Source organism: Rhinolophus sinicus, linkage group LG12 (genome assembly GCF_036562045.2).
Source record: "Rhinolophus sinicus isolate RSC01 linkage group LG12, ASM3656204v1, whole genome shotgun sequence".
NCBI classification, from domain to species: Eukaryota; Metazoa; Chordata; class Mammalia; order Chiroptera; family Rhinolophidae; genus Rhinolophus; species Rhinolophus sinicus.
Window position 1 is genome coordinate 28,370,499 of NC_133761.1, and position 72,089 is coordinate 28,442,587.

The following is a 72,089-nucleotide window of genomic DNA, read 5'->3' on the forward strand; positions in this document are numbered from 1 at the left end:
AGAGTCTAGGGTCCAAGTGTAAATACCCCTCATATGTTTAAAAATGATCTTCATATTTGTGCTCTGACCCAAATTTGACACATTTAAAGTATAATGCAAGTCAGACATAAATGGTGACACCTCAGTATATAACAAAATCCTGAAAGTAGCATAGCAAGTTAGCTATGATACCATTTATTAAACTCTGAAGCTGAACTGTAATCTTCTGAAGTTACACACACCACAATACACCTTTGCACAGGTAATTTTATTCTTTCCTGTGGGTGTGAACAGTGTTCATAGATTGTAATTTGAAACATTCAGAAAGCACATATCTGAATATTGTACATTTCTTTACATCACGATTCAGTAACTATTAAACAGTTATGTCTACTAAACACAGTGAACAAATGGTATAAATGTTTACACCATTCCCTTGTAAACAAGGCTTTTGTGCACAACGGTAACAAATGGAATTATGCATACCACAATATCAATGAGGAAAGACCTCTTTAAATAAACTATTCTGTTTATAAATAGACTCTGATTTTTTTTTTTTAGTACACATTTACAGACCTGATCAATAAAAAGAAACAATGGACCACAATGGAAGAATTCACCTAGGAAAAGGGGTCAGAAGCAAGCAAAGGGTAATAGAGGTAAAAGTACTCAGACTGTAACCTATTTCTGTTAGCATACACCAACACAAGGACAGGACTGTCTGGGAGGAGCTCGTTTTTACTTGAATTCCAGCAAGTTGCAATCAATCTTGTAGTACACATAGGGATAGTATTCCTGTTGACTCAGGTTTAAGCCTGGAATATCCATAGGCGCCTATGAAAAACCAGACAAATTGTTCCATTATGTACTTACAGAAGGAAAAGAAAGAAAGAAAGAATTACCATTTACCTTCCATTAAACACCTGCTCTGGACTAAGATTATGTATTCATACTAATTTAACCTAGGCTTTATTATCTTCATTTTGCAAATGAGGAAACAATCTCAGAAGGCTGCCTTACCCTGGGAAGCACCGACAGTGAGCAGGAAGCCAGCTTCAAGCACACTGACTCTGAAGCCATACAGTATGTGTTTCATCATGGCCCTACCTTTCTTTTTAACAGAAATTGTAAAAAATTATTTTTCAATCTCAAGCTTGAGGAACTGAGTTTATGGGCTACAAGGCTTAGAGAATGCTGGATAAAACCAAGTGTGGTTTTAAAGATATGTATTATATATGCACATTATAAGAATTTACTGGTGGGAAATTATGTATTAAATATTTAACCTCATGTTTTATTGACAATTCCATGAAAACGTAGAAAGTCATTTCCTTCATTTTCTTCTACCAAAACACCCCGATTTTTCATGGTTTTTCATGATTTTTCTAACTAATACTGCCCATGTGAGATACTACCATCCCAAACTAAAAAGGAAAAAAATCAAGCTATTTGAAATAAAATATAAAAGACCCACTGCAATTTTAAACAGAAATGACAAAAAAAAAAAATCACATATACTTTGTTTATATTGTTTCAAAGAAGATATAAACACTATATTGCATAAAAATAAAAATTGCCTGTAAAATGTCTATCTATTAACTCCATTATTTCTACCAAATAAAGTTAAAATAGTTACGTATTTTCTTCCTCTGCAATTTATAATTTTTATAAACAACTAGTATTTTTTGTTTATAATTTTTATAAACAAAAAAAAAAGATTGGGTATCACAATATTCCCTATCCCTTTTCTGTTTATCCTTTTCCAATAATTATTTCTGAAATTCATTCCAGTTCCTACTCTATGAAGCTATCTAATAAATACTTACATCAATAATAGCAGCTGCACTGCTGTCTAGATGTTTATACAATTCATATAATACTTCTCTTAGTTTCTTCATTGTTTTCTTATTAGGCTGAAGTAGCATAGCTTGGAAGTTCACTGGCAAGCCATACCTTATAAAGAAGCAAAAGTATGGTATGTAACACAAGCAAACATATAAGGAGACTTTCTTTTTAAAGCAAATATTCTCACACTCTTCTTTAATCACAGCTAATGGGAAGATGGTATCCCATTTTAATGAACACCTTTACAAGTTCAACTATTAAACATGGAAACTCAAATCTTCTCTGGTCCTCACTGTCAACTAGGTATTTTTCTTTGAAATGAGAGCCAATTGTCTACTAGGAATTACTTTAATTACTCTTCAATTTTAAGGTAATCTGTGAATAATATCCTCAGTAAATAGTGATAATATGTATACTTAGAAAATACTTTCACGATAAACAACATAAGATTACCCACACCTACTTTGAAAACTCAAAGTAATTTAAAAAGTGAACATAGCTGCAGATAAGTATTTTTTAACAATTTCTAATATGAACAACATGTACAGAAGATCACAAGATAATTTAGATTTTAAGTATGTCAAAATATTAAAAATTTTAGGTTAAGTGATTTCAAATAAGTCATCAGTATACTGTATACCAAACTATTAACACATATAAATATTTGAAAGCTTTCTTTTAAACAAATACTGGCTAACATTTTATATGACCCACTTTTAAATAAGTACATTAGAAAAGAATCAGAGAGAACAGCAGCATAGGTCTCTTTTTCTAAACCTGGTATTTAGGGACATGACTAATACGTACATAAAAAGCTGTATAATATTGACAATCTCTACCTCATGATTGGTCCTTTGATTTGGCCCTTTGGTGTCTACAAGTCAATTTCCTATTACTGGACTGTGTGTTATAATAAAGAGGTCCAATATGAAGGGATCTATGAAACTCTTCAGATGCAAGTTTCTCAATTAACTTTACCTTAAAACAGACTCAACAAAAACCCTCAATGCTTTCACATGAATCCACGCAATAAACGCTTCACTGAAATTCACTTTCAGCCACCGCACGAGTGGTCCCTATAAAAGAAAAAGAAATCACCACAAACTTAGTCTTGAAAATTGCAACTAGGAATTAGATAAACCAACTGGCTTTACCTGACATTACTTGGTTAGGGTTAGTTTTCTTTCCAACTGAGATATAACTGGTTTACAAAGTACTTAGAAATAATTTTAAGTGGAATTTGCCTTTACTTCCTCTAGCATTACAAGGGAAACACCTTTTCTTTCACTCACTTCACCCCTTCCGTACAAGCTTTTGGTCTTCACAATAATCCTACACCTGAAGATAGCAAGAAAGTTGACACCAATTCCATCCCTGTTCTCCATTCTGCCTAGAATGTACTAATTCTCCAATGGTTTCAATACAAATTGCTTCAGTAAAAGATTACAGCATTAAAAAATTTTCCTCAAGAAAATGAAAAATCTTGCTGAAAAGAGAATACTAATATTATAGAATCCGTCCCACCACAGGGCATTAACCAAAACACTGCGTTTAAAATCAATTTCTGATATGGATTTAGATAGGGTAATTATTTCAAGGTATGCATTTTAAGATCACTATTCATAGATCTAGGCGTGAAATCAAAAATATAATTCATTCTGATTATTTAATAGAAAAAGTAATTAAAATAAAATGCTTTAAAAAGCAAAATCAGAGAAGTTTTGTTTTCTTTTAAATCAAAGAAAAGGAATACCAGTTTTTCTTCTGCTTTAACACTGATAACACTAAACATTAAGAACACATACAAATTGCTTTTTCTTGTCAGTAGAAAGCCTGTTCATTTCTTCTTTATCTGCTTTCATCTCCTCTTCATTATACTGGAAGTCACGAACAATGAATCTACATTTGGGGCAAAAAAACACAAAACTGTTCACACCATGTATAGGTGATTTAACAAATTAAAAAACAAACCAATAATAATAATGCTCTTACTTGTTTTCCCTGGCTTTGTGTCTGAAGTCATCAACTGCCTTCCTAAACAAGGTGACATTACAAAGGTAACTATCTTGATCCTCTGAGAGAACACTGGGAAAAAAAGACGAAGTCCATTTAAAACTTTGTGTTTACTTGCTGTCTTTCATATTGAGGACAATTCAGAAACAGAGAAAGAGGACAGAAGGGTGTGGCAGCCCTTCGCAAACCATCTCAATGCTATTTATCTGTATTGCTTCAAACACTGAAGACACTGAGTGTTTGTGATGTTTTTGTTTACAATGCCTTAGCCCTATATTATGTTTATTTCTTCCTAACCAACAATATTAAACATTAACTCAAGTAAAGCACCCAAACTCTAAGAACCATGCTTTTCAATCTATATCAGTGCTAGGCTTACCCAGGCAAAATTGTCTAATAGCTGGTGTCTTTCCAGAGGGCCCTGGCTTTCTTGCTAAGTATCCTCTTCACTTCCGGAAACCTAATTCTCTCTTCCTCTCTCCAGCCCAGCCCAGCCCCGAGGCCTGACATACCCTCTCCGCACTGCCAGTATCTCCTACCTCAGCTCCTTCCTTTTCTCCCATCACACCTACATCAAAAATTGACTAATGCAACTGTCTAAATACCCTCTGAAAAACACACTTTTATGCATCTCAGGACTCCCTGTTAGGCTTACGAAGATCCCAGTGAGGTCATCACTTCTACCCAGTCACAGCTCTCATGGACGTCACTGGAAAGACCTGCCATTTTCTCAGCTCCCTAATCAACCTAACTTTCGTTGTCAAGACATCTTCCCTGCTTTTCTTCATAAAAGTGATCTTGGCAACCTCTGTTGCGAAACACAAGAGAAGTTTCCCTCTGCACAGTGGCTAGCGTGGTTTTCTTCTAGGCCTTCCTAGCTAGGCTCCTGCCTCACTTGTGCTAGCTCCCTCAACTAAAGCCCCCACGAAGCACAGTGAGTTTGTGGTAGTTTCCAACAACAGAGAAGGCCAAAGTTAACCAGCGAACTGACCCAGACTATCTTAACAAGCAAAAGCAGACAGACAAAAAGGAAAGTGGGAATGCTGAAAGGACAAGTGAGCAGCACCTCTTTCTGAACAGTTTTTCCAATGAAAAGAAGCAGAACAGCAGCCCACCCTTCACTTCTCTGGCCGCCCTATTGACATGGCATTTATATATCTCCCTGCACGTAACCACACAATAATGGCAATAATGCAAATTGTTCAATCATTTAAGATTTAGGTAGAATATTTTGCAAATAGCTAGCTTTTGTTTATTTTTAAAATGAAACTGCTTCTTTCAGGTTTGAAGATGGTATTTTTCAATCTATTCTTCTACCTCAGAACTCCACTTTCACCTTCACTCCATCCAAGAGTAATCGCTCAAGTATCATGCCAAAAAGCAACAAGTCAAAGCATTACTACTTATATGTGACTTTAAAATAAAGCCCTTAGAACAAAGACCAGCACACAGTAACTATTCCACAATGTTAGTTATTATGATAACCAAAAGCCCAACATCAAGTCATACAGATCTTTCCCAAACAGTGGACAGAACTCCAGACTAACCCACTAAAGCCTGTCTGCCCCCCATGAACTACCCATCCTCTTCACAGTGCTAGTTGAGCTACTGCTCTGCTCTTGATGACTACATTTAAACAGCAGGTTCAAGTCAGCGATTCCAAATGTCTTTTGAACTGAGAAATAGGTGGAGCAGATGTTTTCACTGAGTGGGGAAGAGCTGGGAACTCTCAAGTGGTCAGTGAGTACTTGTGTGTCATTCAGAAGACAGGTATTGCCTGCACTGAACTGTTACTGCCTACCGTGTTTCCCTGAAAATAAGACTTAGTCGGACCATCAGCTCTAATGCATCTTTTAGAGCAAAAATTAATATAAGACCCGGTCTTATTTTAATATAAGACCCGGTCTTACATTATGCTAATTTTTGCTCCAAAAGATGCATTAGAGCTGATGGTCCGGCTAGGTCTTATTTTCGGGGAAATACAGTAACACTTTTTTCTTGAAACTACTAAAGTGATTTTCAAAAAATGTAAACCTCTGAAGTAGTATTTTTAAAGTCCTTCTTTCAGAGTAAATCTGGGCCTACTTAACCAGCCTAGACACCATTCCCCTGGAACTCAGGCTTGGCATATGCACAACTTGGGAGGGCATATTGTGTGCGTAGGGTCCTTCCTCTCCTCCTTCTCCTGCCTCCCAGACATAAAGTCAACCTCTAGGCTTTAACGCCTCACACAAAGGTATAAGAGGTATTATCTGTCAGGACAGAGAGCTTCAGTGGAAAACCAATATCAACCCACAGCATTAGTCTTCAGTTTACCATGAGAAAGGCTGGTGTGAGTGGAAGGTATTCCCACGCCGCCACCAAAAAAAAAATTCATGAGCACACATTTGTGGCATAGGTCTCAAAAAAGTCGACATTTGTGAAACTACAGTATTAATCATGTTACCTTACATTTTGTAAATTGTATTAAGCCTTAAAGTAACCTCGTTAACATGTACAGGGACGGTGCTATACTCATTTTACAGACAAAGAAAATGAAGCCCAAAGAAGTTAAAAGACTTACCCCAGGTCATACAGCAAGCTGGTAGCAGAACCAGCAATAGAACTCAGATCCCTGGGTCCTAGACTCTTCCCATTATACTAACCTACCTCCCATATGACACAATGAAACTGGAAAAGAAAATATTTCATGGGCCTGGCCTACTAATACTACTTCCTTACTATCGCCTATAGTTTTCTTTCACCACGCTGCCACCTCTTGAGGCATATACATACAAAGGAATCTCTTGGGGGGGACATATACACTACATTTAATATTTTTTCAAAGAACCCCTTATATGGAATAGTAGACTATAGTAAAAAATGACATGGTACGGTGTCAAAGAGTACAGGACCTGGAGTTAAAAGACCTGAGTTCTAAGGCCTAACTTTGCCACTGGACACTTAATACAGCCATATGCTTCCATCAACTATTTAAGTCTTTTGCATTTTGACTTTTTCATCTATAAGAATAACTGCCCAAACTACTTCACAGAATTGTAAATATCAAATTAGACAATGTATGTTGATCCATTTATGTATTTAATAAATTAAAAAGTACTTAATAAAAGTTTTTTTGAGTACAGATTAGGTAGCATCTATGTTTACTGGAAAGTGATGGTAAATATTTCAAAATCAACACAGTACTCCAGCAGCCATTTTGGTACACTATCTTTGCAAACAAGGTAAATGAAGAATTATAGACACATCGTAGGTCTACAATATTACATGATGAATTTTCAGAAGGTAGCACAGTGCAGCAGAAAAAGTGTTACACCAGAGACCTGGGTTCCAGTTCTAGCTCTGCCACTAATAAGATGTGTGACTCTGGGCAAACCACTTCACCTCTGTGGCCTCAAACTTCTACATCTATAAACATGAGCGGTCAACCAGACTGTGCAAAGTCCCTTCCAGGTCTAAAAGTATAATAATATAACTAACTTGTTTATAAGGTGAACAAAATGGCTTTAAAACTGTAAATTTATCACAAAGATGGCACAGATATTTCCTAATCCGACATCCAAACTATAAAAGGAATTCTAGGAGAGAAAGAGGTTTTACAAAGATGGCTACTTACTTGCTAGACCTTGGAACTACCATTTCCGCAAGTGTTTCATACTGCTTAATCCAGTCGTTGTGGTTTAACCTGCAGAAAATGTACAATAAGCCCTGGAAAAGAAGAGCAAGTCCTACCTCCTGCCATGTCCACAAAGAGAAAGAAATGATGGGACAATCAGGAAATTTGGCTACAGTAAGTATACCTCAAATCTATATAACAAAAAAATTCAAGTTTCCTACTGAGAATGAATTTCAAATACACTGAGTGAAGCAGGGACTACAGTTCACCACCCTCTTATATGCAGTAACTATTGCAAAAAAGGCACATCCTAGAACCAAGTTTGGAAAGGAAGTAAGGCAAAGTACAGATTTGAAATAACTTTCAAATTTTAGGGTTGATACATATTACCTCATTAAAAAAAAGGAAAGAAAAAGGTCATGCCAAAATCACTCTCATTTCTGTTCAGTGTCCATTATAAAAGGCTGGATGAAACTATATATTTTCTAAAAGCACAGAGTGCCAGGAAGTATTGAGTAAATAAAATGACGGTAAACTATGCTGCCACAGAACATTGTGCAATAACCTTCTCTAGAGAACATTGGCTTTGGGGAGTGTGGAAAGAGACAATTATGTTTGTAATTTAAAATAAAGAACTGTAGTATTTGTAGGCCAGGATAGAGAATAACTCATTACATAAGGTGCCCTAGGTCCTATGTTTCAATTATAGTGTACAGAAAACTATGAAAACTTCTGGTTTTAAACACAAATTTTAATTAAGGTTAAATGAGACAAATCTTTTATGTGGGCAAAGGTTATTTTCTTATGTATTATAAAAACACAGAAAATTTATTATAAATAATCAGTGTTCTAGTAGAGCAGAGATGAGTTGTTACTAAAAGACAAAGTACAACTTTGGGAACCAAACCCTTAGTTTTAAGCCCTTTTCCATAAGCAAAGAATTATCCACTGTGTAGTAAGGAGGGAAAAAACAGAATATTGTAGCCACTCTAAATTCGATAGAGGTACTTTCACACCCTTTTCCAGGAGGCATCATTTTCCAATATTCCTAGTTTCTTAACCATAGATAAAAATGGAAAGTACAGTAAAGGAAGATTTCACAAATGATGTTTTCTAATTTCCCATCTCAGTTTGGATCCTCCAAAGATTCCCTGATAGCAAGACTTTGATGTTAAGTCAAAAGTGAAAACATTAATGTTTCTGTTTCTGTTTCTCTCGCTCGCTCTCATACACACACACACACACACACACACACACACACACACACACACACACAACTTCTAATCTTCCAACTGTCCAAAGGTTTCATTTTATCAAGATTAGCTACCGCATTTCCCCGAAAATAAGACCTAGCCGGACAATCAGCTCTAATGCGTCTTTAGGAGCAAAAATTAATATAAGACCTGGTATTACATTATATTATATAATACATTATATTATACTATATTATATTATATTATACTATATTATATTATATTACATTGTATTATATTATATTATATTATGACCCAGTCTTATATTATAGTAAAATAAGACCAGGTCTTATATTAATGTTTGCTCCAAAAGACACATTAGAGCTGATTGTCCGGCTAGGTCTTATTTTCGGGGAAACACAGTATGATCAAATGTTAATTAACAAAGAAGGCCTAATTAAAGAATATTTTAAAGGGTTATCTAATCCAGCAAACTATGCCCACAGCCTGTTTTGTAAATAAAATTTTACTGAAACACAACCACATCCATTTGTGTACATATTGTGTGTATGGCTGCTGTCAGTTATACCCACAAAGTTGATGTGGCAGAGTTGAGTAGTTGTAACAGAAATCATATGGCTTGCAAAGCCTAAAATACTTACTCTCTGGTCCTGTACAGAAAAAAGTGTCCTAAGCCCTGATCCACTAAATCCTTTGCTTGTTATTATAGGACTTAATTCATCCCAACCAATCATAAAGATTAAAAAAAATACAAAGAGCTTCCTATTTTGAAAAATCTAATTTTTTACATAAAATAATTTAGCATTACTTAATTTTTTAGTGAGCCAACTCTACTAAGTTGCTAATTTTGATTTGAAATTGATGTCTCAAGTTATGAACTAAATTCTATTGTATGTGCCACACGAATATATGTCGGTTGACAGAATGAATGACAAGGTGATATCCCCTTTACACCTGGGTTTTATGGAAAACCTCAAATTACAATATTAGATACTAACATTTTCTTGTATTTTAATAAGTAAAAAAAAAAAAAAAAAACCTTTACAATAAAAAGACATACTTGGGAACTACGACCAGTAAAGTGATGAGATACTCTGAATCAAGAACAAAGTCATCCTTCTTCACAATTTCTGCTAGACTTCTAGTTAGCAAGCTTCCTCTGAGGAAGAAGAAAAAAATCATTAGGCTGATAATTATGTGCTTCCATACACTTGTAAGGAAATAGCAAGCTAATTATATTTACACATACTATATAGACATCTCAAGAGAGGGATTAGCCTAGTTAACATTTTACTTTATAAGTCATCAAAATTTAGCTGAATATTTCCCATCCATGCAACCGAAGAAATGTCAACATTTATCAAAATTTGCCTCTAGCACCTATCTCCCTTTGTGCTTGCTTTAATTAATGTAACTGGGCTCTTCTCTTGATTATATATATAGTATCTTGACTGGGAAAGTGTTATTCATTAGATATCAATTAAAGTCTATTTCACTGTAATTATAAAATTATATCATCTAAGCAGAGCCTTTAGTTTTCCTGCCTCTCCCTGGGTATCATTTGACACCAGGCAATTTTGGTTAGTTAACCTAATAATCAACTTTTTCAAATCAGTCTTCAATTAGTCTCCCAGTACTGATCTTCTCATAATGAAAATGTCTTGCCCAGTTTGCACCACTAGAGAGTATCCAGGCAAATTTGCCTCTAGGATATAAATGCTTAACTTCAATAGTTAAGTGATTAGAGCTACACCTGTAGTAGTCATGCTACAAGGAGAGTAACCAAAACAAGTGTGTTCGATTTTTATTATAGAAACAGCTGGAACTTACTAAACAATATCTCAGTCAGTGTATGCTACAATGCTTCCCTAAATTCTTAATATTCACGAATACTTGGTATGCTTACGCATTCTTTCGTTCCAAATTCTGAAGATTCCCTTTCAGGTTATTATATGCGGATGCTCGAGATTTCAAGTCATTGTCAATCTGAGTCACTCCCTTTAAAAAAAAAAAAATGCAAGATTTTCCTAAATCTGCCTCTACTAATACAATTAAAGTAGCTGTACTTAAACATAACTTTTAAAAAACTACTACTAATTCCTGATGTAAAAACATTCTATTTTAAAAGCACAGCTTTAAAAGGTCATTTCAAAAATAATCTTGGTAATTTCCATGTGACTCTTTTCTACTAAAGACAATGTTTTAGTCCACATGTATTTTAATTATTTATTGTATTACTTCTTAAACCATGTAAATAGAATCTAGGCCACCGGGTTTAGAGATTATTAATTAAAAGGCTGTAATTCACAAGGTTAACGGATTAATTCCCAAAAGGAACTAAATTACAGAGTCTTGTCCACAACTCCCTATTATTATACAAAATATTTTCTCAATGTAATTTGAATTGTAGTTGAAATTATTTATAAATGTTATAAAAGCTGGTTTTTCAAAAGATTGACTAAAACTACTAACAATTTAGGAGAAAACACAAGGCAGTGGATTTAACATTTGAGCACCTTGAGTCTGGAGCCTTAGACCACACTCGGCCCTGGCCATTTCTGATACTGATTTAACATCTGAAAACCCAGTTTCAACTCAGCTCTACCATTATCAGTTATGTCACTGGGATAAGTCACTTTACCTCTCTGAGCCTGTTTCCTCGTCTATAATAGTATCAGGCAGAAGACGACTAAATCCTTGGTAAGGATCAAAAGAAAATAAGGCTCAGTCATAGTAAGAGCACCACTGTACATTATCAAACTACTCATTTTCACTAAATTGTATGATGACTTTAGTTAAAATCCTTGATAGTCTATTCAATTACATTTAATTATAGAGCACACTGTATAAATAAAGTTACTGGGAGCCAAGGAAAGTCTATCCAATTAATTTAAACCATATTTTTTCACCCTAGCCAGGTCATAAAAATGTTGACAAACAATTGATAGGTGTTTGTCTATTTGCTTCATTATAATTTCAGGTAAGACTTTTACATTTTCGCTCACGCTCCAGGACTTTGCAATATAAAAGGAGCTTTCAACTCAGCGAATTCATGGATGGGCTTCAGGATCTGTGTACTCCTTGAAACTGTACATGAAATCGTGTGGTACATGAATACGGGCAGTTTTCTATGTAGAGGATCAATGTCAGAAGGCATCAGAGAACACATAAAGTTTAATGTCTGAATCAGTACTGTACATAAATACACTTACAGGACCACTATCATCTATGTGACTCATAAATCTTTAATACACTCTAATTTCCTGTTCCACATAATCTCAGTTATCCTGAAAATTTGTGTAAATAATTACAGAATTTTAAGGTTTCTTTTCTTATTTCAACATTGTTGATACAATATTTAAGTATATAAATAAGTATATTACACAACTTGAATAATCTACACAAGAAAGCGTTATATTTTTTAACATCTTTTTTTTTATTAAAGTTGAAGTAAGGGTACCCCTACCTCCTGTTTGTATCAATGACATATATTTAAGCTGCCTTGTCAAAACCTAGAGTATTTCATAGCTAAAATGCTTATAAAATAAAGCCACTATAAATCAATGTGTCCTACCTGTGTCATTTTTTATCTTACCTTGGCAATTATTTCAGAAATATTTTTCAGGGACTGCTTGATTGGATATTTAGCCATGTCCCACTGAAACCTTGTTATATAAGTAACCAAGTCAACTGAAACAAGGGAATAAATTAATTACTGAGAAGCAACAGAATTTTTTGTAGTTTGCTACACAGTAATAGATTTTAATGCTGAAATTAGCACTGAGAAAATCAGTAAAGATGTCATCACTTCTGAAGAGTCCTAATTAAATAAATGTGGGACCACATTAAGTAACACAGATTAATCAAAATTTTACCTTGTAATCTGACTGGATCCCTTATCCTTACTCAAAATTTAATATATATCAAAATGTTCTTTCCAATTTGATGACTGAATTAAATGAAATATGTACATATCCATGACATGCTTCATATATAGGAGAAAGAGAAACAAAGATTAAGAAACGACTTCAAATTCTCTCCTCGATAAGTAGAATTTGACAAAAGTATGTTCTCTCTTTGCCAACTAATCCAAACAAACTGAAAATGAACTTATTTGTTAAAACCATGTGGTGATTGTTTCTAGGGGTCTATACTTCAACAATCTTCAAAACACAGAACCTTTCACTTTCAAATGAAAAGAATAAAAAATGTAGAGCCAAAGAGACTCAACAACTACGTCCCTGAACGTTTAGTAATCAAGATTACTTTACCCCTCAAGTCTGATGGGATCAAGGTCAGGAAACACAAATGTCAAGCAGAGCTAACTGGCAAAAGTAATTCACATCAAAATGTCTTTCTCTTCTCAACTTCTACCTACATAATACCAACAAGTCAACAACACAGGTCATATTTCCAAAAGCAATTTTAGATGCACTGCCCTCCTCAATTGTCAACCCCCATTCTACCAACTGATTGCCCTAGTTCATCAAACACTTTGAAGATCAGTAAAGGCACCCTAAATTAACATTGACCTTCCATCCTTCTGCCCCAAAGACAAATTAACAGAAACAGTAAACAATTAGATTAGGAGCATTATTATAACAAGGAGCAAAAATAAATTACTATTTTTCTTTTACTAATTAAGTATTTATTGAGCATGTATTATTTGCAAGAAGTAATGATTAGAGAAACACTGGATTTAAAATACTGTTACTTTTGAGAGTTTAGCCTAAGTACTCCTTATTGCTGCCTCAGTATCTATTTTGTATGGCCAAGTGGCCTGCAGGGGCTTAGAAATTACACCAGCCCCTCCCTCAACAACAGCCCTAAGTAACAGCCTAGGAAGTCACAAGTAAATATAACTCCCCCTGATATCACCCTTGTGATAAGCACTCTCCCTCACTGCCCAGGGCCTTCCCTTTGTGTACCCCTTAGATAAGACACTCCAGAAATTACCAAAACCCCACTCTCTTTGGTTTAAATTGACCAATCTGGGCTAAGCCTAGGAACCCCAAAGCACTCCACTCTCAGACCCTAGTAAAGGCATGTGCCCTAGTTCTCCCTCCACCTCTCTCCACATGGCCCCACCTCCTCCAGGACCTGTGAGTAATAAACTTCTCTATTTCACTTTCCCTCAAGCTCTTTTGTTGGAACTGTGGCTCACCATCTTATGACATCCCCATCCCATGACACCCTGGGGCTCTACTTAACAAATGTTAATTTAACAAAGTTAAAATAGTGATCTTATCATAGTAGGCAATACAGGATAGAATGGAAGGAAAGGGTTATTTTATATTATAATGACATATTACTAAAGATCAGCCTAATTTTAAATGAAGCAAATGCTAAAGTGGTGTTCCATAAGAAAACCACAAATGCAAGTACAAAAGACAGCAGTGATGTCAAAGCCATCTTTACAAAGCCGTTATTATACAGAGCAAACGTGATGTAAATATTAGTTTCTAGCTAGAGAGGTCAGAAGTAGACTATTCTATAGGTACTAAGGTAAAGAAATGTAATATTCAGATTTGAGGGGAGGCATTACTCTGCAATAAAATTAATAATTTCTGTTTGAAGGCTTTAGCAGCTGAATGCTATTAAATAAAAATCTAGAGAAGACAGCAAGTATTCAACTGGAACAATGCTAAGACACATAACTTGGAAAAACACTTGTAAATGTGAATTCACAAATAGATCCCAGAAAGAACTATGGTAAATCCTTATAATACTGCTTTTGGAAGGACCTGACATCCATTATCATAAGCTATATTATACGTAAGATTGTCTTACATGAGATTGTGTTTCAGAGGACAGGATGTAACTAGCAGAAATTCAGTAACAATTAATTTTAATGGCCTTCTATTGTATTTAATGTCCTTATCTATAGATGCGTTTTGCAGTACTTTTTGTTTTTATAGCTAAGTCATTCACTTTATAGAAGTCAATATCAAATCATGAAACATTCGCTTACCTCCATTGGCCAACAGATTCTCCTGAACTTTATCTTTACTATCCTCCAATACGTCAGCCATATATTGAGCTACTTTCTTAACCACCCTTGGGAGAAAAAAAAAATCATTTTCAGGAAAAAGACCTAAATTTCATGCTATACAATGAACACATTACATAAAGACACGAATTTGACTACATATGTTCCCATTGCACATATCTATATAATATAGAAAAGTGGGTATTAACGTCTATAAATAATATTTTAAAGATAAAATGGACAAAAATTTTGTTTTACGCAAAACAAAACTGAGTAAAGTATTAAAGAGACTACATGAAATATGTTTATTAGTCTGGAAAAAAAGTAGTGAGAAGCCATCTATAAATATCCATGTACTGCAAGCTGAAAAACTGGGCGATAGATCTGACTGCAAGGACCAAGAAGAAAGGAGGAGGCAGGGAGCTAGCATTCATCGATTACGCACTTTCACTTAGGATGAAAGGGATCCGACAGGCCACAGAACACAAGCAACAGTAACGATGAAGAATGAGGTCCTACATCATTTATTCATTATTGTTTTATTGGACATCGACTCTTTGCAAGGAGCAATCCCATATAGGAAACCACAGTGCCAAAACTACTGAGTCACCTAGCTATAGGTGTCACCTTGTTGATCCCTTTATTGTACAAGTAAAGACCCCGAGTATAAAGAGAATAAGAGACTTAGTCGCAAAGTCACAGAGCCCCAAAGACAATGGCATATCTGTGATGTCTTGATTCTAGAGTCTGGTGTTTTTCCCCCATTCTGTGTGTGTGTGCTTCTAGGCCCTGGGTGGGATTCAAAAATATACAAGACAAAATCACTAGCTTCACACTGCTTAAAGTTGAATTGGAGAGCTACCAAAAAATAGAAATGACTAAATACAAGGCAAACTTTGGTTAAGTACCAGCTGAGATTACCAGGGTACAGGCAGAGGCGCATACAGGAAAAAGGGATCACTTCCAGCCACTGTAATCAAGAAAGCATCATGGCTCATGAGCAGGGCCAAGGAGGACAGAAATGGTTTTAAAAGGATGATTAGACAGGAAGAAATTATATTCTTGCCACAGGGCATGATGAGTCAAGCTCGGGAGAGGTAGAAAAGCAACTGGCAGTCAGAGAATAATGAGGGCCCATACTGCCCAGAGCGTCGTGCTGAAGAGAAGGGGATGTAGGCTGGGGCCAGACTGCAGACAGATAGCCTCTGACGTCAGACTTTAGAGAGAAGTGTAACATGGTAGAACAGGGCTTCAGACAATCACTCTGATGACTGCATGCTCAGTGGCAGGGAGGGTAAACTGGAAGACGAATTAAGAAACTCCTGCAACAATTAAAAAAATAAAAGAAAAAAGGAAACTCCTGCAACATCAACCAATAAGGATCAGACAAAACAACTGAAGGGCTAAATTTGAATGACAATCCTATACTGAATGACCTCAACTCTAAGAAAGTGGAACAATGTCACAAAAAATGCAAGCCATAAGTCTTCAACATGCTTAACTTGGGATTTGTACATACACTTGGCTGTGTCTCCAAAATTCACCTATTCCTTCAAACCATTATTCCCATGTAACTTGATGAACATCTTGTAAACAGAACCATTTGCTACGGACATTCAAAAATGTGCAAATGTTTACCACAGAAAAGGTTGAGAGTGCAGTTGGTGTCAAATCTATAAATGTAACATTGACTCAGAACGTCATAATCTCCCTCTGTATCTCCACAAGCCTATCTACGTGCAAGTACCCATGGTCACCTTAAAAAAAATCTGCTCTAATGATTAGATGACTGAAAAAGTATAAACTACCATTTATTCCACATAGTACAATGTTCAGACTTTAAAAACTAAAACATTTACATCACTAAGCTACCATCTGTCAATTCTACCAAGGTCTAACAACCACATGAGTTTTAAATTCCTCACATCTTAAAGGAAGACTGATGAAGACAAGATTGCATAACAGTGCAGAAAAGAACAGCTGACGAACTGCACAGGTTACTTTCAAGTCTACTAATTAAATGAACTACATTTGCCCTAAATACTTTCCAGACTCCTTCCCTAAAATGTGACCAAAAATACTTTCCAGATTCCTTCCCTAAAAAATGTAACCAAACTTTAAACTACATTCAGGACATTCCACTGACCATTTAAAGAAAGACCTATAAAGCCATTGAGGTAATTAATGAGATCCAAATAAGTGTTAATAATTATGTTCTCAGGAACCACCCTTCTCAATGTCTCTTTGGTTGTCATGACCTGAAAATCTGATGAGGTAAATGGGACTGCAGGAAAGACAATCAGCTCAGGGATGGCAACCACAAAAAGTTTCCTCAAACTCTTTTAATTAAAAACCTATACTCAAGAAACCAAGAGATGATTCTTACCACCAATTAGTTCTTAGAGAATATCATCAATAATTACTTTCACATTTGCTCTATATAAATGCATGGAATTATTAACCTTAAAGTAATTTGTTATTTTTCTTTCATCCTCTGTTTTCCATTCTTATTGCCAAGTGCCTGGTCTTAGCTGAGGCTTTTAATCTCTTTTTCCTAATCTACTGTAAAACTATCTCCTAGCCAGCCTTTCTGGCTCAAGTATTAAAGACCATCAGTACATCTTCACATCTGTTTATTTCCTTATTACATATTGTTAAGTTAAAAAATCTCTCTGCGAAATCTCAGACTCTATTACCAGAGCCATTGCATTTTGGTGGTTCTATCAATTCAGAAAAGTGTAACAGCATAAATGGGAAACCCTTCTGTACGAATTACGAGAGTAAGTCCCCTACTATTCAGGCCTGTTCCCTTAAAGCTTTAACCAAGGTACATTTCTAAGATTCTCCAAAATTCTGTATTTTACAGATCATACCTATTTAACGCCCTAAGTATTTAAAAGCTCTCCATTCCAAAAGTCAAAGGGACTGTACACTAAGTAACCAAAATGCAGAAAGTTAGCAAGGATTCCATACCCAACTTCAGCTAAAATACACAGTAACTGTATTTCAAAAGTGACTAAAACTGAAGCTTAGAAAAATTCTAACAGAACTGAATTCTGAAGATAAACGTATAACCATCTTCAAATAAATGGCATACCACCCCATTTTCACGAATCGAAGACTTACAACATTGTTAGGATGGCAATACACCCCAAATTGATCTACAGATTCAACACAATCCCCATCAAAATTCCAGCTGACTTCTTTGCCAAAATTTGACACAATGATCCCAAAATTCATATGGAAATGAAAGAAACCAGAGTAGGCAAAAAAATCTTGAAAAACAAAGTTGGAGAACTCACACTTCTCGATTTCACTTACTATAAAGCTAAAATAATCAAGACAATGTAGCACTAGCATAAAAACAGAACTATGGGATAAAAAGAACTATGGACTAGACTGAGTCCAGAAATAAACGCTCACATTTATGTTCAAACTGATTTTTGGCAAGGGTCCCAAGACAATTCAATGGAGAATAGTCTTTTCAACAAATGGTGCTGGGACAACTGGCTATTCACACGCAAAGGAATGAAGCTGGATTCCTACCTCATACCACAGACAAAAAATAACTCACATCAAAGACCTAAATGTAAAAGCTAAAACTATAAAACTCTTAGAAGAAAATATAAAACTGTGTGACCTTGGATTGGTATAAAAACTACAAGCAAGAAAAATAAACTGGACACCAAAATTAAATACTTGTGCTGCAAAGTACACTGTCAAGAAAGTGAAGACAAATCACAGAATGGGAGAAAATATTTACAAGTCATCTGATAAGTATCTAGAATATGTAAAGAACTATTACAACTCAATAAAAAAAGCAAATTAAAAAATGGGCAAAGGATCCAAAATAGACATTTCTCCGAAGAAGGAACACAAATAGCCAATAAACACATGAAAATAATGCTCAACACATCATCAGCCATCAGGAAAACAGAAGTAAAAAACACAATAAAATACTACATACCCGCTAGGATGGTTATAATAAAAAAGATGGATAGTAACAAGCATGGTCAAGAATGTGGAGAAATTAGAACTTTCACACACTGCTAATGGGACTGTAAAATGGTCCAGGTGTAAAATGGTCTGGCAGTTCTTCAAAATGCTAATAACAGTGTTACCTTATGACCCAGCAATTCCACTCCTAGGTTCATATCCATGAGAAATGAAAACAAAAACTTTTACATAAATAATTCATAGTAGCTTTATTCATTCTAGCCAAAAAGTAGAAATAGCCTAACTGTCCATCAACTGATGAGTAGATTAATAAAACGTAGTATATCTACACAATGGAATATTATTTGGTAATAAAAAGCGATTAAGTATTGATACATGCTACAACATGGCTGAACCTTGAAAACATTATGTTAAGGAAAAGAAGCCAGTCACAAGAGACCACATATTGCATGATTCCAACGAGATGTCCAGAATAAGCGAATCTATAGTGTCAGAAAGCAGATTAATTAATGAGCTGTCGGGAGCAGGGAGTAACAGCTAATAGGAACAGGATGGTGGGGAGGGGTAATGAAAATATACAAATGTTGATTGTGGCTGCACAACTCTCTGAATGTACTAAAAATCACTGATTTGCACATTTTAAATAGGTGAATTGCATGGTATGCAAATTATATCTCAATAAAAATTATATTTTCACACTTCAAACAGGTGTATTTTATTGTATATAAATTGTATCTTCATAAAGTTGATTACAAAGAAAAAAGAATCATCACTTTCTAAAACCATTCCAATAAGCAGAATATACATGTGATGATAAAGCTAGTGTTCAGGCAGCCTGATACTCTTGCCCTAGTCTGTGCATGGAAGTACATTACCCTTCTACAAATGCATCCAGTTTAGCCAGTTCATCCGACAAACCAACCAAGACATCTAGTGTGCCAACCTAGAAGGGAAGTATAGCATTTTGTTACTTAGGTTTCATCTTTTTTATTTTTATTTTTTTTACAAGATGATACAACATCTTGATTTGAAGGGCCCATAAATCTTAAGTTCTCCATTTTTTATTTCATAATGTGCACGTGTGGTTAAAACATGTTTGCCAGACATTTCAAAGCTATTTATATGTACAAAATAATCCTCTAATTCGTGGGTACAACCACCATTTAAAATGTGAAGGTTCTGTAATGGCAGGCCTGTGCTGCCTAGTGACGGTGAATCATTTGAAGCCATGCTTTACAAAAGCAGCTCTTAACAGGGGTCCATGACTGTGCATCAGAGAGCCTGTAATTGAAGCTCTATGCAAAACTGTATGTGTGTCAGGGCAGGGAATGGGGTCAGTGGAACTGTGGTGGCTATGTGTGATGTCGGAGGGGTGGTAGATTGGGCAGGGGGGTTCTCACTTCATGAGGGGTGTAAATGTCTAACTAGTACATTGTTTTGTACACCTGAAACTAATAACAACAACAAAAATTGTGTGTAAGCGAGCATGTTTGGGAAGAAATGTCCACAGTCCATATCGGTCTCTCGAAGGAATTCATAACTCCCCAAATACTAAGAACCAATAATTTTAAGTATTTCTTATATAAATGAGTGCTGTGTATAACTGTCTCGCTTAGTTAACCAGCAAAATATAAATATCATGATCTTTTCCTTCTTTACAAAAGTTCAACTGATTACTGGCAGTCTGCTTCACTTTGGGGCTGCTAGGTTACTGATCATTAATAAATGTTAAGTAGATTAACTAGATTAAATAATTAGGTTAGATCTGCCAAGTATGGTTAAAGAGGTACAATGGTAAAACATTTATATTAGTGAGCATTATATGAATTTAATAACAGAAAAATGGATTCACTGTGATATTTAGGAATATATATTATTAAGCTTTTTCACTTCTTAAAATCATTAATTGTGAATGTAATATATCTTTTCATAAGATTTCTCACTGCAATTAAATTACAATTTAAAAAAGCACAAAAGTTTAGAAAAAATATTTTGTTTTGGCGTTTACTTCTAAAATCTCAATTTCCTCATTATCTAAAATCTGAAAATCGGAAAGAACAAGATAGGTTTTAAATTATGCCAATGGCTAGAGAGAAACCTGGATATCTAATTTCTAACCAGAAAGTAAGCAGAGACACAACTGTCCTGCCTTTCATGATGAACTCACATACACTATTTTGCACAGTGCAGTTTTACCTTTAAATCAGGAATGTTGAACTTGGAAGTAACGGCAAGATTATTGTTCTTTGTAGTTGCCGCATGCAATTTCTCCCATGTTTGCTGACATGTTTTCTCCCCAGGAGCAGATATAAGCCAGAACTCAGTCATATTTGTCAACAGGAATTTCTTCCAAAATCAAGACGTTCTGAAATATAAAATAAAACAAAAAAATAATTTAATATTAAATTTGTTTCTAAAGTATTTCACAGTCACAGGATAAATGATAAGTATAAACTGTTTCAAAACTAATCTAACACTGACATATGATCCCAAGGAAAGTCAAATTTACTTACCTGGAAGTAAATCCATATTAAGTGGTAAAAGGTGATTTATTTATGATACTATGAAAAAGAGATGATAAAGATCTAATACATGCAGTACCTAATTTTTTTTTTTTGAAAAATTACAAAACATCCTAAAATGGGAATTATTCAGGAAATTAGACTACTCAAGATACCAACTACCAATACTTTCATTCCACAAAAGTCAGAGTCATTAATTTATAGGTTTATCTTAAACTTTAAACATAAACCAAATCAGAAAAAAAAAAAAGATGCATAACTTTTACCTTTGAGAAAGAATTGACTCAATACATTTGAATATTAGCCACCAAATAAATTGGCAACATCTGGTGTAGCAAATCTTACAAGATTAGCCAAATTGGTGGTTAATTTTAATCCATATTCAACCTAAGGGAATTTCCTCAAATCCCTGGCATATACACACTAAGCTACCATCAAACATTTACAAATTTGCCAAAAAAAAAAATCTTGCCAATCAGCCTCGTGTTTAAAAATATGACCTTTGTGGGAAGGGGAAATACAACACTAATAGAGCTGAGTGAGAGAGAGGCTATGGCTCTTCTTTTCCAAAGATTTCCATTAAGACATAACCAACCCCCTTCTATAGTGTCTCCCTCTCTCTCCCTCCCCGTCCCACACACATGAAGAAAAAGTCCAGAGCCAAATTTATTCCGAATCTAAGTATTTAAAGCACACAAACCCAAAACTAACTCACAAAAACGAAAATACAACAGTATCATTATTTCCACTTTAATATGCCTTCATTAGAACAAACTAAATACTATAAGCTTTCTACTACCACTGCTTGTTTAACCTGTCCTGAAACTTGGAGTCTATTTTAGATAGAAGATAACTATTTTACAAAGTTGTCTGCATAATAAAATTAGATAATGAACTTTATAAAGAACTTGATAAATTTAAACATCCTTTAAAATGTAAATCATAATGGAGCTTTCTAATTTCAGAAGCCCACTGTAATTAAAGTAATCCTACCTAGTCAGTACACAGCTGACGGTGAACTTAACATAGATGCCATTCTATATATTTGTGATTTCTTTTCCTGAACTTCAGTTTATAGCACATCTACCATATACCAGGTACTGCTCTAAATGTTTTATGCATTATCTCGGTCTTCCCAACACCTCTATGAGACGTATATCATCCTCCCCATTTACAATAAGAAACAAAGTCAGAAGTTACATTGGTATAAATTTAGACAGTGATGTTAAATGAGTATCTCAAAAATTGTACTCTAAGATGATTTTTCCACCCATACTCATAAAATTGCACTAAGAGCTACATTCAAATGGTCAACAAACTAAACGTAGACTTGTTAGTGATGGCTAGACCAGGAAAAAGCACTCAGTCTGGCCAGAGAGCTGTACAGCCTAACTGGCCGTCCCAGGATGGAAGTCACTCAAAGCTCCAAGTTCTAAGGAGGCTATCCAAAGATAAGCTTTGATTTGAAAGCAAAAGCAAAAACAAAATCCTCACTAGCCTACATGAGAAATTTCAAATGTTAAACTTACAAGTTATATAATTCTATCCATATTCTTTCCAACCTGATTTTTTTCACTCAACCTATTTTTAGAATTAATCACAATGATTCACATAGATATACTTCATTTTAAATGCTATATGGTACTCTATGACCAAACTAAAATTTATTATCCATTTTCCTCTGGAAGGATATTTATATTGTTTCACATTTTTGCTATTATAAACAAGTCTGCCGTGAACAACTTTGTAACACATATCTGCTTTTGTGAAAGAGTTTCACCAGGACAGACAGGAGTAAAACAGCTGAACTGAGAGTATGATAATGTGGTAGACTGTCTTCAAAGATAGAGACAAGTCTTCCCATGCTCCTATGCAATGTGACTGCCACTCCCACCATCAAAAGGTGGGGTCTATTCGCCTTCACCTTGAATCTGCACTGGCCTTGTGATTTGCTCTGACCAACAAAACACATGGGAGCCATACTCTGTGGGCCCAGCCCTCAAGATGCCTTGCAACTTCTACTTTCTTTGATGGCTACCCTCACACCACCATGGAAGCAAGCCAGTCTAGCCTACTGTAAGATAAGAGACCACATGGCAGAGAAATGACAACACTGTAGCTGACAAACAGCATAAACTGCCAAACATGTGAGTGAGGCCATCTTGAAACTTCCGGTCCAGCCAACGACCTGGCTGAATGCAGCCCCACCAATGAGTACAGGTGAAACAAGCAGAAGAACCACCAAGGCAACCCACAGAGCCAAGAGAAACAAAAAAAAATCACTGTTTTAGGCACTCGATTTGTTATGTTTCATGAGATAATTGACCAAGACCATCATCAACTCTATTGGGTATTCTCAAACTGTTCTCCAAAGCAGCCATCAACAAAAGTTCCCACATAATATACGCTGGTCATAATGATATACTTACAGAAAGTACAAAAACATGCATAGGAAAAAGGGTCTTTAGCTGTATATGTAAAATTTTATTTCCTTAAAAAATATCTGGGCAAATGTGGCAAAATGTTAATTCCTGTTAAATCTGGGTAGTGGGTACGTGGATGAATGTCTATTAATCTGAAATATTTGAACTTTTCCTGTATAATGGAAATATTTCAAAATTAAGTATTTTAAAACCTGATACAAGAATGTAACTTACAATAAATTAAAAAGAACAATGCTTAGCAAATTTATTTAAAAAATAGATTTTAGTGAACTTTCAAATGGAATGGCCAGAGACTAGTCTAGTTACCAAATTAATCCTCCAAACACAACTTTTCTGTTTTAACTCTAGTGGAAATGCTTTCTAATCTGTTTATATCTCTCATTATGACCAAGTATAACATATTGAACACAAACGTTTCTGATGTTTCAGGATTTTTTTACTAAATATTTTCAGGTCAATAACAACTCTAATTGTGTCATGTTGCAAAGGTAAGAGCTTGGGCTGTACCTGTACTAACACCAGAATCTATCAAAGTTGCTTTTTAACTGAAATTCAAATTCCTAATGAAATGGTGTGGGTCTATCTCCTGCTTTCCTATCATCCCGCTCAGGTTCTCCACTGCAAGGGGGCGGAGGGGGGCGGGGGGGGGGGGGAAGGTGTGGTTACCCCACCTAAGCTGCTCTAACACTTGCTACATTTTCACTTTCTTTTGACCACTTTGGCCTTGGCTGTTTCCTTCTCTCTGGTCTCCTCCACCTAATAAGCCTGTACTTATCAAATCTAGTTTTCTTTGGCCCAAACACCAATCACAGGACTACCTTACCTGAAACTTTAAATTCTCAGTTGAACACAGTAATATCTTTAAACCTCTTTTAATAATCCAGATTTTCTAAGTCAGCAGTTTTGGAAAGTTGAGATTTTATTGCAATTATTTATATAAGTGCTTCTGTTAAACAAAACATATTTGATAACACACTAACACATTTTATACCTCCTCTCTCCCCAAAAATGGCAAGTGATGAAATCAATTGTTAAGTTCTTCCTGATGATACTGTTAAATTATCTAAACTGCAGCTTCTTCAAAGACTGTAATAATATGAGCTATTACAGTAGATGTCACTATCATACCATCTAGAGTTCTAGGAAATCTTTTTCATCCTATAGGTTTCCAAAGGATTTTAAGAAATTAGAAAGAGGACCCCATTTTCTTATGTATAAATACTTGTCCTACCCTACTTCACTGAGCTTTTATCAGAATCAAATGAAATAATGTCATAATTCTAAACAACAGTCCAGAAATGTTTAGGAAAATTATAGAAAGTTCTCTAATTCCATCTTTTAACGGGAGCCCTCTCTAGAGCCTGTTTGGAGATAAGGATGACATCTTCTATGTTTGGTACTGTCTTACACACTTCTCATATGTTATCTTAATTCTCATGCCAGCCCTGTAAGCTAGGTGGTACTACTCAGAGAGGTTAGTAATTTATCAAGGTCACACAACTTGCAGATGGGGTTCAATTCTCATTGTATTTGACGGTAAAGGCTGTGTTCTTTTTATTGTCATGCTAGGAAAAGAGAATGTTCTGCACCCAAGCCGACCTGAGCTCTATTTGAAGAGAGATCCACACATAACCTAAACCCTTTCACCCTATGTTTGATTCCCGGCCCAGTGAATTCTGCTAGATAGAGAGATCTGGGCTTTCTTTCCCTTTTCTTTTCATCCAGGATCATCACCGTTTCTGAAACAGCATCAACCAGCATCCAAAACTATCCTATCTCCTAGAAGAAACCATGATTCCTCCAAACAGAAAAGCAAAATTTTTTCTTTGTTTTAAATGAGAGATTCAAGAGACCTGGAGATCAAGAACAGAAACTCTGGAGTTTCACAATAGTTAAAACCTTGACTCTATCCCCTTCCTAGTTTCCTCATCTGTAAAGTGTAATATTACAAATCTCCTCACAGAGCTACTGGAAGGAGTGAATAAAATGATGCACTTCCATCTTCTCCTTTCCATTCAGCCTCCCTTCCTGGGGGGGGGGGGGGGCGGTGACTGTATTAGCTGCTGCCCCAACCCATTCTACCTCTGAAGGATCTTCCCAGTATCCCAGGTGGGAAATATCTTGTTTACTTAATATCTTACAAATGCCACTATCATGCACTTATCATACTAGTCTCTCTCTCTCTCCTTTTTTTTAGTATTTTTTTTTATAACATACTTTCGTCTCCACCATACTGAGAAATCCTGAAGGGCCAGAATCATATCTTCACTGAAGCCCTAAAAGCCAGCATACACAATTCCTGCCAAAAGGAGGAAATTAATAAAGGCTTGTTTTATGAATAAATCAAATGTAATTATAACTATGACTGAATTAATCAAAAAGTATGATTAGAGGAAAAAATAAAGGCCAAGAAAAATATTTAATCATTTTTTTTATTTAGAGTCATAAAACAAATCCTAATTTTAGAGTAGTTTATAAATTAAAAATTGGTAAAGTTGCCGATTACTAAGTGTTTGTCTTTTATTTTAAGGGTGAAAATAAAACATATAGTCAAAAATATAAAGAGAGGGCTTGAGAAAAGAAACTTACCTGTACTTTAGGCAAAGCCATGGCCTCAGTTCTTCCATCCCCTATAGTCAAAGCTATAGTCAAAACTATAGTCAAAACTATCAAAAGAGCCTGATGGGAAAGAGAAGCTACTTAAATATCTAAGGATAAATATAAGAACTGCAAATGACGACATCATCAATAAGTGTTTTGCAAAATCCCCGTTTTTTTCCTGTTTTTAAACAATGTCCACTGTTACCCTGTCACCTATGCAGGTCACATTAAAAAATTTCTCCTTGAAATTTTCCAACAATTTATCTTTGCAGATGAACACATATATATTTTGGTCTGAAAAGGAAATCCGTGTTGCTAAACACATTTCCCATCTTCTCTCAGCTGCATGGAAACAGAGTCATAATTGGTGTCCACTGGTTGTCATCTCGCTAAGAACCTGGGTTCCTCCACCTCTTCTAACTACCTGAAATAATTTGTTCCATACCTAATTATTTCCTTTTGTTTCATCTTGTATTTTGGAAGTCAGGCAAAAAATAGAGGCAAACCATATGTAACACAAAAGTGAGATGATTAAAATGGCACACCAAGCAACGTGGAGCTCCTCAAGATTCACACCTCAGCCCCTCCACTACATGTATGTATAAGTGTGTATGGACGTACTAGCTTCTCTTTTGATGAGCTGATCTACACTCAAGGCGATTCCAGTCTAGATGCTGAACACGCTCCCAAGTATCTCCAGCTCAAGCCCATCTGCTGCTTCTAAGGGCTGTACCCAACAAGTCTGCACAGCTGACTGCAGTAGGACAGCTCCACTTGGGTGTCTCAAAAGTACATAAAACCCCACATTTCTAGTCAAACTCATAATCTCTTCCCTCAAACCTGGCCGAACGCACTCCAGTGTTCCTTGAGTGAGTTAGTACAGGTGTACCCCTGAAACATTAGACAATTAGAATTGTCAAATGTCCTCAAGATAGCAGCACTAATACTTACTGGGTGCTTCCTATCTACTGACACCAGTCAAAACACTTCACATATATAAACTCACTTAGTACTTAAAACAACCCTATCAGACGGGTAGTAGTTACAAATGAAGAAACCAATGTACAGAAAGTGCCTCATATGTTATATGAGACATATAATATGTATCACATCATATACCACATGAGAGCATATACTGTATGTTAAAGATGTATCATATGCTCTTATAGCACTTTCTTTTTAGTATTTCCAGGAGGGACACTTTTTATTCTCTCTTTCAAATAAAATAACTGCCCATTAGGATTAGTGGAAACCCTGATAGTTTTTGCTCAGAACTGTATCCTCAGCACCTGGCATAGAGGCTGGTATGTAAAACCTCAAAAAGTATTTGTTGAATATTCTTGAATGAATAAGTAACTGCGAGGATTAAATGACATAAAATACCTGGCTTATAATTGTTCAGCTCCCTTCACTTCCCCCTTATTTATCAAAATCAACTTTACTGAAATATAATTTATATACAATAAAAATGCAGTTTTATGAGTTACTGACATCTGTGTAATCACCCCCAAAACCAAGATTAAGAACCCTTCTGTCATCCCAAAACCTTCCCTCACACCCCGTCCCTCTCACTCCCTACCCCACTGCCAGCCCTGGGCAGATGCTAATCTGCTTTCTGTCACACTATAGGTTACTTCCGCCAGAGCTAGAATTTCATTGCAGTTTCATACAAGCATACATTATGTACTCTTGTATCTGGCTTCTTTTGCTCAGCATGTCTTTGACATTTGTCCATGTTGAGCGTACTCTGTGTTATTGCTTAGTATTCTATTACATGAATGTACTAATGTGCTTATCCATTCATCTGTCGATGGACATTTGGATTGTTACTGGTTTGGGGCCATTAACAACAAAGGTGCTATGAACGTTCAACTACAAAGTTTTTTGTAAAAATATTTTCATTTCTCTTGTATAAACATCTAGAAGTGGAATTTCTGAATTGACTAATTAGCATATATTTAACTTTATAAGAAGCTGCTAAACTGTTTTCCAAAGTAGTTATAACATTCTGTATTCCCATTAGCAAGTTCGTTTTACCACATGCTCATCAACACTTAGTTCTGTGACGTTTTCAATTCTCATGTTTAATTTATCAATTTTTTTCTTATAATACATGCTTTCTGTGGCATAAGAAAAATGTGCCGACCCCAAGGTCACAAGGATTTATCCTGCTTAGACTTCACTGAACTTCTTGAATCTATATTTATAGGTTTCTTCAAATTTGGAAAAATTGCATCCATTATTTTCTTTCCTTTTTTTTTTTTTTCTAATTCTCTTTCCCTTCTTTTGAGAAAACAATCACGTTAAGCCACCTGATATTGTCCCACAGGTCAATGAGATGCTATTCATTTTTCAGTTGTTTTTCTCTCTCTGTGCTTCAGTTTGGATACTCTCTTGCTGTATCTTTTAGTTTGCTGACCTGTTCTTTGGACTTCTCTGCTATTCATTTCATGAAGTGAAATTTTCACTTTAGATGTATTTTTCAGATTTGTAAGTTCCATTTTTTAAACCTTCCATTTCCCTCCTCATTATGTTCATGTTTTCCGTTAAATCACTGGGCATGTCTATAATTTATAATGTTAAACTGTTGACCACTCGATGTTGTTGTCTCCCTTTTTAAGAATGTTGTACTTTGTTCTGACAGGTAGTCAAGTCACTTGAGGATCAGCATGATCCATTCAAGGCTTGTTTTTAAACTGTGTATGTGTCTAAGGCTTCACCCCGGGCTACGTTAGCTCTACTACCAAGTTTCCCGGAAAATAAGAGCTAGCCAGGCCAAAAGACGCATTAGAGGTGATGGTCTGGCTAGCTCTTATTTTCCGGGAAACACGGTACCAAGGTCTGACCTTCTAGGGATGCTACTGAATGCCCCAGGTATTTAATAAAGGATTCAAACGCCTCAGCCCTACAAGCCTGGAAATTGTTGTCGAAAGCGCTGTAGCAATTGTTTGCTGGCCCTTCTGCAGAGACCCCTATATAGATATCTGGTGTTTTGTCTTTTGTTTTCCTGTCTATCTAGTTCCCTCCTCTCTGCCAACATAACCTGCAAATTCTAGCCAGATAAGCCCTCCCCAACTTCAGCCTCAACTCAGCAAGACCAACATGCTCTGCTTGCTTCCCCTTCTTAAACCATGGTGCGGAGAGTGACTTCGGCAGAAAGCCAGAGGGATTACAGAGCCCACTTCGTGTGTTTCCTATCTCTGTTTCTGTACTTCCTATTGTCCAATATCTGGAAGTAGTTTTTTTCCTATATTTTGTTCAGTTTTCTAGTTGTTCATGCTATCATATCAGTTATTCCATTTTGGCCAGAAAATGAAGTCCCATCTTGTTTTGTAGTATGGACTGTACATGAGTTTTTGGTTGCTCATGAACATTAGTTTTGCTATCTAATTGCTCTGCTTGTTTCTATGTAGAGATTCCAGCACAACCTCCCAACCTCTCTCAGCCCCAATGTTTTAACATTACTCCTGTTTTCTAAACAGGAATAACAACAACAATATGAAAAACGTAACAAATTTAGGCTGAAAGACTACAGTATTATAACACTGCATTTGTGAAGAATGCAGACTACAATGAACATGTACTGCTCTGGTAATAAGGGGGAACAATGTTCCATTTCGTTAAAAATAAAAAGAACAGATGCAGCTTGAATAAACGTCCCACACATATGCACACATGTCGTTAATTTGCAAATGTATGGCTTGCTATCATGATTGATAAAATATACATTCATTTAAAAGCATTAATAAATATATAATAACTTGCAATCATTAACATGTACTCAATCTAAAATTGTATTACATGAGAGCCCAAAAATTTTTTGTGATTAAAACAAGGGGGGAGGAATTTCTGAAAGGCAGTTTGTCAATATTTATCAAGAGCCAAAAAAATGTGCACACCTTTTGGCTCAGCTTTTCCAACTTTAAGAAAGGAAACAAGGATATGTGTAGGTATAACATTAAATTATTTTTAAAAACTGTTAAAAATTACCTCCTGGGAGTGGGTTATGAATGCTTTCATTCTTTCTGTATATTTGTTTCTTAATTTTAAAATAATTAATACATGTAAAAACTATCCCCCAAAAAACCCACACTTTTTTAAAAAAGGTAGGGTGGTATCTTAACACTTGAAAATACTGAAAAGTTTAGAGACTATTAAATGGCATGGTAACAAAGAACCCTGGAAAGCGAATACAAAAGAGAAGGGCATAGCAGGTTAGTAGTAGCTATGTCTGAAGCTCGAGATCAAGGTTGGTAACAGCCTTTCCATCTCATCGCCAGAGAAAACCAAAATGCCAACCCCAGGAAGCACAATGCAATGCCCAGAGCACTGCACTGAGAATATGAAGACTTGGGATCGAATCCCAGTTCTGTATGTCACTGCCTGCATACATTTCATTTGTAAAACGAAGAGGACTGGATTATGATATCCAGCATCTTTTTCTGCTCCTATATTCCATGAACCTATACTGGGTGAGACCCAAGACTCTTTTTCTTCTATTTTCTTCTTAAGTCCCTCAAGTAATTCAGATGATCGGTCAGGTGTCAGAACCATTGGACTAAAACAGGCATCTCCATGATTATATAGTGATTATATAGTAAATGTTACAAGAAATGGCAAATATACTTTAATAAGATGGCTAAATGTTGTATCATCATTATCAAGAATCACACACTACTGTTAGTCCTAACAGAAATGATTTTGTTCTATGGAGTTTAGAAACTGTAAATATACCAATCCACTTTTTACAGGCTTTCTGTGGAAGCTTACAAGATTAAAAAGTGAAAAGTAATATGATATGTGAAATCAAGTACACAGCAAAACAAAATCTGGGTAAACTCCTGCTCTGCTCAAGAATGCACAATTTATTTTAATTTATGAAGCACAGACTACAGAGGATTTTAAATGTTGGAAATTTTTTTGTAATTTCTGGTAAAGCTAGATAAACTGGTAGACATGCCAAGGAGGGCACTGGACACCTGTTACTGGAAGTAACCATGAGAAGCTTCTAAGCTCCCAGAGACTTCCTCTGCCACAGGCAACTCAGCAATGACCCAAGGGGCAAACAACTCCTTCCATGCCAGGGGATTCCCTGAGTCTACACTCATGGCTCCCAAAAAGTTACTTCCCTTTTCTTTCAGGCTGGTATTTTCGAATAGGGACTGGATCACAATACCATTTGTACTCAAAGGTGCTGATATCTCTAACACAATGTATTCTAGCCTGAAATTCATCAAGACTAAAAACATGCTAGTTTTCCTCAATACGTCACTCTAGTAAGCTTGAGATTGTTTACTGGTAACCACAACTTATTGAATATGTACTATGTAATAAGTACTTTAACATGCTAAGCAGTTTTGTACTTAGTTCCTCCAAAGATGTTCTCACTACTCCCACTTGCAGATGAGAGAACAGTTAAAGCAATACTTGCCCAAGGTCACACAGCTAGTGACTGCATCCATTTTACATGCTAGTTTATTTAAATACTACTCTTAACTTCTATATTCCCAACATCTAGGAGCGTGCCTGTCATTAACAAGCATTCAGCTATCTGTCCAACAAATAAATGATGGCACCACATGCAATGTTTTGCAACCAAATGGTACCTCTTTCCTACAAGAGGAGTTTGGAAATAAACATATGGGACCATTTTAGGTCGTCCCACAGTGAGGGTCACTATCAGGATTTAGTGGATGGGGGCTAAACAAGGGACGATTCTGTCCAAATGCCAATAGCACCCACAGAGAAACACTAAACTATAGGCTGGTTCATAAAAGAAACCTTTCATGGTAAAGTAATTCACCTGTTAATCAGCTTAATTTATGAGTAACTTCCTATTCATTAATAGTTTGCTCAAAAGATACATCAATCTCTTGTTATATGACATCATTTTTGCACTTACCTGGCATTTTATTTTCAAATACACACACACACACACACACACACACACCTCTTTTTAAATAGAGCTAACGTTCCATCTTTTATCCTCTGATGGAACCAAAGCACCTCTCGTCCACTGCCCACCTGGCTCCTTTTTGAACTCAGTAAGTGTATAGATTTACACAAAGATATACCATTAGAAGTAGATTTCCCACTAGAAAATAACTGTGCTTCATTATGAAGAATACAGATTGAAATTTCAAGTTTTAAGGATCACACATGCCAAAAGGAAATTTTAGACTGCCCTGGTTCATTGCCTGAGCTCTCTTTCCAAGGGCACTCTACTATGTCTTAAAAACATCGATGAAATGGGAATCTAACATGAATTAGTTTACAACTGAAGTTGTATAAAAATCCACATCCAAAGGGTGAAAAGGGTTTTCTCTTACGGACAGATTGGAATATCGGCAAGAATAAAATGTAATTAGGAGGTACTTAGTCAAAACTGTATGTAGCTACCCTAAGCAGACTCAAGTTCAAAAGGAAGACTGACTGTTTAGGGACTGACAGACTACAAGGAGACCCTGTCGCAAAGGTTTATTTTGGCATTCCAGTTTTGCTCTTTGGCCAATGGAATTACTTCAAAAGTTGTGTGTGTGGGGGGGGGGAATCAGAGAATCAGATCTTTGAAGCTCAAGTTTCTTTTTAGGCCGTAAAAACTAATGTAAACGAGGCTCCTAAAAATAAAAAATGAGTATTTCCTGCCCAGTTTTAAAATCAGAATTACACTAACTACCTAGCTCTCAGCATTTACCTTAGTCAGATCCCGAGCACTGTTTCCTTAGGTTTTATCTAGTCCCTGTAAGACATACCAAGAGAGAAAAAGATCTGGGAGTGCTGAGACACAATCCTGAGGCTGAGTCTTCAGCACATTTGAGGCCTGTTTGTTGCCAAAAGAACTGTGATTGACAACCCGCATTTTCAGTTCACCTTTACTGCTCATTATAGCCTCCAGCTGAACTGTATACTGCATAGCTTTACCCAAGCTTACAGAAAAGCAGTTTTTAAAGCTCTGACCACCACTGCCAAAACACCTGAGCCGTCCTACTAGAAAAAGTTCAGTAAAAGTCCTGAATCAATCATTACAATGCACTTCAAGAAACTCACCTTTCTCTCTAGATGTGATTGTGCTAAGTACTGTGTAGAGGAACATACGCCAGCAGTCAGAAGACTGTGAAAGTTAAGCCATACTTAAATCACTTTATCTGTTTCACGTTCCAAAGTCCTAGATAGGTTCCTATCTATACAATGAATAGCATTTTCATCTACTTACTCTCAAAGACCTGTGAGAACAAACATTAAAGGTAATCGAGTCCTACCTGTGACTAACTACTATTCAGTAAAACATATTCTACTATTCAATAAAAAAGGTATTCTGGAGTAGATGACATTACCAAAGGATAGTTTGGAAGGCCAAACAGATTTTTGCAAAGGAGTCTCCCATCAACCCCAAATTGATCCAGCCTCCCCTGTGTATTTCTGGACTGCTTAGGGGGTAGTTATAACAACCCTCAGTGAAGGGTGCAACTATAATCTAATCATTCTTTCCCTTCCCCACCTTAGCCTCTCTAAAAGTGAGTATAGTTAAACATTCTCCTTAATTCCTTACGGAAGAAATAAGGTATCTTGCCTTCCAATGTTTCAGAGGCCCTTCAGCTTCCTACAGGAGACAGTTTAAACTGTTGTGCCATCTCTTGGTGGCATTACAACAATGCAATCTCCCCTCATTCACTTTTGCAGCCTTCAGATTCTCAACAAAATTTTATTTTCCAACTCACCTCTGACTCACTTCACTGCCTATAATCTTGATTGGCTTCCCTCTGCTTTTAGGAATAAAAGCCCTGCTGGGCCTGACCCCAGCCTTCCCCCACCTGCCTCCCTCACACAGCTCCCTCCCAATTCAGCCACGCTAGTCCTCCCACAACTTCTCAAAAACTTTATTCCTCCTCACATCTCAGGGCATTGACATATGCGGTTCCCTCCGCCCGGAACGTTTTCACACACACCTTCACATCCTTGTCAGATGTCAGTTCAAAAGGCATGTCCTCTGAAAAGCCTTCTTCGAACCTTCTGCAAAGGCCATGTCCTTTATAAACGATTTCACTCCACTGTTATTTGTTTGAAGCAAATTTCACACTTGCATGACTATTTATTAAAATCCATCTCCTCCGCTTGACTATAAGCTCTAGGAAAGAGACCCTGTTTTCTCAACCCTAGCACCAGCACAGTACCTAGTACATAGTTCAATACATATTAGTCAAATGAATAAGTAAATGAGTATCATTCAAGTCTTCATTACCTGAGCCCAACTTTATTTCCCACTTCCCTGCCATTCAAGTCCACCGCCAACCTGGTCTTTTGGCTCCCCTGGAAGCACTCTTTCATCTTCAGGCCTTCAAATCCTGTGGTTTTCCAGGCCTAAAAAGTTCCCCCATTTCTTTCTACCTGTTCAAATCCCACTGGCTTGCCAAGACCCAACTCCAGTTATCTTTCCTCCACAACAGTTCTTGATAGTGCTAGTTCATACATCTGTGTCTGCTCCGTAACTTCAAAGCACTTAGAAGTCTCTTTTTGCTAATGACGTATAACCTCACTGTACTTCAATGTGTCGTGTGTGACTTATCTCCCCAACACTGGTGCAAGCTCCTAAGGCTGGACTGTCTACACCTCATTTCTCCACTCCCAGAGCAGTGCTAAGCAATGAGCACTCAACCAAGCGTTTGGTTTTTCCCTAACATACCAGATTTTTCCTCTGAAGAGAATATTGGCTTCCCCTTACTCCTGTTTCTCCGGTGATTCAATCTGCCTTTTGTGACTCTCCCCCTCAAGATCCTTTTCAGAGATTTCTTGCCTGCCCTTCCCCCATTCTAATAAAGAATGGTTTCAATTCTCTGGATCCTTGTTCTTCCCGTCTACAAGGATTCCGCGTCCTCTGTTGGGACCCTCTGCTTGCAAGGAGGGGCTTCTAGACCCTTTAAACTGCTGTCCCCTACACTCAAGCGCGTACACTCAGTGAAGGCTCTTGCGTTCGCTGTGAGCTCACACACACCATCCCAGGTCCTCATCTGGGCCACTGTCATCTTTCATCCCCCTCAATCAAGGGGGTGTGGATTCACGGTGACCCGACCCCCCCCCCCACACACACAGCAAGGAGAAATGTCCCAGACCCGCAGTGTTTCTCCTTTCTGCCTTTGCCATTGAGAACCCCCTAAGCACTCTCCTTTTTCCTCCTTCCTCTTCTTATGAGACGGAACCTAGGCCCAAGACTGAGAAGGACCGATGCCGAGAAACCAGACACAGCCACCCAGCCATCTCCAAAGGCACAGCCTAGGCCCTCGCGCCCGCCCCCATCCCTCCCAGGCGGCGACCGCAGCGCAAGCTGCGGCCAGGCCGGAACTCCCCATCCCCGGTAGCCGCCGCTCACTGACCCAGGAAGGTGCCAGACGAGGAAGTGGCGGCTGTCACAGGTACGGAGGCACACAGCCCGGCAGACGTTAACGGCTCAGCGCTCCATCCATCCCGAACCTAAGCCCGGCCTGACGGCTTCCTCGACCCCAGCGCCCACGGAGCAAGTCACGTGCCAACAGAAGCAGTCAGCTGACCGAGGCGCGCGCCGCTCCGCCTACGTGCGCGCCACTGCGCAGCCGCAGCTACTGCCGCGACCTCCCAAGGAGGGCTGGGCTGCGAGGCTCCCGGGAAACCTGGGAGCCCCGGGAGTCCGGGCTGGCGGCCGCTGTTCCGCGGCGGGTGGGGCTTCACGCTTCTGCCGGTGTCTGCGCGGTGTCTCGTTCGCCCACTGTGAACGTCGCCGCCACCGTCCCTAACGTTATCCCACTCAGGTTTCTGCGGGTCAGAACTTCTCTCCAGCCCCTACTCAGGCTTTTCCACTAGGGGTTTTGTTCAGACAGCCCCGTTTTCTCAGTAATGTCCCTGCTCGTCCACTTCAGCTGATTGACATTTTCCTTCCAGCCCACTTCAAGTTAATTCCATAAACGTCCATGGAGCATTTACTGTGCACTAGGCATTGTGCTAGTTTTTTTAGGGTTATTTATCAGAGCCAATCGTTCCTTGAGCATGTTACCTAGTTATGTTATCTAGTTCAGGGATATGTGTGGTGTACGGTAAACATAATAAACAGCTGAAATCACAAAATGGTAAACCAAGGGAGAAAGGAGAAAGCATAGCTTTTGGGAGTTGGGTAGCAAGCCGCTCTTCTGAACCCTGCGTATTTCATTGATTTGGGAAGGTAGGTAGCATTATTCTAATGTAAAACATAGTTTCAGAAATGGTAGAGAACTTTGTGATGTTCTAATTTAGTCCTTTTAGATTTACAGATGAGGAAAGTGAAGAACCAGAGGTCAGCGTTTAGCACAAGGGAATAAATATATCTGGTTTTAAATCCCGGCCCCACCAGTGACTAGCTGTGTGACCTTAGGCATCTAAACTTCAGCTTCTTTACCTGTAAAATGGTGGTAATAATACATACCTTACAGAGTTACTGTGAGGATTAAATAAAGTATGTATTTAGCACAGTGTCTGGCACGTAGGAAACACCCAGTAAATGGTGGCCATTATTACAGTATATTATAGAACCCAGGTTTTCTGACCTATCCTTTCTGACCTATCCTTTTTTGCTCTTGAGTCCCTGCAGAAATTCACCAGAGAATTTCTTAGAGCCTTAGTATTAGGTTGGGCAGAGAGTAACAACCAACCAAACTGTCTCCAACCTGATGCTTTTCACCAATTTTGAATGAAGTTCAGGAAATTCTGACAACCAGTTCCATAACTCAGCTTTGGAAACTTGTCAGGAATTCTAAAGGCTTTATCTGGCATCATAAAATGGGCCTAAAGCCAAAATTTTGTTAGAAAGTCTGTCCAATCAAACTTTCTTCAATGATGGAAATGTTATTCTGTGCTGTCCAGATGGTACCCGCTAGCCTTATGTGGCTATTGAGCATTTGAAGTGTGGTTGGTGTGACTAAAGAACAAATTTTAAAATTTATTTCACTTTAATTAAAATTTAAATACCCACAGGGGGGCTAGTGGCAACTGCTTTGGACAGTGCGATTTTAAGGTCTGCCTTTGAAATCTTTGGGTTTCTTTATGCTTGTGTATGGCCTAAAACAGAATTTTCATCTCCGTTTTTTAATTTTTAAATTCAAGTGCATCTATTCCTGACACTTTCCAATGTGTTAAACACCTTGTTATCCTGAGAGGCAGTATAATGTAGTGCTCAACAAATGTTAGCTCTAACTACTATTATGAGGCCGAGCACATCTCATTTGAAAATCTAGCAAGCATGTTTAATAGAAGCAGGGCATAATTGCTTTCTAATGGCTTCTAATAGTAAGAGAATGTGTTTTACACTTTTCCATGCTGTTCGTAAGACTATAATAGGTATCTAACTACGTATAACAGGCATGCCAGACCTTTTCTTCCATTTCTAACAATCTAAATACTCCCCATCTGGAAGCACCTTTTAAGCTTAAAGCACTGAAGAAATTGCATAGAGAAGACTTATTTTCTCAAGGGAAAAAGATAAATGTTTTAATTAAAGTGGGGAAAGTGTTTGAAACTGATAGCACAATAGGAATCAAAATTATTTTTCACCCCCCTCCAATATCAAAAATATGAGGTGTGATCAAACAATACAATGAATGTTTAAATTTTAAAAAAAATATTACGGTAAAAGACACATTGCCATTAATCCCCCTCAAAATACTCCCCCCCTCTTGCTTTGAACACACTTATCCCATCGTTTTTGCCACTTTCTGAAGCAGTTCTAGAAGTCCTCTTTTGTGAGTGTCTTTAGTTGTGCTGTCATGGCTGCCTCAATGTCCTGAATTATTTTGACTTTGGGGAAGAGCCAGAAGTCACATGGTGCCAGATCTGGTGAATAAAGTGGATGAGGATACACCATAATGTTTTTCGGGTTTTTTTGACAGAAACTACCGTATACCAGAAGTGATATGTGACACAGTACATTGTCATGATGGAGGATGATTTACGGTACACTTTAAAACACAACTTCTCTCAACCATAACTCATACCCAACTGACTGCAGTGAGCAAGTTGAAACTTGTCACACACTGTTATGAAGGTTCGATGTGACGCTTCCTATCTTCCTATTGAAGATCCCTGCCTCCATTGGATGGCACTCAGCAGCAGCATTCACCATACATTTTGATCACAACGAAAGGCTTCATGCCACACATTGCTTCTGGTATACGGCAATTTCTATTAAATAGAGGGGAGTTAAGGATGGGTGCAAATGGAAGGGATTAAGAAGTACAAATTGGTTATTATTCAGTAGTCATGGGGATGTAGGTTACAGCATAAAGAATATAGTCAATAATATTGTAATAACTAGGTATGATGCCAGGTAGGTACTAGATCTATCCAGGTGATAGATGGGAATGGGGTCAGGGGCAGGCTGAAAAAGGTGAAGGCATTAAGAAATACAAACTGGTAGTTAATACAGTATGGGGAATATTATCAACAATTTTGTTCAGGGCCGCCAGATGGCTCAGTAGGTTAGAGCACGAGCTCTCAGCAACAAGGTTGCCAGTTCAATTCCCACATGGGATGGTGGGCTGCGCCCCCCCCCCCAACTACAGAATGAAAACGGCGACTGGAATTGGACCTGAATTGCGCCCTCTACCACTAGATTGAAGGACAACGACTTGGAGCTGATGGGCCCTGGAGAAACACACTGTTCCCCAATATTCCCCAATAAAAAAAAAATTAAAAAACAAAAACAATGTTGTAAAATTCATGTAAGGTACCAGATGGGCACTGGACTTATCAGCTGGACTTATCAGGGGGATCACATCATAGATTGTGTAGATGCCTGACCAATGTGCTATACACCTGTATACACCTGAAGCTGGAGTAGAATAATATTGAATGTCAACTATAACTAAATATATACTCGGTATCTGTAGTCACGGGATGTGGAGTACAACATAGGGAAGATAGTCGATGGAATTGTAATAGCTGTATAAGATGTCAGAGGGGTAATAGTTTGGGGGGTGAGTTATCATTTTATGAAGGGTTTAAATGTCTAACTATTACGTTGCTTTGTACACCTGAAACTAATAAAAAATAAATTAATTTTAAAAAATGTATGGTGTGTCCTCCTCCACCTTATTCACCAGATCTGGCACCTTGCGACGTCTGACTCTTCTCCTAAGTTAAAATGATTCAGAACATCAAAGCAGCCACAACAGCACAACTAAAGACACAGAAGAGGACTTCGGAACTGCTCCAGAAAGTGGCAAGAAAGATGGGATAAGTGTGTTCTAAGTGAGGAGGAGTATTTTGAGGGGGATTAATGGCAATGTGTCTTTCACTGTAACACATTTTTTTAAGTTTAAGCATTCATTATATTGTTTGATCACACCTCATATCTTGGAAGTCAGTACTGGTATTCCCTTAGAAAGGAAATGTCCTTGTTTAGGAAAATACCTTGATAAACTATTGGAATGGAAGATATACTGAGAGTTTAGGTAAATGGAGACAAAGAGACCACAAATGTAACTGTACTCGCTTCCAACAGAGATTGGAAAGGAATAGAAATTGGGGGAGGGGTGAAAACAGGCGCGGAAGGCATAGGGAAGTAAATGGAAGAGAGAAGAGAAAAAAGAAAGCAATATGATAAAAGTCTTATAAAAATAGGAGTGTTTAGAACTCCATTTGAGATTTGCTTCAATTGCTGTGATCTAAATACTTTGCCATCTGCCCAAAACTTTGTAAAGTCTCAGCTCAAATGCTTTATATGAGCTTTTGGGGAGATAGAAATTTATGCTATCTAGGTTACATAATATAAAGAGCTCAGACAAACTTATAAAAACAATAAAACCCCAACCCACCAATGAGCAAAAAGCACAACAATTGAGAAATGAAAAAATACCACCACTGACTAAAACATACGGGGAAATGTTTGCTCTCACTAATGCTCAAAAATATAAGGCAATATAAATATTTATAAATTATATAAATAATATATAAATATAAATAAGAGCTTATATTAGCAAAGATCTAAATATATCTATATCTATATCTATATCTATATGTATATATATATAAAACAGCCAATGTTAGTGAGAGTGTGATAAAATAGAGTCTCTTACATCGTTGTGGAAACGTAATTTGGTAGAACTTTTATGGTCAGCAATTTGACAGTATGGATGAGAAGTCTTAAAAAGGCTCGTTCCATTTGATCCACATTCGGGTGGAAATAATGGAAAAGATAGAAAAATATTTATGCAGAATATGTTCATTACATCATAATGTCTGTTTTCATCATCAACATTTTCAACAACATTCATTAGAATTAGTTGCAGAACTAAGGCCCTGTGGAAGTCAAGTCAACCTGAAATGGTTTCAGGCTTGCATCTTGAATTTTTAGGGTTTAACATTCATGGTTAATGAATAGAATACACTAGACCAGTGGTCCTCAACCAGAGGACATTTGTCAATGTCTGGAGACATTTTGGCTTGTCACAACCTGTGGGGAGAGGGATGCTACTGGCATCTAGTGGGTAGAAACCAGGGATACTGCTAAACATCCTGCAATACCCAGGACAGCCCCCCACAACAAAGAATTATCTGATCCAAAATGTCAATAGTGCTGAGGCTGAAAACCCTGGTACTAGGCCCATGATATTCTGATTCCCCAATTTTTGATTAACAACATAGTATATAATACTGTCAGTTTGTGTTTTTTTGTCTGTAAAATTGAAACAATAAAATCTACCTGTTGCATTGTAAGAATTACATGGAATCATGTAATAAATTATGGTCACATTGCCACCTTGAGATATTAGCTAAGTTCACTCACTAGCTCAGAGATTGACACATACATTTCAGCCTTATAGTGAATTCCTGATCCATCACAGTCACACATTTCTACATGCTTCTTGCTTGAGAAGACTAGAAACAAAATTTTTATCAACAAACACGAAGTATTTAATGAATAATGGCTTTTAAAAACATGTTTTCATTTATTCCTGTTATAACAATATATATTAATTATTTAATAATTAGACAGTATAGATAAACAAAAAGAAGAAAATAATCACCCATTATTCCATGACTCAAGGAAAATCACTTGGGTACATCCCTCAAGACTATTTCTATTCAAATACATGCATGTACATATGCAACCTGTGCCATAGACTCAGGGCAGCAGGTAGAGTGCCTGTGTCTAACCCTCTGCAGAGCAAGAGTCAAGGACACTTGGTGTCCTCTTGGTGCCTCAGCTGGGTTGTCAGGTATGGGGTGTCTCCACTGTCTCCATTTCATTCCCTGTTGTTGACCAGGGTCACCACTAATGCCTCCCCATCCATGATTCCTTTTCTGACCCCCATAATTATATATAACAACAACGACAGCTGAACTTCTAGAGCACTTAGCTTTGTGCTCAGAACTGTTCTGTGTGCTTTGTATATAACAACTCATTTAATTCTCACAACAACCCTTTGAGACAAGTATTATTATTATCCCCATTTACATATAAGGGAACTGAGACACAGGGTGATTATGTAATTTGACCAATTAGTAAGTGGCAGATCTGAGTTCTGAACCCAGTCCTGTCTGGCTCCAGGGTCCTTGCTCTTAACCTCTGTAACATAAAGCCTCTCCTTGCACTGTCTCTTAGACACACTCCTTTTATACTCTGAGTTCTCATGGCACTCTAATGGCATTTAGCTAATTTTACTTACATTTCATCAACCTTACCAAGACCACCTTTGACGCAGAGGCTTAAATATGCATTATACATAGTAAACATTCAATAGGTGATAACCAAATAGATTTCACAACTAAAGGACAGGCCAGGTTTTCAAACATTTTATGACAGAGAGGAGGGGAAGAGGTTTATCTGAATAATTAAACCTGTCAGTTCCTTTTTTCTGTGCCCTGTATTTTTGATCCCTGAACTAATAGAAATTATCATCTTTGTCAGTATCTCCTTGGAAATGTTAAGAAACCTTCTTGGGAGCACCAAATGTTCATAGAAATAGGAAGATCAAACATTTTTTTAAGTAGTTCTGCCCTTCCACCTTCATTTCCAGATTTTGTTACCTTTATTATTACTTTCTAATTTTCTCAATGCAACTTTAAATGACACAGTAGGAAAGATTTTGAATAATTACCCTTCTGTACTGAGAAGTGGTTGTCTATGGTCAAAATCTACTTAATTTTCATCTTATTTATATGAATAGCCTAATGGTAATAGCATAGGAAGTTAGCACTCAATAGTTATAACGAACCCATCAGTTAAGAAAAAAAGCAACCCTCCTCTTCTTGGCGGGGATCGGGTGTGTGGTCTCCATCCCTGTAATGTATGGAGGCCGAGGGAAAGGGCTCCGGCCCTCTCGGCGTCATGACTTGGGTGCCCACGGCTTCCAATCCACCAGTTCTATCCTCAAGCGCCAGGACACGAGGCAAATAAAAATGAATGAATGAATGAATGAATGAATGAATGAATGAAAAGAAAGAAAAGAAAAGAAAAAAAAGCAAAAACATGCAAAAAAAACCCCAAAACTCCCTGATGTATTTACTAATTATAAACATCTTCTCTTTAGTCTCCTATTTTATTGTTACACTAATTCCTCAATTTACACCCAAATATCTTTCAAAAAAGTTGATTTACTGAGGGGAGAGTGTGTTTTAAAAAGTATCAACAGGGTGGCCAGTTGGCTGTTGGTTAGAACATAGTGCTAATAACTCCAAGGTTGCCAGTTCGATCCCCGCATGGGCTACTGTGAGCTGCGCCCTCCTTAAAAAGAAATAAATTTAAAAAAAAAAAAGAGTATCAACAAAAATAATGAACATCCATTTTAAGTGCCCCTTGAATATTTTTATCTCAGCCCTTACTATTTTGTTGAATGTACTTACTTATATGACTATTGTAGGGAAACAATTCTTCATAGATCTTGCATTTATGCCTGTCTTGTGAGTAGAGGCACTGACTGCCTTTTTTCCAGATTATCTTTTCAAGGATATTTGTATAGAACAGCATTGGAAAGAGATAACGTTTCCCTCTGAAGTACTGAACAGCTACACTTACTGTACAATATAGAAGATTTGGGTTTCCTAAGCTCAGGTTTACTCTCCTATAATGAAACTGTGTGTCCCCACATCCATCTGGCCCCATCCATATCTCCCTATGGAAATTGGGTGCAGGGGAAACTAACACAAATATGCCGACGCTTATACTGCTTGCAGTGCTATGAGTAAAAGTCCTCTGTTTCTGACTCACGGTCTTGTATCAGCTACCAGTGTCCTTGAAACTGTGACAAGCCAAGCTAACTTGTAGAGTAAAATCTCATATGCTTCCCATCTCTTAAAATGTTGGTGGCAATATGGGCTACATGAGAGACACAGCTTTCTGGAAGAGAAAGGATGAAGATCTCATAGAACAATTCATGGAATTTTCAACAAGTCCGTAGAAATTGATAGTAAGCTGAGTTGTGTGGTCCCAGGGAATCAGCTGTAGACTAAATTGTGTTGTCTGCTTTATTGCCTGCTAATGAGGAAGAATTGGGGAGGTGGGTGCTGTCCATGTTGTCTCAAAGACTCCAAATGGGCCCATGGTTGCTATACTGTTAACTGTCATCCAGGCAAAGGCACTTCCTCACCGAAGGCCATCAGCCTCAGGTTTGTCCCTTATAATGACTTGTACTAATATTTGTCGTGTATAGGCAGAATGTGCCACTCCCTATCAAACAACAGTTATAGGGGTCATAAGAATAATGACTACTTGGTTGAGTACACTACTCACCATGTCACCCTACAGTGCACCATATGGGCCAAAGTGGGGACATGATGAGTCACTGTAAGTTTATAAAAATGGCTCATCCCTCATGTATGACTCTCCCAGATGAAAGGTCTGGGTGAGTGTTGCGAGCGCCTGTAAGGGCTGTTGCTACATTTCAGTCTCTTCCTGGAAGTCAAGGGGACATTAACCCTTCAGCAGGGCCCTACGTCCCTGCGTGGTACGCATGACACGAGTGGGGAACAAAGTCCCAGCACACGGGTTCAGATACAGTGAGCAACACAGCTTTATTTGGGAACCAATGTCCCTCCAGAGTCCAATGCTCTGGTAAGCACAGAATATTATACAGAATAGAATAGAATTTAATCACGAACCAAGTCCCAGAGTCAATCGGGATGGAGAAGGTTCCTGGTCTGGGAGAGATGACTGGGCCTACGACGGGTCCAAGGCGAGCGGGTCTTGCAGGGAAGTCCCGGAGTATGGTGGCTTGCACCTTACGGAGGGTCTTAGCTGGAGCACCCAGTAGGACCACGCACAGCATTGCTCTGGAGTTCTGCTTTTATCCTCTTTTCCTTGGACTTGTTTACCTCTTAGGTGATAACCAGAAGTTATATTGGTGAACGTGTCTATCACTCAATTTTGTTATGCTCAGTTTCACGCAAAAACATGTTTTTCACTTCACTCTTATCAGTCTTACACGTGTGGCCATAACCTGTCCCTACTAGTAAACAACTTGTTTTGCAAACCTCAACCCAACATATATAATACATTTTATATGCGCTCTACAGTGAGAGTAGGGAATGACTGGGAAAATGTGAAAGTGTAGCAACTGGAATGGGACATACTGGTTTTTTTGACAGTAGAGGGAGAACAACAACCCAGCACCTGGGAAAATAACACCTTAGACCTCAGCAGGTGTGGGGGAGGAAGGACCTTGAGGGTCTTTGTCCTTCAGAATTATCCCTGGAGGCTTTTTCAGGAAGGAAACATCTTAGGGTGATTCTCCTAAACTGTTGTAAGCACCTTCTGTTTAACTCACTGCCAGGTCTGCCATCTCCTGCCAGATAGCTCTGAGCACAGTTTGAGGTTTGATCAGCCATTCCCCTTCACTTGACCAGGACATCTATCTAAAACAGCAAGGGATGGCCCCAGCTCCTGCACCTCCCACACAAAACACCTGTCAACACTTCTGGATGTTTTCCCCTCCTTCATTCCTATAGCCATTGCTCAGTCATTCCATGGGGTGAATAAATGCTACCTGCCTGGTGACATGGACAAACAGGAGAGTTTAGTCTGACCGCCCTCAGGCAGCTCCTCCATAAACAAGGACTGGACCCAATTATTCAAAGCCCACTAAGAACCCTAAGATTTAACAGTGGGTGGAGAGGCCATGTTGGTGGTACAGTCAACCTATGCTCACTGAATGTAGGTCTGAATTGGGGGGCCCCAATAGTTATAAATACTACTTCCTTCCCAGGGCTCCCATGTGTACCCACAGGACTGTAGTATTTGCATGGAAGCCAGGAATTACCCTGACTCATTTCCAAAACCATGGGTTTTGAACCCTAGGAGTGATCATAAGAGACCTTCAAGTGTTTAATGAAACACCATCAGTAAACCACATGGCCCTCAAATGACTGTGGAGATATCTCCAAAATGAAGCTTCCTTTGATTACTCATTATTTGTGCATAATCAGCAGCCAGTTATTGCTACAATGGAGGTCATCCAATCAGAAAAAGCAGCACAAAATTTGTCCCTGAGTTTAGCTGAAGTGATCAGTGACACCACTGCGACCCTGGAGAGCATTCGGGTCAGCCTCAACCTAGTGGTCAGGGACATTATAAGATGGTAGAATTGTTTCAAAGTCCTTCCTCATGGGCCGAGGCAGTCTATACAATTGCTAATACATCCTGTTGTGCCTACATGAACGGCTTGGGCCAAGGGGAAAGATCAGTACAGAAACTTAAGGAGAGCATCCCTTGTCTTTTCTTAAGTTAGACCCTGGTGGCTTCTGGGGTTTATTTCATAGGTTGATTCTGAAACCCCAGGCAACTTAGCTGAGGACATGGCTGCAGGATGGCCTCCTCCTGCTGCTGAGATTCTTGCTCATAGTGACCTTTGTAAGATCTATATGAGACAAATAGAACAGGTTTGGTTCCAGTCTGTCAGTTAGGTTAATCCAGAGTGGCCAGTGGAGTGGCATATTTATGGGAAAATTCACCAGAAGCCATGACAATGTAGACACAAGGGGTGGATATTACTAGGAAACAATGCCTCATGGGTTTCTTGCATTTCTGCCATTGTCTGGACTCTTTTTTCAAGTATATTTGGATAACAAACAGTATTGGAAGATACAGATAGTATCTCTGTGCAAAGCAAAAAAGGATAGATAAGCATTTTTTAAACAAATATTTATTTTAGAATAGTTTTAGGTTTACAGAAAGCTTGTGAAGATAGCAGAGAGTTCCCATAAATATTACACTCAGTTTCCATTATTATCATTATCTTATGGTACATTTGTCTAGGTAAGTTTTATACTGTTTAGTCTGAAAGATTTGGGTTCCCTCAACTCAGGGTTCCTCTCCTGTAAGACAACCCACTGTGTGTCCAGGCATCCATCTGGGTCTGTCCACATAACCCTGTAGGGCTGAGATGTCAGAGGAGCTGAGAGAAATAAGATTGTGCTCGTGCTGATTACTGTGCCGTGAATAATAAACTCCTTTTTCTCTGTCCCAAGATACTTATGTCTTATACAGCATCCATTAAAATATGGCAGACTAACTTGTTAGCTTGTAAGCAGGACAAAATCCAAAACTCTTCACATTTTTTTTTACAATACTCCCTTCTCCCCACCAACTCCCCACATGACTGTAAGCTCCTTCAAGGCATAGAACAAGTTCCCGTTTGATAGATACATATTGAACTGAACTAAAATGCACGAATTTCTTTTAACAGTTGTGTAGAGTGAATCTGAGGTAAGAAGTCAGGCTGGTATCTATCTGCATAGAACTTGGTTGAATCAATCAGTCTTTGCCTAGTAATTAAAAGGGAAGGGAACACACTATATGGGCCCATGGGAGTGAAGCAATTTAGGTGTGAAGGTGAGAGAAAACAGAGTGTTGGAAAGTTGGAAAGGTAAGAGCTCTCTGCAAGATGGGAGAGAAGTCTTGACACCTTGGTAAAACCTGGTGTCTGGGGGATGCAGGAGCTGACCTCAGGTATTACTGTCACGTGCTCATGAGGGTGTGTGAGGAGGACTGTAATGACAGCTAGTCATGCCAGGAGAGCATAGTGACAGGCAGTTCTGACAGACGTTCAGTAATGTCCATGAGCCTTTGGAAGGAGCCTGGCTCTTGGCCTGGAGTTCAGCAGTAGGATTCTAGTCCTGAACTGTACAGCAGCAAAAGGCATGCATGATGTGGGACCTGGATTCCGAAATAGGGATCCTCAAACAGAGTAGGGATGTACTTTGAAAAGTACAATTAATATCAAAATATCACTTTATTTGTGGAAAGAGGACACAGTGTATTACAACTTACAGAAGTTAATATCTGACACAATATTCTTAGCATAATTGATTCTCTGGGGCTCGTAAGAGTTTTGTGGTTAATGAGAGGGAGCATGAGCTAGATAAAGGGAAGGAAGCTTGTAAAGCACGATCTTAGAGGGACTGGGTACTAGGCAGGGACTCGATGCAACAAGGAAGGTGGGCTGGGCTCTGCCATTTGCTGCTGTATATGAATCTCAGCTTTCTCATTTGTATACTCCTCACGAGACTTATTAGGAGGATGAAATGAGAGCATGCATTTAAGCGAGCACCTGGCACCCAAAGGCTCTCCACAAATTGCTGGCTACAATGATCGTTATTGTTGATGAATACAGATGGAATACAAGGAAGGGGACTGAATCTCAAAACCCAACAGCCAAGTTACCGAAAGAGTAACTGGTGTGTGAGGCACACGGTGATGCTCATGAATCTCAGCAGGGTGAGCTAGAAGGTCTCACACCTCTGTTCCTTCAGGGTTGGTCTCAGAGACTAAACAGAACCTTGACCTCTGGAAAAAAACCGCCTCAGAAGCTGAACACATGCAGTGTCTAAAGAATCATGTGAATAATCATAACCTATTTTCTGTTAACACACGTGTACACACGTATACTTTTAAAACTTTTCAACTTTCACAAGTTAAAGTATTTTTTTTTAATTTTTATTGGGGAGTATTGGGGAACAGTGTGTTTCTCCAGGGCCCATCAGCTCCAAGTCGTTGTTCTTCAATCTAGTTGTGGAGGGTGCAGCTCAGCTCCAAGTCCAGTCGCTGTTTTCAATCTTTAGTTGCAGGGGGCGCAGCCCACCATTCTACGCAGGAATTGAACCGGCAACCTTGTTGTTGAGAGCTCGGGCTCGAATCAACTGAACCGCCCAGCTGCCCCTCCGGAAGCTCAGCTCAAGTTGTTGTCTTCAATCTAGTTGTGGAGAATGCAGCTCACTGGCCCATGTGGGAATCAAACCAGCTATCCTGATGTTCAGAGCTCGTGCTCTAAGCAACTGAGCCATCCAGCCACCTCAAGTTAAAGTATTTTTAAACACTCAGATTGTGTTAAAACAATCCCTGACATTAATAAAACCCCCAAAGTAACAATTTACTTAGAGGGCATCTAGATATAGCTAATAATTATTATTAGCATATGATATAATCTTTTAACTTTAAAAAATTATCCTATAAAATTAAGTCCAGTTTATGTAACACTACCAAATCCACCATGGCGTACTAAAAAAATTGTTTTCCTGCTTCCACTATTTAATAGCTTTATGATCCTAGGGAAATACCAAGTTCCTAACCTGTTAAATGAGATTAATATTAGTACGTCTTATATTTTGAGATTTGAGATAATGGAAGTGAGATTTCTTTGAAAACATACTTGCTTTATAATTTGTATTATGATTATGATTATTACATAATTCTTGCACTAGGATTTATAAATATACAATCCAAAATAGTGTATAAATATCAGTGTTTTCTTTAAGAAAATAAAATATACACATGTACACACATATCTCAAGCAAAGGGAGTGACTATAACCCAGAAGTAAAGGGTGAATTATGAAAGGGAGATAAATACTAACGGGATATGAATGAAAATAATTTTAGCAACATGAAAGCGAGTACAACTAAGCCTGCCAGTTGGAATTTAGACCGCATTTCATCACTTTAAACAATTCAATCAGAGCTGTAGCAAACTCAGGTTTCCTCTCAATAAACATAAGTTTTGCAATCAAGGAGAAAATAAAAGTATCTTCCTACACCTACAAATTTGCTGGGTACAATAAATTATAAAGAAATCTGGGGCGGGGTTGAATATGTGTTGTGGAAGGATAAGTGTGAGCAAATGTTTTCCATTCATTATTAAAAAGCAACCTAATAATATACGTGATTCTATTCAGAAATAAAGCAAACACCTTGAAACTTGGAAACACTGTTTAACTAAGACATAATTCACCTTCTCCTCATCAGTCAATAAGTTTAGGCCCAAAAGTGAAAAATTGCACAATAAGTTCCCTTTATACTATATGGTTCTTTGAACAGAACTAGAAAACACTATTTTGTAGATCCTAGCAACCACTTTACAAGTATAGTAGAAGGGAAACTGTTAGTTCTTTAATTTAATGATTCATTAAATTATTTTTTAAATAATTATACCTATCCAACCCAACCACACTGTCATGCGAGGCGTCAGGCGGGGTCTCAGCTCCTGCCCCCCACATAAGAATGCAGGACATGGTGAGGCCAAAAAGGAACACCCCTGGAGCCATAGATAGGGGAGTCATACCACTATAGTCTCTGGCGGCTGGGTTGGAGACACAGGAAGCAGGAGCCACACTTTCCGCAATCTGCCATCTGCGTTTTTGCCAACCAACCAACCCCTCTTGCTAGCTGCAGTCCATCCTGCTAACTGCAATCCGCCTTGCTAACTGCGATCCACTCTTGCTAGCTCAGCCACCATCTTCTTGCTAGCCCCCATTTTTTTGCTAGCGTAGCCACGGCAGTTATATTAGTGGCCAATGGCTTACTGGTTACAGCTGACAGCCATCCAATCACATTTGATGGCCTTTTACTACCTGAGCCAGCACCTTTCCAAGTGAGGCCGAGAGCCTGGAAACTGCACTCCTGGCTCTGTCCCCATAAACACCCTCCCTAACACCAAAGGACTCCCCTTGTACTGGACTCCCCTTGGATTCTTGTTACTAATGCAGATATCTGTGACAAATGAAAAATACTGAATTCTGCAGGTGTATCTATCTGCCTGTGCATCTATCTGCATTTTAATAGAACCTCACTAAGTTTAATAAATCATTGCACTAGAACTTGTTGAGCAGTGCTTCTGAATCTCTGCAGCACAGTTGTATTATTCATTTAGCATTTCATATATACTAGTATGTATTCATTCATCCGACAAATATTTTGGGGTGCTTACTGTGTTACCAATGCTGTAGTAAAAACTCTGTTGTCATTTGCTGGCGTGTCTACCACCAACTAGATTAAAAGTCCCTTTAGACGGAGATCCTAAGCAAATATTTCTTTGTAATTCTAGAGACTAATAATGTACCCTCCACTTAAAAGTTGCCCACTCAGGATCCATTCGCTCTTTCCTTTCTAACAGAATCCTAATTTTGTTCAGGGACATATCCGTATAGCTAAGTATTTTAGAGGAAAATGTCAGGAATTGGTCTGATTACTCTGAAGGTAATGCCATTTCTCTTACCCATGATTGTGTCGAGTGTTTGCAGGTGACCTAATTCTGGCCAATGAGACATGAAGGGAAGTCTCCTGGGAGGCTTCTGTGAAGTTTCCTCACTCCTAGGAGAAAGATACAGGAAGAGGGGGGTCTCTCCTTTTCCTGCAAATGGTTATACTTCTGTTGTGGTATCTGCAACTGTAGCAGCCATCTTGCTACTTCCCCGAGGAAGAAGCTTCCACTGGGGGTAGCAGACAGGAGAAATGGAAAAAACCTCTCTTCCAAGGCCCAACTAAGGGTCAGAAATTGTCCTGATTGCTACATACAGAAGATTTTCATACAAGTAATAACAATGATTTAAAACCATGGCTATCATTCAACGAGTGCTTACTCTCTGCCAGCCACTTTAAAATCCCACTCTTGTAAAATATGGCCGGTAAGACCTATCTAATGGAGTTATTGTGAGGAGTCACTGAGCCAAAGTACATACAGGGCTGAGCCCAGACCCTGGGATATGTGAAAGGTGCCCAATAAAAATTGGCTGAATTATCACTAATTATACCATTAAAATGTCACAGTGAGGTTTAGCTAACAATCAAAATGTCATGTCTTGGCCACTCCAAAGGGAATGAGCACAGAGGAGTTGGCTAAGAGGCAATTTGGGGTTTGGGAAAGGAGAGACCCAGTTCTGGTTCCTCACAGCATCCCAGGCACAACTTTCTGAGCCTTAGGCAAATAAAAATGTCTTTGTTCCAAATTACATATATTACCTGGTGATATGCTTGAACTTTACATTTCTATTACGTGTGTGTCTTACATATCCCTTCACTTCCCTATTCCAAGTACCAAAATGCAGAACACAGACAGCATCAGGAAAAAAAAAAGGTTCTTTCCGATGTGATCAGAGGTACAAAATCACGTGGGAGGCTAAAGAGACTGCTCTGTCCTGGTGGGCAGAAGCTCTTCATCCATTGTCTTTCCCTTTAAAATAAACAACAAAGTTTCCCCCTCGTGCTGAATTTGTTCTTGCTATTTCTCAAACCAAAGTGCAACTGGAGAGACAGTTACTACTTAGGAATGTTAAATACATACGTGGCTTTCATGCTAAATCTGTGACAATCCTTCCTAACATTCCAGTGCTGGGAACTGGCAATTTAAATCGCTCTTTGAAACATACTGTGGATTTACTCCTCAGAACTTAAAAAAAACAAAAACTGCTTCATTTAATTCCTCTAAGTTTAGGACATTGTGATTTACATAATAAGTCTTTGTTAATAAGTAAATATTTTACTCTTTATAAAATTGAGATGGGAAGTGTAGTTAGAATACAGACCTACCTTAGAAAATTCATCTAGTTCAAGGAAAGCTCAGACCTGGGGCTTTGAAAACGACCCCATACATTCATGAATAATGCAGGATTTAAAATTTCAGGGGTGGGGTGGAGGCGGGTGGGTGGAAGGTCCAGCTGCTCCAGTAGGAGGCTGGATTATAACCTGCAGGATGGAAATCTCCATTTCTTGGGAATTCAGGTACAAATTAGCATGTCAAGGACAGCCAGTTGTTCCTTGAAAAGCGACAGCATTTTCTTCTGTCTCAACATTTTTATGTAGGCAAGACCCCCTACTTCTGTTTTATCCCAAAATCACCCGGAGTGCTTGTTAAAAATGCAAATGCCCACACTCACCCTGAGACCTGGGGATCAGTATTTTAACCAACACCTCGTGTTGGCTGGTTCGTCCCTCAATCTACAATCGCTTTGCAGGAAGAAGGTTGTTTTTTGTTTGGTGTGTTGTGCTAACAGATCCTCTAACTCTCTTTTTGAAGCAAGTTCTTCCAGGGTGTTAAAGATTCCCCAGGTGTGGTGACAACACCCAGCTCTGTCCACCAGCAGCACAGCTTTGTCTTGTCTCTCCCGCTTCAGAATTCATCTTTCCTGTTGGACCCTCTCTCCACTGGGGAATGAAGCGCTTCTGTGTTCAAGGAAAACAGTCACTGTTACTCGCATGAGCTTTTATTACCTGTGCTTTCAATGCCTTAATTCTTTTTTTTTTTTTCTTCCATGGACCCCTCTTCAGAATACGGTTTTAAATACATAAAATAAAATAAAAAGGAAACCAATTATATCAAAGCACTGCTCTCATGTTTTAAAATGTGATATAGTAATGCATGTTCTTCTTTATTAATACATTAGAAAACAAGATCTAGAGGTTAATACATCTAGAAAGCAAGTCTAGTAGCTTTCTTAATTTCAAAATAAGATGAGTATAAATATTCACAGCATCTCTAGTGTAATAGGAATATAATCTATGATTTCTACTGGTAACAAAGTCTTAGGTAGTGCTAAGATTTATGGACTGCATTCATACTTTAAATTTCAGTTAGATGAGAGTGACAATTAAGATATAATTTTTTTCTCATCCAAGTTCATAGATCCCCTGAATTCAAGGTCCTTGGGGCTTGGGTCCAGGTTAGGAAATCTTGCCTTAATCAAATGGTTTGATGAATTGTGGGAATTCCAGTCATTGTGGCTGGCCAATGCAGGCTCTACATTCTCAAATAGGGTGTGTTGTGGGTTTTTTAGTCATAAATCTCTCACAGTTACGCAGCATACTACCTGGGCAGTTAGTAAGGGATTACAACTTTTTGGAAGCTTCTTTTCCTTGGCTTTGTTTACCTGTGCTGTGTCTCCATCCAGTTTCACCTATTCCAACTAAGCACCCAGGCCTTCCCACTCCCAAACCATTCTCCTCTGGAATCTTCAGCTGCTCCCCAAGACCTCTATGGAGAAGGCCCCTCTTTTCCCCTTCCCCATTTCAGGCTTGATGCCCCAGCTTGTACCTGTTTCACTCACTCCCTTCAGCTTCTTCCGCTTTCCACCATGTCTCCTACAAAGCTCCCCCCTTGGGAGCTTACCTGACTGAGTTTACCTGTCTGTCAACAAGTGCTTACAAAACCCTTCAATGGTCTAGCCCCATGAGGGATACAGAAAAATACCATTTCTCTTGCCCCACTGATCAGTCAGGCTTGGAAATGCAGTTTTTTCACTCTGTGGTCACAGGATTCAGTGATGGACACTTCAGCAAGTTATTTGACTGCAAACTCACTGCATACAAGGCACTGGCCTGACCTCTTCTCAAATCAAGGGCCAACTCTCCAACCCACACCCACATAAAAACAAGCACTTAATATCATTGAGAGAGAGATTATTTTCCATGTTTTACATAGGAGGAAACTTAGATAGGAGAGGCTCCATAACATGTCTCAAATCAAATGACAAATTAGCAATGGATCCAGGATTTTAACCAAGATTCTCTGGGGCCCGGCTTTACACAGTAGGTGCTCAAGAAAGCATTGTTGTTATTATTGTTGTTATTATTGCAGACTTGATGGTTTTTCTTTTGGATTCCTTGGAAGCAGATTCTGAGACACAGAAATTCATATGGAAATGATATATTAAGGAGTATTCCCGGGAAAAATCATGAGGAGAGTAAGGAAGTAGAGCAGGAAAGCAAAGAGGATCAAGAAAGGGGGTGACACCAAGCAGAGGTGATTTGGGCAGGAGGTAGGTCCCTCTCAGAGTTGTCTTATCAGAGGAAGCTTTGAGAACATTTATATCTCCATACCTGCCAATCATTCACTAAGGGTAGCTCTTGGGGAATGTGGAGGGGGGTAGAATCACCAGGGAAACCTGGCTTCATTCAGAGCACAGGTAAGGTGGGCTATGCGAGAAGGTGTGGTGGTGGTGGAAAGCACATCCAGAGCCAATGCACCCTGACATCTGCTAAGATGATCTGGAAAACGGAGCAGCATCATAAAAGAACGTAGAGCTTGGATTTTGCTATGTTTTATATCCATTTAGATACCAAACATATCATTCAGTGCCGAAGAGAAAGCAACCCGATGAGAGTAACAAGCACCATTCTTTGAGTCAGGAGGCCTGGGCTTTGGTCAGTTTGGTCAATATCCTGACTTTGGAGGAGTCATTTAGTCCCTGTGGCCCTCAGCATTCCCTCAGGACCAGGTGCAACCTTAGAGGCAACACTGAAGATGCTAAGTAAACACTTGTTCATGGACTAAAATCATTTAATTATTTTAGCTCTGTAGGAATTCAGGTCATGCCTAACCTCCAAGCTCCCTTCCTGCTGGGTCTCTAACAGCGAGACTTCCTCTCATTTTCCATGTTTCTGTTATTCTTCTAGGGGAGTTTGCTTTTGTACATGATTCAGCTCTTCAGAGGCAACCCATGACAGTCATGTGAAACGTGTTTAATTTTGTACAGTTTAAGTGTATATTAGTAACAGGGCTTACTAGACGACACTGCTTTTCCAATGATACTGGAAAGGAAAAATCATTCAAGATTTTTTCTAGGAGGTTTAAAAGAGGGAAATATAAATGACTCTTCTCTTTTGTGCGTATCTATGTTGTAATGAAGAAATAGCAAAGCGTGTTATTTTTTTCAAAAACGTGTGAATCGTGACTTTTTTTCAGTGTCAGGATGAGATTTATGCTGTTAGACTTGTGTTCTAGTTCTATGGCATTCTACAATTGGTTGGCAACTGGAATGGATATTTGTCAATGCTGTTATTTGTGGCAGTTGGGTGTGAGGAACATGACCCCACGATGTGGTAGACACAGAGATGTGCCCTCCAGATGCCTCTTCAAGGAAGGATGTACTGCCCAGCTGCAGGGAGTGTGGTCAGCAAACAGCTGGTTGAGCAGCTTCATCTGAGGCAAAGCCCTTCCCATAACAACCTGAATCCACTGTCTGAAGGAGGTGGGGATACAAAGGCATAGTCATTTTGGGCCTAAGTGGGGAAAGTCTGACACGCAATACCTGCTCCAGATTTTCCTGTTGGGTTGCCAAAGGCTGTTGGGCTGACATCATAGTTAGTTTCTTCCTCAACACAGTCCTGCTTCCTCTAACCTGCAACCGTTGGTGCTGGGAGTGGTCCAAGAAAGCAGACAATATGGTGAGGGTTTGGAAGTGGATCACACACCACCAGACTGGCCATAGGGCCCCTAGTGGCAGGTAGAGCCCAGACGCCACTAGCACAGGTATCCATTCAATTGTTAAGTCTTCCCCTGGGGGTGATTTGGGCATGGGTACCAGTAGGAGCAAATATATCAACAGGTACAATGTATCAGGCATTTGAGACTGAAGAAAAAGGTAGATGTAAAGATAAGAAGGTTGGGTGGCTATTACTAAGTGCCACTGATGCTCTACAGAAAGACAAGGAGAGGCTGAGGGTGAAAGCCAAGTAGGAAATTAGAGTGTGAAAGCTAGAAGGTTCATTGGATGTATACAAAGATGCTCCTTCCACAATGTCAGGACAGAAAAAGTTTAGGTCTTTTTCAGCCAAGAGGCTGAACTGCAAAAGAAAGAAAGAAGGAAAGGAAGGAAGGAAGGAAGGAAGGAAGGAAGGAAGGAAGGAAGGAAGGAAGGAAGGAAGGAAGGAAATCAAGGCAGGTCTTTATCAAAGTCACGGCCTAGGTTAGGAAAACCTTTAACCCTAACAGATGGAATGGAGACACGTTGGTGGATGTCCCCAAAGATTGTCCCCTGATGAGACATTTTAGACCCTGAACTTCCTAAGCCATCGGTCACCCTAGGACTGGCATGATGGGCATGTGATGGAGTGGACCCCATGACAGAGACAGAGGCTGTATGTACCTCCGATAGTACACAAAAGAAGTCCCCGCCTTGCACAGTAGACCCAGATGGTGAAAACGACCATGCAACCATGCAGACGAATCTGAATAAGCAGTAGGGGAAATTATAATTGCTCTGCAACTTTAAAAATGCTTTGTCAAAATATTAAAATGGTTTTAACATCAGTTATAAATGTATAAAAACAATAGTACAACTAATATTTATTTAGTACAACATAACTCTTAATATTAGAAACACTGAGGATTCAAGCGGTTCATTTCTATGTAAATAAAGTTAGCAAGAGTAGTTTGGACAGTATTTACTTTCTTCTTCTTGTATAATTTATGATATGGAGAGAGCAGCTTTTCTGTGCCTCTATGGAGAATTGTTGCACTTCCTTCTAAGTCTGGATCAGCTTCCAACATTGTATCCTTTGTGCTTTCAATGTCATGAAAAATCTCTAAGAGTTGCTTCAGCGTGAAGTTTTTGCCAGGTCCACGTCTTCTGGGACATCTTCGTCCTTTCACCACAACCACTTTCTCAGTCAATGAATTTGCTCTCACTAAGCTTGTACATCTAGCGTCTCCTGAAGGGTGGCCATGTCCCACATCAGCTGTTTTTTCTATAACTCATTCCCTTCGACTTTCACTTCCAATGTTATCATTTTTTAAATTTTTTGCTGCACTGCATTTTCATCTTTTTTTGGCCAATTCCCTTTTTCAAGTACCTATTATTGTGAACTATCACATGGGTTTATTCACAGGGAAACAGGCAACAGAACTACATACTTGGCTGTCTGTGTATGAACTGAACAACAGATGTACAGTGACCACCAGTGATTTCTGGACTAAAAAGCTAACAGCAAGGTGTGTACTTTATTCAATTATGCAGTTAATACACTATTGTAACTGAAATTTAAGCCATATTGTTCGGAGTGGGCTGATATTGAACTAAATCATGTAACTGAAATGTGTGTATATTGGAACCATTCAAAGTGAAGACTAACCACCATACTCCCGACACTTACCAAGACTGATATAGCTATTGCCACTGTTGAATGTCCAATTTGTCTGCAACAGAGGCCAATACCGAACCCCTGATGAGACACACTGTTCCTCAGTGAGACCAAATGGCCACTTGATGGCAAGTTAGCCACATAAGGCCACTTCCTTCTTGGAAGGGTCAGCAGTTTGTTTCCACAGGGATATATCCTGGGTATGAGCTTTTCTTTCCTACTGAAGAGCCTAAGTCAGCACCAGTGTCCGAGGACTTAGGGCGTGTCCACTCACCAGCACCAAATGCCATATAACATCTTGTCAGACCAGGGGACCGACTTAACAAGAAAGGAGGTGTGGAAATGCGCTGTGACCATAGGCTCCACCGATTATATCATGCAGACGCTGCCAGCCTGGTGAAGTTATAACAGCCTGCTGAAGCCAGAGCTGAAGTGCCAGCTCAGAGACAATACTCTGTGAGGATGCATCCTCCAGCGCACAGTATGCCGTTGAACCAAAGTCTTTAGGTGTCCCAGTGTTCCAAGTATAAAGAATAAATAACCCCAGAAACCAAGGACTTCTCAGTCACCCACTTCTGAGGGACTGCATGTTTCCTGTCTCCCTGGGCTTTGCAGGGTTAGACTCACTTTTTCCAGGGGATCCAGCAGGAGTCCATTTAATTATAAACTACAGCTTCTGCCTGGGCACTTTGGGCTCCTTGTGTCCAGGGACCAGCAGGCAAGAAGAGGAGTCACCATTTTGGGAGGAGTAATTGACCCTAGTCATCAGGAAGGGGTAAGGCTATTATTACACAATGGGGCAGAGAGAATATGTGTAAAACTCAGGTGATTTCCTTGGGTGTGGCTTGGTGTTCCCTTGCCCAATATGACTGTAAATGGGCAGGTACAGGATCCTGGCCTGAGAAAGGAATGGTGACCAGGGCTCAGGTTCATGGCACAGTGATGAGAGTCTAGGTCAAAGCACCAGGTAAGACTCCAAAGCCAGAAGAGATGATAACCAAGGGTGAGGGGGCTCTAGAATAGATAGTGAGGGAGAGAAATTATGTAGGTCAATTGTGGCCTGAGACCAGTTGTAGAAGTAGGGGCAGAATTTGTTTCTCACAAAGTGCACCTTAAGAAGAGAGGCCCATCAGAATCTTGGAGAAGCGGCTCTGAACGCCCATGGAGAATGGATCCAAGCAGCAAAAGGGGTGGACTATAGTAGACATGGAGATACACTGCCCTGGACCTCCCTTCAAAGAAGGACAGACGTGCTGCCCAGCTGCAGAGAGAGGGGTCAATAAATACCCTCCAGTTATCATTTTCTTCAGGATTGCCGCAGCTGCAGAGAGCCACTTCACTGAGTTCACACCTTTCTCTGGTGACAGTAAGGCAGTGGAAAGACCCAACTCTTTCAACCTGACCCTGACACCATGTCAGGTATGCATATCAGGGCTCCCCACCAGGCTGAAGTCTTTGTGGGGCTACATCACAATTCAACTTCTGCCCAATGATGCCTTTTCCTCCCATCTTTTTATAGGTGTTGATCCCTAATAAACATGATATACCCCAGATTCCATCTCAGTGTGTATCTGGGGAACCCAGTCTCCAACAATATGTGTCCATATCCAGAGACCTTTTGGACAAGACAAACAATCTATCATGTAATCTTCATATCTCAATTTTATTTTAGAAGTAATTTTTATTCTGTCATAGTGAAGAAGGCATGCTGAAAGCTAGGCCTCTTGTGCCAAACAATTAGGCAAGTTGTGAATGCAAAGGAAAAGTTCTTGAAGGAAATAAATAAAATTTGTGTGCCTCACTTTATTGCGATACTTGCTTTATTGTGGTCGTCTGGAACCCAGCCCACAATCTCTCCAAGGTATTCCTGTACCTGTTTCATTTAAGGAAATGTTTAATTAATGTAAAACGAATATGAAATTTTAATACATATGTAGAACTTTAAAATTATTTTTAATAGACTGATTAATACACACTATACTTCCTGTAAGGATTCAGGTGGTAGAGAGTAAAGCAGGGAAGATCCCTTGCTTTGCAGGAATTTTTCTTGGATTTAAGGTACTTTTAAGGCTGTATTGGGAGCTGGCAAAGCTGCCGTTGAATCATGGTTAGTAAGTAAACCAGCTTGAGTTTTTAGCTTTCCGCTCTTTTCAGAAACCCACAATCCTCCCTTCCTTTTCTCCATGGCTAACCCACCACTTCCCACGCCAAAATTTCTGATTCTGGAGTACAACATGTGCTCTGTGCAAGTCCAAGGGAAAGGAATGCCCCTCACAACCCAACCCTCCCACCCCCGCCACGCCTCCCCCTCCCCATCACAATTAGGTTTAGTTCTGGGGTTAAGTCTAGTAGCAATGAGCACAAGGTCTCAGCCTTCCACGCTGCACTCGGGGCCCTCTGTCTGCCACCCCCAGATTGTAGGAAGAGAAAAGCTGGGTGGAGACCCACTGAATCTTTCATATTGAAAGGAATTCAGTCACAACAGGAGGTCTACTGAAAACCAACCTAGTGAAAGAGGCACGCACAAGTTCATGGCTCTCCATAGCGCCCAACATCTGGATTGCTGCCATTCCTTCCGTTCAGAGTGGGCTGAGCACTGTTCAGTGTGGGTTGAGCACTGAACTCAGGGAGGAGCAAGAAGGTACAAGAACTTTATCTTTTCCAGTCTGGGTAATGCCCCCTTGAGAAAGCCCTCTCTTTTTGCATAAACTGCTGAGGCATGCAGCTCTGTAGGAGTACCCAGAATGCATTCCGAACACTCCAAGATTTGGCTCAATCTAATTTATCATCCTCAAATTCCACTTGATAGTATGTTATTTCGGACTAGTTTTGTTTTGTTTTACCCTTATCCGAAGCAAAGTGCTTGTGAGTTGCCTCTGTTCTCATAGGTTGAAATTATCGAGGCATCTGAAATCATCGCAGCTGTAAGAGTTTGCAACCCAGGAAACAGAGAGAGTGAAGAAATATTATGTCAAAATATTTTACATATTCAAATTCAAAAAGTTATTATTTGAGGTTTTTGAGACACTAATGTATTCTTTACACCAACTCCAACCAAAGGGATCACAGAAAGCAGAGATTGTTTCATCATTTCACAAGACTGGGACACTTGAGAATTAAGTAGGACACAGTTTAAAAGCACTGGGTAGTTTGCCTGGCTCACAGTAGGTGCTTAATAAACTGTTGCCATTCTGTTTTGTGTGCACCATAGTAACTCTTCGGTGCAGTTTGGGAAGGTCCAAGCTCTCTCTAAAGCAGCCCTTCTAACAGGTTATGTGCAAATAAATTACCCGGGGATTTTGTTAAATTGCAGATTCTGACTCAGTAGGATTGGGGGGGAAGCCTGATAGTCTGAATTTCTAAGCAGCTCCCAGGAGGTGTTGCTGACGCTGCTGGAATGACATATGTGTTTGGAGTCTCAGGTTCTACCTAATGGGTTGAAATTATCATTCCTACTGATTTTACCCCTACAGTTGAGAGTAGAGTCCTTGGTATCCACAGGGGATTGGTTCCAGGACCCCCGCAGATACCAAAATCCGAGGATGCTCAAATCCCTTATATAAAATGGCATAGTATTTGCATGTAATCTACACACATTCTCCTGTATACTTTAAATCATTTCTAGATTACTTATATTACCCTGCAAATAGTTGTTATAGCATATGGTTTAGGAAATAATGACCCAAAAATGTCTGTAGATATTCAGTACAAACATGCAACCATTGTAGGCCTAACTATATAGTACACGTTAACAACAATATAACTTATTTTTCCCAAATATTTTCCATCAGCGGCTGGTTGAATCTGCAGATGCAGAACCTATGGATATGGAGGGCCACTGGATGTTATTTGTTTTCTCCTTGTGCCTTCCTCAACCCCCAATCACCTTTATTTAGATACTACATAACTTTCAAGGTATAGTTTAAGCCCCACTCTTTTGATTAAACCTTCTTCCCAAATTTTTGCAGCCCTAAATGATTAATATTGTCTCTGAAACCCTGAATCAAATTTAATAGGACCCCTTTATTAAGAATGATGAGAGAGTGGTTAGGTAACCTGAAAGGTTGGCTAAAGTAGGAATGTCATAATTTAAACACATCTACTTTAAATTTTTAATATAAACATTTAAATGCACATTTGTTGCCCAATTTTCTGATGAGAGACCTAGTCCTTTTGCTCCAGTCTATCTCCCTTGAGAAGAGTTCTCCGTCATCTTTCTTACACAAGCCATCACTATTACATAGTACATATTTTTCATACATTTATATATATTTTTTGGAGTCTGATATTTTTTAGTCAAACTTTCACAGATTTTTTTTGGCCTCACCTAATTTGACCACATTTTTAAAATGACTTACCTTAGTTCATTTAACTTGTTTTCTACAGACACTGCAACTCTCTTTTTGCCCTCAGATTTCACAATTTTTCAACTAAATTAGCTAGTTACAAGAACAAGCACAAAAGCAGGTCTGGAAACAAGAACTATTGGTAAGTGTACAATTCCTTGTGGGAGGAGATGTTGGGGGATGGGGTATATGGTGGGCTGAATGAGGGCTCCCCAAAGATGTTCATGCCCTAATCCCAGGAACCTGCGAATGTTACCTTATATGGCAAAAGGATTTTGCAGATGTGATTAAGTTAAGGATTTTGAGATGGGAGATTATCCTGGATTAACCAGATGGGCCCGACATAATCACCAGTGTCCTTATAAGATAGAAGCAGAAGGGTCAGAGTCAGTAGTATGACATGTGACTAGAGAAGCAAGAAATTGAAGTGACATGAGGAAGGGGCTATGAATGAAGGTATACAGGCAGCTTCCAGAAACTAAAAAAAGCCAAGAGAGCAGATTCTCCCCTCCGAGCCTCCAGAAGGAACCATGCTGGCCAACACCTTGACTTTAGCCCAGTGAGACTGATTTTGAACTTCTGACCTCCAAAGCTGTAAGATCATACATGTGTGTTGTTTTAAGCCATTATGTTTGTGGTAATTTGCTACAGGGGCTGTAGGGAATTAAAGAGAACCCAAGTGTATTGTTCTGAAGAAGCACTCAGAGTGTCACAAGCAAATTGGTACCGAAGGAATGTATCAGTCTATATGGCAAGGGCAGTAAGTAAAGAGTAGTTAAAAGCATTTCTTCTGTAATTAATTCAGAACTGTATCTTGTTCACAATTCTTCTTATGTCTTGCCAGACAGATGGTGAGTTTTTTAGGATATCAACGTGTTCTTTTGCTGGCTTTGCATCTTAGAGATAGCATTTTAAGTCAGCAACTAATCGTTTTATTTATAATTAAAAATAGTCAATGTGCAATCTGCAGACTCGTATCTTTAAGATTTGTTTTATCTACCAAGAAAATTGAATTCTCTCCTGTGCTCATCTCACATTGGAGACATGAGATGGAGAAAACGTAAAGGTTTTGGAATCCTACTTACCTGTTGATACCAATTCTTTGTCCTTGGACTTCTTAAGGAACCTCTCGCAACTTAGTTTGTTTTCACATAAAGTGGTGATTATCATAGCATCCACTTAGTGGTCTTATTGGGAGGAATGAATAAAGTACAAAATAATTGCTTGGTCCACAGATACACAAAGAGTGCAGTGATGCTTCCTACTGTGCTGTTGACAGAGATGATGCCTTAGAATGGTGTGAAGGAGTAGGACTTCATTAACACCAGTGTAGCTCACCGGACCTTTTATACTTTAAAGCTAGAGGAATTCTCCAACACTATTTAGCATAGGGGTTGGCAAACTGTGGCCCACAGCCAAATTGGCCTGCTTCCTAGTTTCATAAATAAGTTTTATTGGAACACAATCATGCCCACTTACCTATTGCCTATGGCAGCTTTTGCACGTCAGTGGCAGAGTTGAGTGGTTGTCACAGAGACTTTATGTCCTGTAGAGTCTAAAATACTTAGAATCTGGTCTTTTACAGAAAAAAATTTGACAACTCCGATCTAGAATACCTAATTAGACAAATAAGGAAAAAAGGCCCAAATAAGATAAGTGACTTTGTCCACAGTGGCGTGGCTAACGAGGGACAGGACCAGAACTGCAATTCTGATGTCTTGACTCCAAAGCCTGAATGAAGCAGAGAAAATGACAGCTCCCTGAGTCCAGCTCAAAATGGGGTCTTTGGTGGAGTTTGGCTCTGATTCTAAGAAAAAAACTGCCACGTGCCTCCCCGAGATGTCCCCAGGTTGGTTCATACCTGTATATCCTGACACATGAAACTTGTAGACCTGCCTTACAAAAAATGCCAAAAGGAATTCTCCAAGTGGAAATGAAAGGATATTAGACAGTAACCTGAAGCCATATGAAGAAATAAAGAGAACTAGTAAATATAACTACATAGGTAATTAGAAAGCCAGTACTATACTTTTAGTTTATAACTCATTTTTCCTTTATATGATTTAAAATATAAAGACATAAATAATAATTATAGAATGATGTTAGTGAGCATGGAATGTATAAAGATGTAATCTGTAATGATAATAACAACATAAAAGGGAGATGGAGTTATATAGAAGCAGAGTTTTTGTATATTAGGCTAAAGTGGTAATAATTCAAAATAGATTGTTATATGTTTAAGAATTGAATTGTAATCTCAAGGGTAACCATCAAGTATATAACTAAAAAATACAGAAAAGGAAATAAGAAAGGAATCAAAACAGTACACTACAAAAAAAGAAAATAAAAAATCAACTAAACACAAAAGAAAGCTGTAATGGAGGAATTGAAGAGCACTGATTTCCTTCCCAGGTTCTTCTCTTGATTTAACCTTTGTGTCATGTAATGACTGCAAAATAGGTTGAAAATGAAATGCTGCCTATTTGGGAATATTTTGAAATGCTTCTCAAGCAATTGAGTGTCACAAACAGAAGGCATTGTCCCTTCCTCTCTGCCTTTCCATAGTTTCCTAGTTACTATAAATTCTCCTTTCAGTGTACTCCTGGCTTGCTGGCTTCTTACAATAGTTCTATAGAGCAACACTGACACTGATTTAATTCATTTCTTCAAGTTTTATTGTGCTGTTTGAAAGTTTTTTGAGTTACCTTTTTTGTATTATTTTTTATCATTATCTTAGATGTACTTTGTATAAAAAATTCAAAGTACCTGAAGAGGCTCAGGTAGACAATCAATGAATGAAGGGAAATTGCCTTGTCATGTCAGGATATGATAACAAATATTAACATTTGAAATTATTAAGTCCTTTTAAATAAAAGTGGGTGCTAGTAAAACAAGATATGGAAAAGTTAGGGCTCTTTCTGTATGTGACAGAAAACCTAATGTAAGGTAAACCAAGAAGGAAGCCTATTGGTTCAGGAATTAAAAAGTCCAAGGCTTCAGGCACTCACACTATGTCATCTGGACCTCTTATGTTTCTCCAGCCCTTGGCTCTTCTGCTTCTATGGTGGCTCATTTCTGAGACAGATGCTTCCCAGTTTCACATCCTTCCAAGTTCAGGTAGAAAGGAAGAGTATCTTCCTGAAACAGCAGATACTGGGGTTCAATCTGATTGGACTGGTCATGGGTCTCTGAGGATTTGGAACACTGATACCCTGGGGTCTGAGTCAGAGCCCCGCCTAGAGCACATGGACAGAGGGTGGGGGTGAGGGTGGCTCCCCTAAAGGAACTCAGAGTGCTGTTATCAATGGAAGAGGGGAGAGATGCTGGGTGGCCTCTACATTCCTTTCTCACATAGAATGCCAGATGGTGAGAAGACCACCAATGTCTCTACATTCTTCATTCAGATGCTCTAGGAGGGAGAGATTGGTCAAGAAGGGCATAGCGTCCCATGAGGTTAGAGGTAGCTGCCTCCAAACAAACTGAATCCAGGGAAATTAATGACTACCACAAGGTTACAACTTCTTTGTAACACAGGGTCAGGGTGGGGGGAAATGGCACTGAGGGGAAGTCTAGGTATTCTGCCCCTTCATGCAGACAATTTCACTCAGTAACCCTAGCAGAAGGGGTTAATTAGTAGAACTTTCTGAGTGCCTTAGGACAAAATTATTTCTCAGAAATGGGTAAAGATCATAACTTGTATTTTCTCTACCTCCTCATATACCCAATAAGATGTTGAAATAGATATCTGTGTATGTATACATATGTGTACTGGCGGTGCCAAAAAAATGTATACACATGACTTGTATTTGTCTTTTGTTACCGGTATATATTGAGTATTACAATTTTAATACAGTTTTTTCTTTCTTAAAATGTGTATACGGGGCAGCCAGTTAGCTCAGTTGGTAAGAGCGCGGCACTCTTAACAACAAGGTTGTCGGCTTGAACCTCACATGGGCCAGTGTGAGCTGCGCCCTCCACAACTAGATTGAAACAACTACTTGACTTGGAGCTGCTGGGTCCTGGAAAAACTCACTTAAATAAATAAAAGTTTAAAAAATAAAAAAGTAAAACAAAATGTGTGCACATTTTTGGCACCCTCTAATGTGTGTGTGTGTGGATAGATAGATAGATAGATAGATAGATAGATAGATATAGATATAGATATAATATAACATATAGACATATGTATAGATACAGAGGGTATACAGAGGGTGCCAAAAAATGTATACACATTTTAATAAAGGAAAAAACTGTATTAAAATTGTAATGCAATGAATGACGCTAGTATTCATTTGATTAATGCCATCTTTTGAGTGAATGTCATACTACACGTTGCTACAGTAATTCAATTCAACTTGGAAAAGTAATACATAGATAACACCTCTTAAAATGTATACTTTTTTTAGCACCCCCAGTATATACATATAAACACATATACATGGCGAGAGAGAGACAAAAAGAAAGATTGATTGCATTTAAGACTCATGCTTGAGTAGAAGCCTTTTTAAAAAGCTGGGGTTTTTTTCCTTCAAAATGCAGAGAGTTACAGGATAATTATTGTTCAACACCAAGCAGGAGAAATAGATGATCTCAAAGTTTCCCCACAGTTTGCGATATTTTTATTGATTTTTCTAAAACTTATTTCCAAACATCTGAGTAAATATACAAAGTAAATATTCTTCTTAAGTCATTGCTATTGTTGCTGAGGCTGGAAACCAGGCTTTCTCACATGCCTCAGTAAAGTGCCAAATGAACAGATGGGTTGTATGCTCTGTGAAACATCTGGCAAGCTTGGGCTACAGTTACTCACGTGGCTGGGTGCTGCATTACACTGGAGGCTAATCTAGAGGTACAGCTCATTTGACTGTATCACACCAGGAGCAAAAGGCTATGAACCACGGACATGAACATGGAAATGTCACACTTGAGACACAGGGGCATTTTTCTCCTGTGATTTAAGAGACACAAATCTAATCAAACTTTGGTACTAGACCCAACATTTGGCTTCCCTCTCCCCCAGAATAATCCAACATTGAAGAGATCCTGTCAAAAATAAGCCTTATTAAGACCCCCTTCTGTAAGTTGGCTGCTCACCTAGCCTTTTCACTGTGGTCACTAGTCTTGACTACAGTTTTTAGGTGTGATTCACAAAGACCCTTTGACTTATAGCTTTATGAGATGTGATCAAACAATACGGTGAACGTTTAAATTTTAAAAAAATTACTGTTATGAAAGGCAGAGTGGAGGTTCCTCAAAAAAATTGTGAATAGAATTAACATATGACCCAGCAATCCCTCTCCTGGGTATCTACCAGAAAAATCTGAAAACATTTATACATAAAGACACGTGTGCTCCAATGCTCATTACAGCTTTGTTTACGGTGGCCAAGACATGGAAACAACCAAAATGTCCTTCGATAGATGAATGGGTAAAGAAGTTGTGGTATATATACACAATGGAATACTATTCGGCGGTAAGAAAAGATGATATAGGAACATTTGTGACAACATGGATGGATCTTGAGAGTATAATGCTAAGCAAAATAAGTCAGACAGGAAAAGCAGAAAACCATATGATTTCACTGATATGTGGTATATAAACCAAAAACAACAAAAGAACAAGACAAACAAATGAGAAACAAAAACTCATAGACACAGACAATAGTTTAGTGGTTACCAGAGGGTAAGGGGGTGGGGGGTGAGAGATGAGGGTAAAGGGGATCAAATATATGGTGATGGAAGGAGAACTGACTCTGGGTGGTGAACACACAATGGGATTTATAGATGATGTAATACAGAATTGTACACCTGAAATCTATGTAATTTTACTAACAATTGTCACCCCAATAAATTAAAAAAAAAATTACAACAAAAGATACATTGCCATTAATCCCTCACAAAATACTCCCCCTCACTTCGAACACACTTATCCCATCCGTTCTTGCCACTTTCTGAAACAGTTCTGAAAGTCCTCTTTCGTGTCTTTAGTTGCGCTGCTGTGGCTGCCTCAATGTCCTGAATCATTTTGATTTGGGGAAAGAGCCAGAAGTTGCAAGGTGTCAGATCTGGTGAATAAGGTGGATGAGGACACACCGTAATGTTTTTATTTGACAGGAATTGCCGTATACCAGAAGTGATGTGTGACATGGAGCCTTTGTTGTGATCAAAATATACAGTGAACACTGCAGCCGAGTGCCATCCAATGGAAAGGCAGGGATCTTCAATATAGGAAGCAGCACATGGAACCTTAGTAACAGTGTGTGACAAGTTTCACTTTGTTCAGTGCAGTCAGTCGGGTGTGAACTACAGTTGAGAGAAGGTGTGTTTTAAAGTGTGCCGTAAATCATCCTCCATCATGACAATGTTCTGTGTCACACATCGCTTCTGGTATACAGCAATTTCTGTCAAATAAAAACATTATGGTGTGTCCTCATCCACCTTATTTCCTTTGTCACTGGATCTGGCACCGTGCGACTTCTGGCTCTTCCTCAAAATCAAAATGATTCAGGACATCGAGGCAGCCACGACAGTGCAACTAAAGACACTCACGAAAGAGGACTTCCAGAACTGCCTCAGAAAGTAGCAAAAATGATGGGAAAAGTGTGTTCAAAGCAAGAGGGAGTATTTTAAGAGGGATTAATGGCAATGTGCCTTTTACTGTAATAATTTTTTTTAATTTAAACATTTGCCGTATTTTTTTTATCACACCTTGTATAAATGTATATAATAAAATGAACTTGGTACAGATACTTGGGAAGCCATTTTGGCAGTTTCTTACAAATTAAACGTACTTTCACCATATGATCCAGCAATTGTGCTCCTTGGTACTTACACAAAAGAGTTAAAAATGTATGTCCACACAAAAACCTGCACACAGATGTTTATAGCAGCTTTATTCATAATTGCCAAAATGTGAAAGCTACCAAAATGCCCTTCAGTAGTTGAATAGCTAAATAAACTGTGGTCCATTCAGGCAATGGAATATTATCCAGCACAAAAAATTGAGCTACAAGCTATGAAAAGATATGGAAGAAACTTAAATGCATATTACTACAAGTGAAAGAAGCCAATCTGAAAAGGCTACACAGTATATGATTCCAACTATATGACATTCTGGAAAAGGCAAAATTATGGAGACAGTAAAAAGATCAGTGATTGCCAAGTGGGGAGGGATGAGTAGGTGGAGCACCGAGGATTTTTCAGGTAGTGAAAATACAACATTTAGGATATCATACTGTAATGACGAATACACATCATTATACATTGGTCCAAACCCATAGAATGTACCACCCCAAGAGTGAAGCCTAAGAAAAAACTATCAACTTTGGGTGACTATGATGTGTCAATGTAGGTTGATTAATTATTACAAATGTAATACTTTGATGGGGGATATTGATAGTGGGAGAGGTTATGCATGTATAGGGGAGTAAGGATAAAGGGAAATCTTTGTAACTTCTCAATTTTTCTGTGAACCTAAAACTGCTCTAAAGAAATAAAGCCTTACAAATAAATAAATAAACAAATAAATAAATAAATTCTATGCAATAGCCACCAATTAACTTGTTACTTATACACCTATTCATTCGTTCTAAAAATATTTTCTGAATAGTTTCTTCATTCTAGGCACTGAGCTACTGAGCCAACAGCAGGAAACAACGTTACAAATAATATACAATATTTTTTATATAAACCTATCCTTCCTCTGTAGTGAAGTGGTAAAAACGCTTAGTCTCATCCAGAAGTCTCTCTGTGGGGGTCAACTCAGCTCCTTGTCTTCTGTTGACCAGTAAACCTTTTCTGCCTCACTCTGCTCAAGAGTTTGTGCTGTTGGTGGTAATTAATCCCAGTTACAGAAAACTCTGTCTCTCCATTTGTACACACATAAATTCATTCTGTAAGTTCAGCCATCATTTTGTCAATAATATTCATGAATATTGGCTATTGAAATCCACATAATACTGTGATTTAAGAAGATACATTTTTTCACAGTTTAGGCTGAAACCATGCATCCTGTCAGCCCCTTTGCCTGGAAACACTGTTCTCCCTGACGATCTGAACTTCGATAGAGTGTTAAGAGGGGTTTTACAATCATACATTCACTGAAGGAAGTGGAAAGCTTCCAAGGTGAGAACAAATTCCAGGTACTTCAATTACTTGGAAGAGTTTTCTCTATTCTTCAGAAGTTCTTGAACTCTATGATACTTCCTGTTCAACACCATTAGAAACTTCCTCTGAAGTTGACATTCCTCTTGACTCTCCCAAATTGCCATGCTCCATTTCTTCCATAGTTACTGCCTGAGGTAGGGGATTGCTAATATTAAGTACTCTGTTTAGTGCACTAAACAGGAAGTGGATGGTCCTGGAGGAGGATAATGGGGAGAAGGTCAATGTGTCTCATCATGAGCTTCCCATGAAACTCTTCAGGACCTGATGCCAATCCCCCTGCTCCCCTGACCTGCTCAACTGGGCAGATTGCTCAAGCCCACTTGCCACAGGTTTATAACGAACCATTTCTTTTTCTTTCTGTATTTTTAAGAGAATGTTTCATTTTTCAACAGTCATATTTAAGGCCAAGAACACAATTTTGAAAAGTGCATAAAGGTGACAGCTTTGGATGGCTGATTTGGACAACCTGAGCTAATGATTTTCAGTCTCTGCTAGAGCAAATAATCTGAAGGCTGCTTCTTTTCAAATTCAGTCTTCGTCATTACTAGGACTTGATCAGCTCAGTTTGCCAAAACTGGCCAGGTTAGTTATTTACTTCATAGAAGAAACCTGTTTAAATTATGTATCCAGTAGATATCACTATTCTCTGTTCTGGTGCCCCAGTCTCAAATCCCTGATGCCACCAAACTTGGTGTCCATTAGTGGAGGAATGGGTGCGTAAAGTGGGTGGACTGCATACTGTGAAATCTTGTGCAGCAGATAAAAACACAAAGTGAGATGAATCGACAGCAACAATCTTGGGTCTTTAAAATATAGTACTGGGTAAGAAAAAATAGTAAGAAAAAATAAAATGTATAGCACATACACACAAAACAATGTACTGTATTTTATGAGCTAAAGGCATATTTAAAGAGACATGGAACACATGGAAGTGGATACTTAAAGTGGGGGGTGGGGGTGAGGGATGGAGGGAAAAATAAAATCAAATCAAATGAAAGAAGCCCCGCTGAATACGTTATCATAAGGCAATCTGAACTGAGGAGTAAGATGAACTCTTTTGAGCCCTCAAAAAAGACATAAAGAAATACTAGTTTCAGAAACCTCGTGCTGTAAATTAGTGTTTCCCAAAAGGTTCCATGGAACATGAACATTCTGAAAAATGTTAATAGATATTCCCCCAAAGCAGATTCTATGATCAAACACATTTGGGAAACGTAGGGTAAACAAAGCTAATCAGGTTACTTCAACTCAGGTGTTCTCAGAGCACATAATAAATAGCCTAATCCAAGATGAGCATATGCAGTACTTCCCATCTTTTTGGTCTTAGGATGCTCTTTGCTGTTTTGCAAAACACAGAGCAGGAAATGCTGCTCTAAACATTTACCCCAGGTACTTTCTTCCCTCAGGACATCCTTCAGAATCCATCCCTACCAGTGCTCCAGGTCTCATTTCTTCCATGAAGCTCCTCTGCAGTCCACAATAATTTCTATTCTGATCTTATCGCTGCAATTCTTTGGTCTTTGGACAAAGGCCAATAAGCAATAAGATCAGAATACTTTACTGTTGCTGCAAAACACTTATTACTGTAGCAGGAAGATCAGAATAGAGCAGGCAGACTTTACTGTTGCTTCTGCATAGACTGTTTGCTTTCTTAAGGATGAGAGTAACATAATTTTTTATCTGCATCCTAGTTCTTGGTGAAGTTGACTTAAATAAATTACATGGAAAGTCCTTTCAACCAATCATTTCACAGTAACTATTTAAATCAGGTTAAAGTAATATTTACTGTCTGCCTCTCTCACTGGGAGGTGAGAGTGGATGGTTCGTATTTACAAAGCATCCCAAGAGCCACAGAAAAATAAAGCTTTCTTTACAATGTTTTGATGCTTTAATACATTTAACGAAAAGTGAGAGGGTGAAACAACGAGAATTACCAGCTTTCAAACAGATTCAAGCCAGTTGAATGGTTTCTTAGCTTTGTGTAGCCTTGCTCACCACTAGTATTCGATGATGGTAATAAAGGAGAAGAAGAGGATGCAGGTGATGGTGGTGGTAGCAGCCACCTTATAAAGTCCAGGTACTATGCTAAGTACCTCCTCTTCCTTTGCAGGTTTAACAAGAGTGGTCACTAAAAGCCCCTCTGACCAACAATGCTTTCCGGGCCTGCCTCCGAAGGACCTAAAATGTCCATCTTTATTTACTAGTTCCTATAGCTCCTTCTACATCCGTAAACATGCCACAAGTATTATACTGGTGATATCTTTGTATAAAGTTTTTTT

General features: G+C 38.6%; 1 protein-coding gene and 1 non-coding gene across 2 annotated transcripts; one reads left to right on the plus strand and one right to left on the minus strand.

The window, feature by feature from the left end:
• Positions 1–228: 228 nt before the first annotated feature.
• ATP6V1C1 (ATPase H+ transporting V1 subunit C1) lies at positions 229–35,715 on the minus strand. Its single transcript, XM_019711780.2, has 13 exons — positions 35,549–35,715; positions 20,810–20,978; positions 19,489–19,556; positions 14,639–14,724; positions 12,263–12,357; positions 10,574–10,665; positions 9,728–9,826; positions 7,454–7,522; positions 3,817–3,909; positions 3,630–3,723; positions 2,803–2,900; positions 1,806–1,932; positions 229–813 (listed from the first exon to the last, which is right to left on the minus strand). Exons 2-13 carry the CDS (start codon positions 20,939–20,941, stop codon positions 718–720), a joined length of 1,149 nt encoding a protein of 382 aa, XP_019567339.1. The 5' UTR covers positions 20,942–20,978; positions 35,549–35,715; the 3' UTR covers positions 229–717.
• Positions 35,716–42,418: 6,703 nt separating this feature from the next.
• LOC141567963 (small nucleolar RNA SNORA57) lies at positions 42,419–42,567 on the plus strand. Its single transcript, XR_012491007.1, has one exon. It is a non-coding gene; the product is annotated as a small nucleolar RNA SNORA57 (small nucleolar RNA).
• Positions 42,568–72,089: the final 29,522 nt, after the last annotated feature.

Bases quoted from the DNA above. Each gene is read 5' to 3' on its own strand.
- ATP6V1C1 (XM_019711780.2), bottom strand. From the start codon at position 20,941: ATGACTGAGTTCTGGCTTATATCTGCTCCTGGGGAGAAAACATGTCAG. The intron at 10,666-12,262 runs GTAAGATAAAAA...TTTTTTTTAAAG, and splicing joins TTTCTGAAATAATTGCCAAG to GGAGTGACTCAGATTGACAA. The intron at 7,523-9,727 runs GTATGTCTTTTT...CATTTTCTGCAG, and splicing joins TTACTGGTCGTAGTTCCCAA to GTTAAACCACAACGACTGGA.